The sequence below is a fragment of the Lichenostomus cassidix genome, chromosome 3, assembly GCF_008360975.1.
Source record: "Lichenostomus cassidix isolate B80296 chromosome 3, HeHo_3.0, whole genome shotgun sequence".
NCBI classification, from domain to species: domain Eukaryota; kingdom Metazoa; phylum Chordata; class Aves; order Passeriformes; family Meliphagidae; genus Lichenostomus; species Lichenostomus cassidix.
The window spans coordinates 57,783,295-57,837,002 of record NC_139483.1 but is presented as its reverse complement, the minus strand read 5'-3'; the positions used below and the strand labels follow the sequence as shown (position 1 = coordinate 57,837,002).

Below are 53,708 nucleotides of genomic sequence, written 5' to 3'. Positions count from 1 at the left end.
AAATAATGTGGGAACATCTCTGATCTTTATTGCTAAAATAAACCCAAGAAAAGCAACTGATGAATATAAAATCTTGCATGTCATATGCATCCTTACCTTAATGTGGGATTTGCATTTGTGTGACAATTTGCTGTTGACTGAAAGTCAGACATGTGTCTGATTTTCCTCCTTTCTGGAGGAAAACTGGGAGGACTGGGCTGATTGAGTAAACTCCAGGTTTTCATTTGCAACTTTTGTGAGTTTTTAAAAAAAAATTCTAATTTACTGTAATACACAAAATTACAATTCTGCATATTACTGAATACTTGCAACATTTCTTATTTGCTAAAATCAATTCCACATGGTTTTGAAGCACTATCACTTCAAGGTTTTTTATGGCCACAGCACTACTTGGTGTAAAAGTGAATGCCCAAGACTGGATTAGTGATCTTTGGAACATATAAAATGGAAACATGACTAAATTGACATCTATAATTTGCTGGGAGTTTATATGACAAGGATACAACACCTTGAAAGAGCATGCTTTCTGAAATGATCATGTACCCAGTTCCATTCTTCTAAAATATTCTAGTGGGGCAAAATATAGTTCCTCTGGAAACCAGGACTTTTTTTTTGAAGTGGAAGCATTATCATTATGATGAAGGTTGCTCTGCTAGCATAAATACCTGGATTTAGTCTCGCCTCTCCAGGAAGCTGTAAAAGATCCTTCTAAATTACAGTTTATTTACTTGGTTTCAAGGATCTTAGCCAAAGCATGAGCAGCAGAGGACTATTTCATAGTATTCTCATCAAGACAAGCAAAGCTTTTGAGAGGTTCAGTGCTGACATCTCAAGGAAAGGGAAATGTCAGAATCTGCAGATTCTTCATCTTTGAAGGTCTGGGGTTTTCAAGCACTTAATGCTGCAGCATAGCTGTGCCTGAAAGCCCTGCTGAGGGGAATTAAAGCTCTGCTTTACAAGTTACTCAGAACAGATGCAATAAGAAAGAGAATTTCTGTCCCAGGGAACTTTAGACCTTGTACATGATGAGACACAATGGAAAAAACACTAACTACATTGGGAATTTGGCCAATGTAAAATGATCATTTAGTAAGAGCATCAGTTGCAGTGGAAAGATAGTTTAATATCTCACTTGTAAACTGAGGGGAATACCAAAGCTGAACATAATACTTCTGTGTGACCACTGGGACTTCTAAAGCATCAGTATATTATCTGGCTTCCTTCAAGCACTCCTGAACCTCCATACAAAGTTTGTATGACACCACTCAAAACTTTTTTCCCTCCTCTACCTGCTGATATGAGCAGCTGCTGGTTTGGAAGCTCAGTAAGGCTCTACAGCCCTCTGCAAATGAGCTTTTCTTCTGAATGTTCAGAAAAGTAATGGAAATGTCTTTGTTACGAAAAGGAGAGGAGGAAAGGAGGAGGAGAGGTGATAGAAAAGAAAGTTTCTCTGCACCAGAGCTCCTGGTAACAAATTCCCGTTGATATCTGTTTCTGAACAACTGGTAACAGTGAGATAACACACTTTGCAAACTCTGGGGAAATCAAGTCTCAGCTCTTCATGTAATCAAAAGAGTTCCTTTTCAAGTCCCTGTAATCTTGCACATTTGCACATGGGAAAAACACAAACTCTAGCTGTGTAAGGGGTAAGGCAAAGGAAAAGGAGATAGAGAAGGGGAAGGGGGAAGGTAAGTGGCTTCATCCCAGCTTTTAGCTGAAACGTGTTAGGTTTGCCTTTTCTTTTCCCAGGGTTTAGCTGGGAAATACTTGCCCAGAAAAAACACTGGTTTGAGAAACAGGGACAGTGCAACCTAAAGCCTGATCCCTGCTATCGCTTAGGCTCAGGTGGAGAGATCCTCCCCTGAATCGCTTCTTCACCATCATGCATGATGAGAAAACAAGAAGGACTATTATTAAACATAAAAAAAATCCATGTTATTGTGCAGAAAGGGTAGTAGATATCCATGTTGTCCCGTCATCACCTGTTGGGCAGCAGCCAGGGCCATGGCACTGTCCCCATTGCTGACCCACAGGCAGGGACTACAGAGCAGTGTAAAGTCACAATCTGCCCATGCTCACAGCTCATGTCTGTTTATCCTGTTCACTGGACTCCTGGTAGCCCCACAGAGGTGCTGTTCACAGGAAAAACAGCTCGATACAGAGCTGAGCAAATTATGAGAGTGCAATTTTCCCTCGTTTATAGCTGTGCTGTTGCTTTACCGCTTTGTAAAAAAGGAGGCTACAGAAGCTAAAAGGCACCTTGGCACAGCACATGGAAGGGCAAGGACAGTGGAAGGACAAGGACAGCAATGTCACTGCAAGGTAGAAGAGCTTATCAAGGGGCATCATATATCAAGCAGTGCATGAGCTATGGAGTTGCACCACTCTAACATACCAGCCTGGCTGAGTGGCAGTAGCTCTGCTATAAACAAGCTGTTAGATCTGTTCTGGACAAATTCTTTCTGACAGTTTCAAATGGAGGGGCTTGACTAAGTTAGTACAGGGATGAATGTAATTGTTTGGATGTATAGAGGTTGTCAACAGTCTTCCCATTACATATTGTCATTAATGTTTTTGTCTTGCCTCTGCCACCTGGCTGCAGGATGAAAAGCTCAAGAATGAAGGAGCCTTCATGCATCTTCTCTTACTGAGTGAGGTTCCTTGTCATGGCTTGAGGCTGGAGAGGGTGGGATGTGCCCTGGAGGTGGTGAATAAGATTGTGGACAGTGATTTCAGCAGGCAATGTCACTCACTCAGATGAACAAGGGGTGTGTAGAACCACTCATAAAAAAAAAAAAATCTATAGAAGAAATATAATCCTGTCCTTTCAATGCTTTAATCTCTACTTGAAACTTCTTTTTCTAACCCTCTTCCTCAGGGGAAAACAAAACCCACCTCCATCTATGTGGCTAGCACAGGTTTTTCCCATGAGAAGTTTTCTTGTGTTTTGTAAATAAAGATAAAGTTTGGATGTTGTTGGAACAGTGTCCCAAAACTTGGACAGTGCAAGCCTGGCCAATCAAACCTGGGGGAAGGCTTCTAACTGACCAATCTAAATAACTTTTGAAAACTCTATATATGTAATGAAATCAAAACAATAAAAGTCATTCCTTCTTGCCACTAAAAACTGATGCATTCATTACTGTGCTAGCTGCTCAACAGCAACACATCTATATGGTCATTCTAGATTTTGACCGCCTGAATTGTGGTATATTCAGTGTGGGACACTTATGCTATGATTTCAGATACTACAGGTGTTGACCAAACAACTGAAAATTTTCTGTAACAGGCAGGAACCAGGGCAGCAGCTGACAGTGACAGTGGTGACAGCACAGGAGCACAAGTTTGAGAACCTCTGCAGAAGTCCTAGAGGACAGTGCCAGGCTCAAGCGCAAGGATGCACTCAGGAGTTATTTCATTATTTTTCCTGTTATTTCCCTATGGCCATCACATGGCCTTAATAACTGCTATGTACATGAGTACTTTACAGTCTCTGTGGCCCAACTAGGAGGTAGGGAAGCATCATTTGCAAGTTTTAATAGTGAATTCCAGAGCTTTGTCTAAGATCATTTGGGAAGACTGTGTCAGAGAAGGAGAATAAACATAAAGTTCCTCCCCATACCTCAGCCATGAGCTTTGGTTATTAGCATTTTACACTTTATTTCTCAAATACTCCCACTCTGTAATATAATGTTTCATCCTAATGCTTTTTTAATGCTGTCCTACTTTTCTGTCTTTTAGTTTGTCTAATTTCAGGAAAAAAGACACACAACTGATGCCAAGGAAACCTATAAATCACTTCATATAATTCGTAACACTACTGAAAAATCTGTTTGGGATTTATGTCACTGCAAAAGAAATGTGCCATTTGCAAGTTGCCTTTTATAATTTATTAAGCAAGCTGAAATGTTTGCTAAAACAAGCTTTGTTATCGTGTCATCTGCTGGAGTAGGAGAAATAGTTTGCTGACAGATCATAGAAATTGGATTTTTATGGTCCCCCATCCACTTCAAAGTGTTTTCTTTTCTCTGATAGGGTTGACACAGGATGCTACTTCAGAAGCATTGCATGTGCTCTAGGGGACCATCTCTGTTTTTAATTCATACAACAACCCATCCTGCATTTTCCTTGAGTTAGCTGAATGCTGTATGTTCAAACACCTTAATCTGGAAAAAAAATAGGTGTATAGAAACACATGTTAAATGTTTAAGGGTGATGTAATGCACACTTGGAAAGCTTTAAATCAATCATTTATACCACATAACCTGCTTTGGGCCCTCACTCAATTGCAGGTAGCTGCCAAGCAACCCCAGCAGGCAAACCTGGTGGTTGGGCTCTCTGTGCCAGTCTGAGAAGGGCAAATCCCAGATCCAGATCACAGTGAAGCAATGACAGGCGTTCCCTGGGCTTCACCAAAATCTGACAGAGAATCAATCGCTTTGCTTCAAGACTTTCTTGCATGAGCCAAAACACTGGGGAGGTGCCTAGAGCAAGGACTATCCAAAGGGCTATGCTGGTATTTTGGGACACAACACTCAAAAAGCCTCCTGTGCAGGACAATGTGAACTCCCTGCATACAGTTTCCAATGTAAAAAAAGGCCCTGAGCAGAAATGCTCATAAATAAACCTGTTTCACAGCTTGCAGTGCTGCAGGCTTTGCTTACACACTGGCTGGAAATGTGTTCAAGCCAACATCTTCTCGAGTGTTAATTCCACGCACTGAAAGAGAATATACTTATAGCACTGTGTTATTTGCATTTTGGTGAGAGTGCTCATTTTGAAGAGAAGAAAGAGGTGGACCAAACTGCTTCTGAGAGAGGCAAGAGCACCATCAACGTGCTCATTAAAACTCTTTGCAGGCTGGGAGGTTGGACTACTGCCACAGCTCATGTGATAGCACATCTCTCAGAAAGCTATGGAAAATAAAATTAAATAGTGACATTCCTTTGCAGGTGGCAAATTTCCTGGTGCTATTCACATATTATGATGAGTGAGAGAGGAAAAAACCCAACTAACTAAATAAATAATTTCTATTAAAGTTGAATGGCAAATATGGGTTATTGCTTTTTTCCAGTATTCCCAAGGGATTTTTGTATTTTCTCTGAAAATAACAATGAGAATTTCTAGTTAATGTGTTTATGATTTGCTTGATTGTTATAATTTGTCTTGCACTCTTTCAAAGGCAAAGTCCCATGTCTTCACAAGATGCTTACTATTATTTGCAATACACAAGCTCAGCTTTTGGCTGCTCCCCATGCTCACAGGGGTGAGCAGCTCAGAGCTGGGGGAGGCTGAATCCAGTGGAAGGTGTGGTTGGTGGCCACCGAGGTTCTGCAGACGAAAGCTGCGATGACAGCAGTGAGAGTGGGAGCATGGAAAAGAGAAAGAAATGGGATAATGCCAGCATGGAGGCTGCAGAAAACCAAGAAACTGCATTGCAGTGGCTCATGGGCCACCCTGCATGGGCTGGTCTGGAGTCTCTCCAGCTGCTCGCTGGATGAGAAAGCAGAAAGCTCAGGGGTGCAGCATCCCAATGCAGGGAAGACTGGGAAGGCATGCTTGGAAAAGTGCTGTGTGTCCCTACTCTGCAGAACCCTCCCCATGTGTGCTTGCCCAGTTGTGCCCCACAGCTGGGGCAGAGCTTCTCAGAAACACTGAAGCACAGGAATTTTTCTCTGATATGTAGCAATGCTTCAGGGAGTCATGAAAGTACTCTGGCCTTGATTTTATGAGTCTTTTCCTACAGAGAATGCTGAGTGAAAAAAAAGAGTAAAAGAAAAAAATCCCAAGGCAATCTCAAAAGGGAATCTGAAATAGTTGCCAGAGTGCAGAGGTCACAGATTTGTTATCTGCCAAGGGTTATCCATCTTATTAAAGCAAATGCCTAAGTTTCTGTACAGTGAAGCTGTTGAGGGGAAAAAAAAAAGAAAAAGAGAAAAAAAATTGACCTATATTATAAATAGCAACATGAATCATATTCTGTGAAAGCTTTTTTATTTCAAAGATACTCAAGAGGTGCTGCCCAGCATTGTATGTCATAGAAACATGTATTTCTTAAAAACTGCTAAAGTGACATTTCAATCACATGACAGACTGCAAAAAGACAGTCTAAGGAAACAGTAGAACAATTTTTGCCTTCCAAAAAAAGCTCAAGGACAAGAAAGCAGTAATGGCTGCTGATGGATTTGTACTTTTGTTTTTCCTGTGGATGGAAAGAAAAACATATTCCGCCTTACAGCAGCTTCACCTCTGTTGCAGGTGTTATAATGAGTGTCAAGTTGGTTAGCCAGAGTAATTGGACCTCCTCTTTCCAAGGGACTGGCAAACAGCATCTCCAGCTTTTGTCAGGCCAATCTAGAAACACTTTTGCTCAGAGCATGTGAGGCTGCAAATGATGAAGTTGCCACCGGCTGTGACCTTTCTTCAAGGCTGTTCATTCCTTCTGCACAAAAAAAACCCCAGAGCTTCATGGAAAATACAGAAAATTCTTAGTCACCTTTTTTTTACAGTGGGAGGAGAAGGAGTTTTCGTAAATATTTCTTCCAGAATTGACAAATTTTTTAACTTTCAGGATTGTCTTTGCTTTGAACGTAACACAGGGGTTGATTGGGGAAAATGAGAAGTTCATTTTGCCCAGTGTTCAGGACAACTGGGCTCCTCGGCAGTCTCATCTCACTCCACTCTTTTGGCTTATTTCTCCAAACCTCGAACCTTGGAGAGCTCAAAACCAGCTATTAAAATATATAAAACTGAATCTAAATATTAGAAGATGCCTTTTTATTAAGAAAAAAGGGGAAGTTAAAATGAAATTCTATGGTGGCTGTTCTCTCCCATCTGTAGTGTGGGAGTTTTACTCATCCTAGTGAATAAAGAGAGTTTAAAATTCTCCACTTGAAGAGTGGAGATAGGCAGCTGTGTGCCATAACATAATAAAATAATCTTATTTGAGGCTGCTTCTTCAACTAGGTACAGCACATACAGTGCTTCTGACATGTTAAATTTGAGGCCCACAGGACTCCAGAAAACATCTGGGTGCTGTTCAGGCTTCCCTCAGTTGCTCATTTAATTCTAGAGGTGGAAGGCTCTGAAAGGCTTCGTAGTGCATGGTCAAAATTCAGCTTGACCTGTAACATGTGAGCCCTCAGCACCCTCTTCCCTGCACCTACAGCCAGACCCCTCCAGGGGACAAGCAGGACATGGGCCAAGAGGCAGGAGGTAGCAGGAGAGGTGAAATCCATCCTGTCCTGTACTCGGGAAGGCTGTGACACTTCCAAGGCATCACAAGTTTCAATCTGAGATCATAGGTAGGAAAGAGACTGTAAAGACTCTGTTTTCAGCTGCTCCGAGAATTTCTCTGGAAAAATCTGATTCACCAGGCAAGCTCTCATAAGGAAAACAGGCACAAAGCCATCAAAGAAGACGAGGTGGCATGGCTGATGTGTGACCTGCACTTCCAAAGTGTGGGCACATGCAGGCCGAGGGACCAGTTACCAGCGTGGGCTTGGTCCTTTGCACTTCCAGTGCACCAGTCTGTGCCGTGGCTTAGCTACTTCAGCACTGCACCCACACCTTCCTTTCTAACATCACAGGGCTTTTCCTGTCCCTTCTAAAGCTACCAAGTAGCCCAAACATTCCCGGTCCACACTCAGGATGTAGTCCTCTACCAGCACCTTCACTGCAAGTTGCACCTCCTGCAGGATGGAGGCTGGGAGATGCTCATGATGCTGATCTTCCCCCAGGCCCTGGTACTCATCCAGCCTCTCCAACTCCAGATCCCACACAGGATCCACTCCCAAAAGAGAAAAGTAACTTTCTTTTTCACAGAGTAGCTCTTCAGTTAGGGAGGAGTCACTGGGGACACAAATGACTAGAATAGGTGGGGAAGGAGAAGATTGCATTGCTGTTGAACTCTTTTTACCATGTATTTTAACATGGCTTTCACTCACAGAACAATGCTAATTCTGCAGTGGTAGAGAGGACACATTCTTGTGTCCTCTTTCTCTGCATAGTCAGAGCACTGCTGCTGCTTAAGAGGTTCTGCCTGCTGAAGATAGATGACAATCTGCTCTGCTATCTTGCATGGAGTCAATCTACACTCCTCTAATGATTTTATCTAACCTTTTAAAGAAAGACAGCAAAAAGAAGGGGAATTACTCCTGGAAGGGCCCTTAAAGGCTGGTTCAACTGGGGCTTGATAATATGAAAATATAACAGAAAAGATACTGATGTGATAAGCTACAGCTAGAACTCCTTTCTGCTAAATTTTGTCTTAGCAGGAACAGCACCAAGGAAGGAAAGAGCCTGTGAGGATTTCTTTTGATAATTCAACCTCACAACCCTTTAGAGAACATTAACAGTTTTTCATTCCCATATTCCTCTCATTCTCACCTCTTAAGGCCCTTCTTCATTTGCCAAACACCTCCGTAAATTCATTCAAAGATATCACACATAGATCTTGCTTTTGCAGTACTCACAGGAAAACTGATATTCTATTAAGAAAATCCAACTAATTTTTTTCTCCCTCAACTTTGCGATTTTTCTCTTTCTGCACAATGTCATTTATAGGTTGGAAGTTCTCCAGTGCAGGGACTGGCTCATTCAGGCCCTTGTTTTGTGCTCTTTACTTTGACATATTTACTAAATAATGGCATTCCTGAATTGGAGTTGCAGTGGGAATTGACACTGAACTTCTCAACTCCTCTCAAATCATACAGGTAATGCTATGCTGTCATTTCACACAGAACATGCTAATTGTATTTTATACAATTTGCAGTAGAACCTTACTAATTTTAAATATACCTGCTGTTGATCTCATGACACATACAGTCTTCAAATCAGCGTGGAACAGGCCACCTGTACCTCAGTACAAATGTTACACAGGACTGTCAGACTGTTTTCTGTCTGCTCATTTTTCACTGTTTGTAGCCACCAGTCATCTGTTTATAATGATGTGAGACTTAGTGACACTTGTCTGTCCTCTCTTCACTTGTTTTGCAGTATTTAACATGCCCTAGAGACCACTAGATATTATATCCCATCAGCAGGACCATAAAAATATGAAGCATATGAAACTTGGTTTGTACATGTGATGAAGAAATTGCACCTGAGAGACAGTAACTGTGAGAATGGCTCTTCTGATCTGCACGCTGATCTCATGTAGGCTGAGCTGAGCTAAATCCATAATGGAGTCCCACCTTAAATCTGGAACATCAAACTTTCAATTTATTTTTAGAACAGCAATATGATCAGAGCCTCACACAACATGTAAATTATAAACCTAGGAACTATTCAATAATGTTGGGGTTTTTTTTCCTATGCCTGCATGGCCTCCCTCAGTCTCTCCTCCCTCATGTAGCTCAGCCTTTTGCTTCAAAGGCATTTGGGTTGCTCAAGAATTTCCCATGCAGCACTGATGTGGGGGCAATTAGGTGCAGGGACTTTTCAGCTTTTTAATTGAAATTTAAACTGTAAAGTAGCCTGGGCCTGCTCAGGGCTGAAACAGGCTTGGGATAGAACTATAGATCCTCTGCCTGTGATGGCTGACAGGAACTGATTGTGTTCCTCTCACCAGGACACAGGATTCCCTCACATTTCAGGAGAAAAATATTAGAAGGTGCCCACTTGCCTTTGAAACAACTCACTCCTATTGAATCTGACATCAGATGCACACCACCAACTTATAGCATGGTTTCTGTGTGAAACACTAATGAGGAAGGACCAGACCTGAACAGCAACATAGCTTATGAGAGCTTATACAGAACAGATATATGGGGGACGGAAAGGAAAGGAAAAAAAAGGAAAAGAAACCAAGAAAAAAAAGACCACCCCCTCAAACAAAGACCATTCTTTTAATTGAAATTATTATAAGAATGGATGGAGAAGCACAGTGGTGTCTCTCTGATCATGGCTAACAGCAGGTGCACAAGTGAACAAGGGGGGTTGGATGGGAACCTCTTCATGCTGGGTTTCTGGATCCTGAACCAGAAAGAGAAGTTCATGCCTACTGTGCTTGTATTTGCTGAAGGAACAAAGGCACAGGGAAGCCAAAAATATTCACCACCTTTTAGAGTTGCAGAGGTATTACACTTATTTGGTTCACCTTCAGAAAAGGCTGCATGATGTCAGGTACAGCCTGCCAAGCCACAGGTACCCATTTATATCCTAAAAAGCCTTAGTGCTAAATATCAAACTCAAATACATGGTTCTGATCTACTGCATTTTTTTTTAGGTAATAAAGTACAAAAATCTGTCATCAACTCTGGTAGCTGTTGCATGCCTGAAGTGATTGGCTTTAAAAAAAAAATCTGAGTTCTGAAAGACTAAAACTCTTTGTATTTGTTTGGAAGATTTTGCAAATCCCATAGCTCTATGGAGTCCTCCAGCAAATTTTGAGGAAGACAAATAAAACATATTTCAAACATCAAGGACAACAGTGTAATGTGGCCTTTAAGTTGTCAAATCCTGGATAAAAACATTGGTAGATCCAAGGAAGATATAAGTGTTCAGAATGTTGCATTATACTCAGAAACAGCTGAAGACTAGATTAAATTTTTTGAAGAAATCTCCATCTGGTGGCTAGAAAGGGAATTCAAATTTTTCCTAACCTAATTTTTCTTTTTTAGGTTTAGGAATCTGTTGACTCAGACAGTCACATTATAATAGACTGTTCAAGTCCTACTTAATGAACACTCTCTATGAGAGTCAGATGAGATGGAGGAAGCCTGGTACTATTGTGTTTCTTCCATACTGGCTACTGGCAAATTGGAATACAAAACAAAAACCAAAAGTCAAACCCCAAACCTCAGACTTGCATTACTTCTCCCTACTCACAACCACTTTGAGTTCCAGCAGACTGACAAGTTTTGACTGACATATCTTGAATTTTAAAACCCAACCATATGACAGCCATAATCAATTACAAACATATGTCTGAAATTACACTAGAATTTTGTCTTGCTGTGCTAGCACTTTAGAAAGTGAATTTGGTTAGCTGGATTTTAAAGGGCAAAACGTTTAACTCAAAGCAAGCATCAGTAAGAATTGATTTTCAGACCAGTACTGCTTCAGAAAATGAGAATGTAGATTATTGCAAGAGATACCTTATTCCAACTAGTGAGGGTTAACACCTTCAGAAATTTGGTGAGTTTTGCATAGAAAGAGTGTCCATGGTGGTAGGAAGAAATGGTCTCCTTTTGCATTTTGCAAGATGTAGAACATGTAAATCCCTAATCCCATTAGGCAAGCAACAGTCCCAATTCATAGCACTGTTAGTGGGATGCAGAGTCTTTAAGATCTGGGTCAGAAGTTCAGATCTAGTCCAGTACTGATGAAACACAGTTTTTTCAATGATTTGCCAGTGCCAGTCCAGCTAAGGCAAATCCCCTCCTCATAATCCCAGCATGTCATTGGCCTCCTTGGCCACTTGGACACACTGATGGCTCATGTTCAGCCACTGCCACCAGCACCCCCAGGTCCCAGAGCAGCTTTCCAGCAACTCTGCCCTCAGCCTGTAGCACTGCATGGGGTTGTTGTGACCCAAGTGCAGGATGTGGCACTGGGTCTTGCTGAACCTCACACAGTTGGCTTCAGACCATGCATCCAGCCTGTCCAGATCCCCCTGCCCAGCCTTTCTGCCCTCCAGAAGGGCAACACTCTTGACTAACTTGGTGTCATCTGTGACCTGAGGGTGGCCTTGATCCCTTTGTCCAGATTACTGATAAAGATATTAAGCAGGACTGGTCCCAACACTGAGCACTTGTGACCAACTGCCAGGATACAGTATAAACAGACTAAAGTGGTTTTCTGTCAGTCTACAAGTTCATTAAAGAGCACTCACAGATCTGTTACTCAAATTATGCTTGGCAGAATTTAGGATCCAAGTACAAGAACAAAAAAAAAGCAGACAAAAAACTTCCATCCATTGAGTCAGCAACTTCTTTCCATATTTGTAACATGTTAAAACTGCCATTTAATGTAAAGCTGATAGAGAACATGAGACATGGAAGTATCCTTGCTATGGTCAATCCTTATTTGTAAGGCAAAATAGGTATAGAAAACACACTTTACAATACTAATGCAGACTTTGAAACTGGAGGTTTTTTTAATCAAAAATTTGTCCAAAAAGATGAGTATTTACAAAACACTGATACTTTCAATTCTGTTATCAAAAGCTGCTGAACCCAGTATACATAAATGCTAAAGCAGAATATTATACAAATCCAAAGATTGCTAAAATTCATGTGATTGACTTACTACACCACCTCCCAAGTAGGAAAGATCAAATATGAACCAGCACAGCTTGAAGTGAATATGAAGACTTCCAATAGATTCATTTGAGACACCCTCCAGGGTGTAATCCAACAGTCTAGTAACTGACACTATATCAAACCCATTGAGGTGTGTTTAATGAAATCTGTACACACACAATTTACAAATATTTTCAAAGGTTCATTCTTAGTCTTTGGAAAGATGCCACAATTAACTCAATAAAATTAATGCAGTCTCTCTGTCTAGGAGTGTTTCTGTATAAGGGTTTAAACTGTTTGCCCAAAAGAAAAAAAGAATTTAAATTCTTCTGTTGAATGAAAAAATAGAAATTTTTAATAAGGCATAACCCAAATTTTAAAAGGCTGTTCTACACACACTGAAAGTCCTTTTTTATCTCAGGCAGAAAAAAGGAAAAACCCAGATGAGTCAACCCAGAATAGGGAGCAAAATACGGCAAACTCTTCAGAAATCCATGTATTTGCTTGCAGAGGACCTTTGCTCAGTGCCTTCAGAGAAAGGCAACATATCCCTCATGTAGCATCTACTATAAACAGTTAAGAAGACTGGCATGCACAGAGCTAGGCAGCTTCATGATGCAAAAGAAATCAAAGCAGAAATCTGTACATGGTTCTCCTTCCTTTTATAAAACATCCCAGATTTCAGATCAGATGCTGCTTCACCTTGGTCAGTAACAGGAGGAAGCCTTCAGCCCAAGGTCAGCCCAACACTCCATTTCACTGGGTTACTGGCAAAGCCACGTTGACAGGCACTTGGCTGGGCTGCTGTGCTGGAGACCCATTGCTGAGAGGCTGCTGTGAAACTGCAGCTGGCTCCATTTTGCTGATGTGGGTTATGAAGCGCAGCCGAAGTTTCAAAGCTGGTCTTAAGTTACAAATTATCTTCTCTACCTGGTTTAAAAAAAGAAAAAAATACATTCAGTAAAAAACACAAGTATTTTTACATATGCCACTACAGTACACAAACATCACATTAGCACAACAAAAAATGGAAAAGGAGTAAATAGGAGTATTTAGGTTAATATTTATTAATCATTATAATACCTTTTGGGCCTCTTCTCATAACCAACATTAAACAACCCCTCCCTGTTGTAACGGTTGTACATCAAAGTTTTGTAAAACAAGTCACACAACCGATGCTCTTAAAACTGCACACTGTTATAAACTAAACATAAAATGGGCGAATGATTCTTCATTGAACAGGGATGAAGTCTTCCTTTTGTCACATGTCAAGTTACATTAATGAATCAAAAACTAGGTAAAATCTTAAAGATATAGATTGAAATGAATAAAAATTATGGAACATCCAATACCTTTATTTTTAGTGATGGGTCTAATAATAATATCTGAAGCAGTATCTTAAATTTCAGACTACATAAATGAATCTTGCAATCTGAGATACCTAGTCTACTGCACCTGAAGCTTTTAAATGTGTGGAAGTGCACCAACTTCCTAATTGTATATAGAGACTAATCAATTGTTAAGCAATTTGTTGTACTGCTAGCTATGAAAATAGTTCACAAAAAGATTAAATTATTATATGGGAAGAAAGATAACTCAAATGTCAGTATCTACTGTTTACTTACTTGGTCCTTCACACTGTCACCTGTGAACATGTATTTCATATGATACAAGAAATCACATATGGGATCCATGTAGTTCAGGTGGGAGCTGTACCGATCTGCATTCAGGAGCATTTCATAAAACGCCACTCCAATCTGTTTCCACAGACACAAAGAGCAGCCCAAATGAAAACAGATTTTAAAATGCTTTAGATCAGAAATATGGTTAAACAATATAATAAGTATGCACTGCTTTTCAAGTAGCTGTGATTCCTAAAAAATTACCTTCTTACAAAGGGATGGGTCTAAGTCATCCCACTATGCTTAACTAGATGATTTCCAAGTTCAGCTCTTCTTTCTAGCAGGGTCTCCGATATCTGACATTTTTCAGCTCATGTGTCTACTGGCCAGGTCCATCTCTTTTTTCCTCCCCTGCCCTTATCTATGCTGACATGAATGTAAAAAACAGCTTATGTTCCTCTATCCTCACAATTCACCTCTTGCATACTCCTTTCCAGACAGCAAATCCGATGTGTATTTTGCATGTAGTTTGAGAGCCGAAGAAATATTGATATTTCCGGGGTTTTATTTCTTTTCTTGCTTAAAAAAATGTACTAGGTGTTTTATCCAACAAGATTTCAGTTAACCGGGTAGGCTGAATACCAACTCAACAAATCAGGTCCTTGAAATTACTGTTTAATTGTATTGAATTTAATTCTGAATATTTATTAAGGTTTTTATCCCATTCTGCTTTGTAATGTAATTGCAAAGCTGAAGTGATCTATTTAGTATAAATAGAAGCCAGACTTTACCTCTATCATGCATCGTGTCCTCTCCTGCTGGAACCGTTGCAGGAAAGGACCAACGAGGTGGTAAACATAGAGCAACTGGAACTCTGTTTTCACTATGGGTATCAATGATTCTGTGAGGAACCTGTAGTATGTCAAGACATTTACTACATCAACTGTTTGGTCATTCTGGGTTTTTTATTTCTTTCACCCATACCAAATTCTAGCCCAAACATCACATTCTCTCTCACAGATTTAGAGTTTATTTTAAAAGAGCCAGTGTGTCTCTGCAAATATGAACTATAGGTAAGCTCTAGAATTAAAAGCAACATTTACTGTTACAGTTGATGCTTTAGGAACATGCTACAGTCAATGCTTTAAGAAAAATTTAAAATAAAAAAAGCATAAAACTCAATCAAGATTAAAAAAAACCTCATAAAAGGCATGCACACTATATGATAGCCCTACAGCCTACAGACAACAAGAGTTATGTCAGTGGAAAAGGGAGCTGGAAAAAAACTCGTGATCCATCTGACAAGTTTCGGAGCTCCCCTGCAAATATTTATTTGCTGGTATAAGTGCTATAGGTGGAGCTTTGTTATCTACAGTATGTATTGAATTTAAAGGATAAATTACATTATCAAATATCATTACACCTACTTAGGAATGAGAGACAGCTGTCCAATGCTGGAATGATGCCAGACAGCATGTGCCAAAGCCAAAGTGTAGCTACAACTCATCTCAGAGTAAGACTGGTGACATGCTGTGAAGTCAAACAGCTGGAATGGGTAACCAACCCACTCTGTCTCTGATGTCAAGCTGGGACTGTTGATGACATTCACAATGCAGTCATGGAGAACAATCCAGTATGGCTCCTGGAAAAAAAGCCCCAAAAATCAAACTCAAGAAGTCAAAATTGTTTATAAATAGAACATCACTTAAGACAATGCTTCCTTAACTCTTTCTACTATTACTACATTTCTAAAATGTGTATATCTAAATACATATACATATAAAAATTGTTAAAAATGAAATAGCAGTTTATAAATGTGTCTGATGAAGATGAAAATTCAGGGTATGCATTACCAAGACATATTTCAAGAATTTAATTATTTAACCACCTAATATAAAGGTCTCCAAAAGAAGAAAAGATGAGGCAAAAAGCCTTAGTGGAAGAGGTCTGAGAATTTTCTAGTCTTCTGAGTGTAGGCACAAACAGACCAAAAAACCAAGATGGAAACAGGAAATAAAAAAGGTACAAAAGAGAAAGAATATAGATGAAGATTCAAGGAGAGGGAACAAGAAGAATAAGAAACATTACAAAAATAATAAAGATTAAATCCATTGGCTTCCCTCTAAGAAGAGGAACCGTTTTATTGGGGAAGAAAGGTCACAAGGGAAGGACAGCTGTGACATATATAAGCAACACATATGGCAAGATCAAAATTACTCAGGTAGTCTTTGTCAGGTATCAAGAGTCATGATATTCAGAAGATCCAAGTTGCTACTGATACACAAGCTGCAGTATGCACACATTTCTTTTGCAATCTCAGCCACATCTCATTTACATGATTTAAGAACTACAGGATGTGCAAGTGCAAGCATTAATCAAAATATACCTTTGCATGAGGACCCTTATAGAGCTTCCTACTACATAGCTCCAGTTCTCAATACTACACACATGGCATTTAACTATATATTTAAACAGGAGTGATTTACTTTTTTTTCATCCTAGCCTCAACACATCATAGAACAACAAAACACCTAGTAAATTTTTCCATGCTGGAGGAGCAGATTTTTCTCAAACATGCCCAAAGCCTTCTGAATAGCTTGCTGTGGAATCTACAGATGTTTGCTATAAGTTTTTACAATGTACTCTAGAAAGATGTTTGCTAAAAGTTTTTACAATGTACTCTAGAAAGATGAGAAACCTTTCACGGAAGAATATTTTTTTAATTTTAAAATACAACATATTGACTCACTGGTAAGGCTGTGATAATCAGTCCAATTGCATTCATCCAAGCTGTAATATTCTCTCTTGGCACCAGGGGCTGACTAGAGACAAAAAGAAAACTAAAGTTAGTTACACAATTGCAATTTGTGCTTCTCGTGCATCTATAGACAAGGTGTACTTATGCTAAGAACGTTTCTCAAGTTGAGAGAACTACAAAAACACATGCAGGTATTTAGAAGAGCCAAAAGATGGTATAAATGCTATTGGGATGTTGTGTGCAAAACTTTATTCAGGTGTGTTTTACATTAGCAGTAGGTTTCCTTCAAAGGCTTCAAACTTTTTTCCTTAAGCTTTAGTGCTTAAGGGCTCTTCCTCCTTTTATTGACTCCTTCTGTCCATATGCCCCCAACAGAATTAACAACAATATATTACCAAGCTGAATGAGGCTAAAAATGAGTAATTCCAGTTTGTCATTGCTCAGTGATGCCAACTCAATGGCTACAAGAATACCAGGTCCTGTCTTTTACTGTAGTTTTTTTTTTGGTGGTTGAGCAGGAAGCAGAGCTATGAGTCAAATTTAATGCATCGTGTTAAAAAGTCAGCTTTGGCACACCACTGTTTCAAAGTACATCTGATCTCCATCAGCATCAGAAAGATTCAGAGTCCTGCCTATGATTTCTGTCCCCTTCTTTGCACTCAAGGATGCTGTGGTATCAACTGATGAAACATCCTCCTCTCAGCATAGCTGAGAGAACAACAGACTTTCTCCATGCTTTCTTGCTGAACCTGATGGATAAAATCTTTGCCTGTGTGAGGTCTTCCCTCTAACTTTTATGGCATCATGCCAAATCAACTGTTCCTAAAGCACACACAATCCACTACAACACAGGAATCTAACACATGATTTTTCTGCATGATCCCTGTCACTTTGTCGTCCAAAAATATGTTATATATAAAATGTTACCAATATACACTCACTTTTTTTTAAAATAAGAAAATTAGTATCACAGACTACGTTAGCAATCTCTAATTATGTATGACATATTGCACAAAACCATTTCAGAAAGCCAACATACCTTTTCAGCACAACATTCAGCAGAGCATTGCCCACCTCCTTCCCTGGAACAGCCAGAGCCATGAGCTCAACACAGGTAACATGCAAAGCATGGGCAGCTGGGTTAGGAAACTCATTGAATCTCCAGTCACAGTTTGGAAAAGGACCAGGTGATTTGCCTGCCATAGGTGGCAATGGTTAAGGAAAAAAAAGCTGCCCCAACACAGACAGGTACAAGCAGCACACTGACTAAAAATCAATGCAAATACAACGTACTAAACTGAACTGAAAGTTATCAAGAACAAGTAGACCAACCACATTTCATGAAAAAAAAAGATGTACAGAACTATGAATATAAGATGCTGATAACCCAGTCACTGAAGGACTGCATGAATATGTAGCTATAAATATATTACATACACAAGGCCACGCAAAAAATAGACTTTCCTGATTAAGAGGTGAGAAAAACAACACCAACCATCTCATTCACTGTCTGCTTCCAAGATGAGAAAATATAAATACCAGGAATTTTCTACTCGCATAGCCAGAAACCATTAATTTGCCTCTCTGTAAGATCTTCTAGCAGACTTCTAGGGTGACAGTTTATGCAAAAGGAGCACCTGCTTAGTCTCTGAAAAGATTCTACTTTCCCAAACAAGACTAAGTTATTTGAAATACATACAGAGAAGGTCTCCACAGTTAATATTTGCATAAAGGCATGGGTTTATATAATTTTAGCTTTCTTTGGAGAAAGCCAATAAACTTCTTTCAAGTTACACAGTAAAAGAAGGGAAGTTCAGCAAAAGGAGTGAAGGAACTTTTAACATCCTGAAAATGGTAAACTCTTGTAAAGCTGCTCCAGAAAGAAGCTGAAGTCCAACGAGATTCCTATTCTCTAATTTGCCATCTATTCCCACATCCTAAATGTGGCACTGCTCTTAATATTTTATTCTCAGTAATATTAATAAATGGTATTAGAAAATAGTAATTTTGGTTTTGAAAAATTCTTTGAACACTCACACTTTGCATCAAGCTTTTTTTTTGACAAGCAGAATTCAACTCAGAAAGCATAAACATCAGTAATTGTATTTCTAAGTGATGCTTAAACAGGGAAATATTTATACAGCTGTACTGTACTTCATTTTCACCATATCTTTTAAGATGTTTACTAGGGCAGCACAGTCCCTGTTTAGAATAATAAAGAAATAGAAGTTCATATTTTGGTAAAGTGAAGCTGTAAGACATTGTCACAGCTTACTTAAAGCAAACTTTTAGAAGGATATTGTCTACTAGTCTTCCAATGAGCTTGCAATAGTAAGCATCATCAGGAACCCATGGATTCTCCTCTCGGGGATTCATGGCACATTTGAGGTAAGTGTCACTCAGACACCAGCCTAGTGGGCGATTGTCTTTGAGAGAGCCAATTATGGCATGAACGAGTTTCCTCTTGAGGTTTGTGCGCTCTCTGAGATGCCCCTCATAATAGTGAAGGGTGTTGTACAGGTAGGTCACTGGTCGATCTGCCAAGGAGAAAAGGAGAACAACAAAAACCAGACGTTACTTCCAGCATCACTGTTATGTTTATGGTGGCAAACAGAACTAAAATCAAGAGCTCTGCACAACTAAGTTGCATGTATTTAAAAACTGCACATATGGAATTGATTCACATTCTTTATTTCAATATACTCTACAAAACTGATTTTCCTTTGGCTTGTACACATTTTAATGTGTGTGCAGAACAAAAGAGGTGGTACAAAGAAGGTCAGTACTACTAATAGTACACACCTTAATAATAAAATTAATATATTTTTAAGTAAACTGACTAAACAATCTCTTCATATAGAAGGTATTAAGTAAGAAGAATCCAGGTATTAAGTCACAGTAAAGAAAGAGAATGGTAAATTGTCTAAGCACAACATAGCAATGATGTCTATTAAAAAATTATTATAGAAGTATTAAAATATCAGGTCAAGTTATTTGAATACTAAGTAAGGATAGACAGAGGAACTGCTTTCCAATTGTTTCAGTCTTGGTAAGTTTGTTAGGACAGAGCTCCAAGTATTTACTACTAGAAGGGAATGGAAGGGAAAGGTGGGAAGGAAGCATGAATTAGCAAGAGATACCCAAATAAAAGCAATTTCACAGCTTGTAAGCTGAAATTCACTAAGCAGGAAATGCAATTCTCTGTGTAAAAGTGCAAAGGGGTTTAGAGAATAGGAAAGGAATAAAACACTGCTGTGCTGATACATGAACATTATGAATGAAGGAGATGAAGAAGTCAGAATGATCACAACAGGAATACATCCATCTGTATTCACGGATAACTTACCATGGAACTTGTATAAACCTCCCAGATGATCCAATAAAGTTTCTAGTGATTTAGACACTGGAAGCAATTCCAGAAATCTGTGAATTACGATGTCAAACACTGGCAGAAAGCGCAGGCACACATTTCCAAAATAAATTGGTAAGTACTGGGGCTGTATCTGAACTGGGGGATTCACTTGCTCTGCCAAGCCTTCAAAATACAGCTTTTCAGGGTATTTCTGGAGGGAAAGAAATCCAACAAAATCAAAATCTCTTTCTTTATAAGCAATGGATTAACCATTCAGCATCTACATTGTTTTAAAAAGACACCTCATTATCTTCTTTATCACATTTGAATTCAGTGAGATACATCACTGTAAAGTTTGCTGAAGAAAATTCAATTTTGACTTCATTTATTAGACTAGTAGATAACTTTTTCAAAAAACCCAAACCAAAGTTTCACCACCACTCAAAATGGGTGTAAGACAACATTAAGCATCCCAAAGCAAAGCTGAAAGCAGCCAATGCTTAAGTGTCCTTTTTCAAGTACTTTAAGAGAAAAATCTAGAGGAAATCAGCACTACTGGAAGTTTCTGCATCATATACTGTAATAGAATACTAGAATTAAATAATTCCCTGGGAACAAACCATCAAATAATAGACGGGTATTGCTAAAGGCTGAGATTATGTTTTACCCGTGACTGAAATTTTTATATGCCAGGTTGGGCCCAGTGACTGTGCAGCTATGTCAGGGCACTGCCCAGGCTAATTTGCTTCCCTGCTACCCTCACACTTTTAGGCACTGTTAAAACACTGTACAGCCAAATCAGAGGGCTAATATAAACCAAACAGCTTCTGGATCAGTACTAGATGGCATGTATTGAGCTACATGAGAGTTTGCTTGTATCTGCTCCACCTCAGTATTTATTTTTTGACAGAACAGGCCATTGGCACATCCTTTTCTAGTCAGCACAAATCAATATGTTTACAGGAGCATCAAAATCTCAGCAGTTCTCTTTCTTAACATATCAGGCTATCATGTTCTTGTCACACAGAAGATGGAAGAAATTTTCAAATTTAGAAGAAAAATAGGCTTAACTATTGGTTTAGACATAAAACACCAAAAAAATACCTTCCAGCTGATTTTAATTATTACTAAATTAAAATATCAAAGTTATTACATACAGTGATTTATTATTTTCATATTAGACCCCAAAAACTACAACTTATTAAATAACTCAAAAAATTGATAAAGCTGTCCTGTAAATGATGACTGATCTGAACTCCACAGAAAGTATTACAATAAAAGAATGTTACTAGTTTTGATACCTTGTGGTAGCTCATATGCTTTGTATGCCAGTCATTCTGCAGCCAGTGCTCTGGAGAATTCTCCTTCACAAAATCACTCACTCTGTTTCTGAAATCATTGGGCTTCAGTAAGAGTAATTGGATTATGAAGTAACAGACTTGAGCTTCATTTCCTTCATGACTCCGCATAGCCTTAAACGAAACAGATCAGATACATGAAATTACAGCTGACACTGCTGTCTGCTCTATAGCCCCAAAACATGGCAGCCAAATTTGCTACATCTGCACACAAATTCAAACTGAATATATGGTCTTTCAACTCTATTTTTCAAATCAAGACATAAAAAAGAGGCAAATTCAATCCCTACCCTATTCCTTATTCCACAGGCAGGTCTTACAAACTCCCCAGTCATGGGAGTTTCTCCAGAAATTATAGCTCTCTTTTATCTGTCAGTTGCGTTATTGAAAACAACCAATTAGTGACAATGAAGTTAAGATTGCTTCTAACCTCTGGCCAATTGCTTCTAACCTCTGGCCACTTTGACGTGTTTGGTTTTCAGTCTGAAAACCAAATTAGAATTCAAACAAGCAGCTTTACACTGAGATTTTAAATTACATATAAAGGACAATTACTGAATGCAAATATAGTTCTCTCTAGGTGAATACTGCATTACATTATAGGATAACACGAAAAGCAAGAGAATACTATTTCTGTCTTCCTATTATGATGAAATAAGCTGATTTCTAAGCAAAGAAAGCATATGCTAATAGGTACAAGATTTTCCATGTATTTTGTGATTCATAGCACGCCATAACCTTTTCACCTTTTAAGGCTGCAGGAATCACACAGCCATAGAATCATTTAGGGTAGAAAAGACCTTTAAGATCATTGAGTCCAACCATTAATGTAGCACTGCCACTAAACCATGTCCCAAAGCGCCACACCTACACATCTTTTAAATACCTCCAGGGATGGTGACTCAACCACGTCCCTGGGCAGCAACTCTTTCAGGGGAGGTATTTTTCCTAATATCCAATCCAGCACAACATGATGCTGTTTCCTCTTGTCCTGTTGCTTGTCACTTATGGAAGAAGAGGCTGATCCCCACTTGGCTACATCCTCCTTTAAGGTAGCTGTAGTGAGTGATAAGGTCTCTCTCCTTTGAGCCTCCTTTTCTGCAGGTTAAACAACCCCACCTCCCTCCGCTGCTCCTCACAAGACTCATGCTCTTCACCAGCTCCCCTGCCCTGCTCTGGACATGCTCATGCTCTGTCTTGTATGGAGGGGCCCAGAAGTGCTCAGCCTGTAGCACCCCATGGCGTTGATGTGACTCAGGTGCAAGACCTGGCACTTAGCCTTGCTGAACTTTAGACAACTGGCATCAGCCTATTGATCCAGCCTCTCCAGATCCCTCTGGAGAGCCTAAATAACTGCACAGCTCTGAGGTCAGAGACCCAAACCACTAATCATAACATTTCATAATACCAGTTCAATGGTTGCCATTAAATAACCAAGAAACGCTTCCCTGAAGACTCAAGAGAACTGTAAGATTTGGAATTTTATATTGCTCAAAGAAGTAATCTATCCTTTTACTTGATTATTGTCTTAGCAAATAGCCACTATTTAAGACCAATGCATTTTTAAAATATTGCTACTACGAAAGTGACTCAGAAAGCAGTCTCTACATGAACTGTCATCTTATCTTCTGAAGTGATACCAAACAAAGATACAAATCTTACCAAACAGAGGATCAACCTATCCAGTGTTACAATATTGTATTTCCACACCATATCATTGAGAATCTCAATACATTTATTGAGCTGCTGTCCTCCTGCAGATGTAGAGAATTCATACACCAAGAAATCTGCAAATGTCCTGACATGTGCCACCAGAGCTCTTGCCCCAATTCTTTCTAATACTCTAGAGCAGGGAAGAAAAAAAAAAGCAACAAGAAATTGTTACAGTACCTAATACATTTTTAACTGGTCTATTTGATACAAGTTAGCAGATTTTAACACAATTGTCTTAAACAAAAAAAAATAAAGACAAAACTCCCTCCCCTTTATTAAATTAACTGAAGGAAGCACCAAATTAAAGCAAAAAACCCAACTTAAGAGCAACAGAATTCCTAAGTCCAAATTTTGATGAGGAGAAATGTTTCAAATTCACCAATTTCCTCTGCAGTATTCTGCCCAGAACTCATGCTTTATTTATGCAGCTGTAGCTCTACACCTCTGAGGACAACCTTCAGCAGCTCAACTTTAATCTTCCTATGCTATATGCTATAATACAGACATAGCATTATAAACTGTTTCCTCACTGCACACAGGAGTAACACAAATACTCTTTCAACAGATCTAGGAAGCACTGAAAACAAATTAATCTATTTCTCACAACTGGAACTGATGCAATTCCTACCAAGAAAAAAATTTAAAAAAAATCAGAGGATTATTATTTCTGTAATGAATTTTCATTTTCCTCTTAATCCACATTTGTTTTTTAGAGAAATATTTACCTTTTACCTATGTATAAAGTTTAAGTAAATTAATGCTTTATATTTTCTGTTTATTCTTTCAGATTACCTGAAACACTGCTATTACAAGTACACTGCTTAATTCAAACACCTCACAACCATCTTTCTCACCAGGAAAAATATGCATTGCAGACCACTGCATGGTGGAAACAATCTTTAACACTGCCCAAGTATTATGGCATGCTGGTTAGTACCCAGCTCCACTCTCTTTTTCCATGCTCTGCATGCTCTGAATTTATTAAAAGAACAAGCTGATAATGCACAAGGACTATGTCCTCAGAACTGAGAATGCTGCTGCAATAATTTTGAAACAGAACACTTTTTTAAGCTCACCTGTAACCAATTTGATTAATGTGATCAGTGTCTAACAACATCTTCCACAGGAGGCAAAGGAAAAGTGGGGATGAACCTTGTGCAGAGAAGTGTGTGATTATTTCGTTCTCACTGGTCATAGACTTCCACTTCCTGTATTCTTCCTCCACATTCTTCTTCAGGTTAAAGCGGCTTTCCTGAGGCACGTTGTTCTGCTTGAAGAACACCTGAAAAAAGCAGCCTTTGCTGTGACTGAGAGTCTAGAGTAAAACATTTGAACAGGGAAATTTTGCCTGACTTAGCACCGCATGGGTTCCTTACACCATACAACCTACTAGGGAGGGCTGCTCTTCACCCTGACACCACAGTGATTGTTTTCTCACTAACAAAGCTACATGAGAAACTGCCACAAGGAAAAATGGCCTTTTCAACTTTTTATTTTATTTTTTAATTTTTAAACTATCTGATTTACCTTGCACCAGAAGTACCAGATTTGGCCTTAGAATACTCCAGGGGAATGTAGCTAACACATTTCTAGAGAAACAGCAATATTATCATCATGCTGCATTCTCTTGAGAATTGAGATTAATACAGTCTAGACAGGGCAAGAATCTCACCAACCCACAAAAGGCAAAGGATCTTGTTAAGAGAGTAAATTTACTGCATTTCCAATTGTACGATCTTCAGGTTGAAACTATTACCTGCAGAGGAGCTGGAAAACAGCTTAGTGTATGTGATGCCCAGTTATGAGGAGTAAAACTCATGATAGTCTGCAGTATGTCCTTGCACCAAGTTCCCTGAATTGAATCAGAGCCTGTGAAAAAGTCTAGAAAATGGATTGATGGCATTAGAATTTCACACAAAACCATTTCTTATCAGTATTCTTTTGGTCATCATTTGCATCAAGGCTTTTCTAGTTCAACACAGTTTTCTTTTTGTCCAAGTTCTCCCAGCCCCTTTCTTTGACTCTTATTTGCTCTACAGAACAAGCTGGATATTAACTTTTCTATGCTATTAACAATAATAAAATTATTTATAAGTTTTGAGTTAGAAATAAAGCAATCATTACTTTAACATTTATATTTAATTTCCTGTAACATCACTAAAACAAGCTTCTACTGATTAACTGATTAGACTTTAAAAAAAAATCCCAAGGAAGATAATGATGATGAAATTGCCAGATGCTATTTTATTTGCTTTAAAAAGGCTGTTCAGATGTACCTGTCCCAACTACGCTGTAGAAATGAAACAGCAGCCTCATTTCCCCAACCCTTGGGTTGATTTCATCAGAGATTGAGAAATAGTAACAAAAAAAAAAACCAACACAAAGAAGCCCTTTCCCTTTCAAATCACCTCCACCAGCCTCTCTTAATCAGTTTTTATAACTCTCCAACAAGTCTGCAGACTAGAACCACAAAAAAGGAGAGAGACAAGATCCCCCTCAAAGCTAACAAAAGCTGATCTATGTCACTGTACGCTCTTAAAACATTAAAAGGCACAATGAAAGCTTCCTCTTCTCCCTTCCCAAAGAAAAAGAAACCCAAAATGCAGACTACTTTTTCATAAATGCAAACTGTAGAGGGGGTGGCTTCCACATGAGGAGCACTGTTGCTGTGAATATTTAATGGATTTTCTTTTAAATAGTATGCATCAATAATCAACCCAAACATTTAAATTAAAAATAATGAAACACAGAATAAGACACTAAAAACCTCCAAACCCTAGTCACATTGAACCTCTACAGATTTTTAAATAATGTCTCATTTTACTACTGCTTCAAGAATAGTTTTTTGCCTAAATACAAGTAGCTGGAAATTAAAATTACAATTTTTTCAAAACCAGAAGTGCATGGGATATTTTATGACTTCCATGACATTTTTTTGAACATTATTTTAGAGAAACCGTCTGACTACAGCTTTTACTGGGACATACTGCTATTACCTGTCACATGTGTTGCCCTTGCCAGAGTTAAGATCAAAGCCCTGTTGAGTTCTTCTGATTCTGCTGAAAGAACTGTTTTGGGATCATTGAGGAACCGTGTGAACTGCGGCTGGACTTCTGAGCTGCCCAAAGCTGTGATTAGCCTTAGAGCAGTACTCTCAACACTGAAAGAAGAAAACAGTCCAGTTAGGAAATAATGCTTATACTGCTCTTTCTCAGGTTCCAAAAATACCTATTTTTCTTCCACTTACTGCTTCAAATAATATAAAAACATTTATTTTGAAAATTATGTCCTTAACCTTTTGAAAAAGTTCACCTTTTCTACTGTTTAATACATTTGTTATCAACTATTTCAGCATCTTATTTTCAAATAAAGCACTCAAAAGTAGATTTAGCAAAAATTCCAAGTGCAGAGACCTTGAAAAAGCGCCTGAACTCTCTCTAATTGAGAGCCCCCCCATTGTTATCTCTTGCACATCTTCACCTAAAGGAGGATACACAGATAAATAAATATATGCAAAACCAAAATAAAAATGCATGAATAATGCATAGAAAGCTTCAAAGCTAACTACCACCTTCAAGTAGACAGCACTAAATTGTCCTTATACAGAAATGAGGAAGTTAAGGAAGTACAACTTTTGATTAAAAGCACTTTAATAATTTCCAGTTCTGTAGCTGGAAGCACTTTTCACACCAGGTAGTTTGAAGTCATTGGAAAGGCTTTTGTAACACTCTGTCTTTGAAATGCCAAAGCCAAAATTTAGTTTACTTCATTCTAGTTGCATGCAGTGCTCACCTAGAAGTGACTAACATCTGTATTTTACAGACGAAGATGACAAAACAAGACTGAGGTCAATAAAGTGAGCAAGGCTTTGAATTTAAGGAAAAACTTGTCTCGTTTTCTTTATGCTTGGTAAAGGATAATCAACTGGGCTATTTCAATTTAGACTAAGAAGCTGAGAAGCCTGGGCCAGTGGAAGGTGTCCATGTCCATGGCAAAAGAGTTGTAACTAGATGACCTTTAAGGTCCCTTCCAACCCAAAGCATTCTATGAATCTATGAATTTACCAAATAATTAGACTTTCTCTATATGAACTGGTAACAAAGTTACTCTGTCTCACATACTCCCACAAGATTTACTGTACATTAAGAGTGAATGGACACTATTTCCCCCAACTTGTCAACAATGAGCCCCAGATTCTACATAGAAACTGAAACCCATGCTTTTCAACTTTGTTAATAGTAAGGTAAACTCAAAGCTTTTGCCTGGAATTATCTGCATAACCTCTCTACACCTTCTCTAACCAGCTATTTCACCTTTCTTGTATTTGAATTAGCCACTGTTTTACGCTGATATGACACACACCATATGATGGAAGTGATGCGTTTTTCTCCACTCAGATTCATGTACAGTCACCACAGCTTTGCAAAAACTCCTTCACAGCTGCAGGGTGAACTAGATTAATCCTCTGATCTGACTGAAAACTAACCTCACATAAGAACTAAGTGGAACCAACTTAACTCTTGTAATGGAATTAAACATCCTCTACAGAAGAAAGCAAGGACAGTCCCACTGGCAGGCAATCCAATTACTGATTACAAGTAGCAGGCACTGTCCTTTATCTACTGTGCAAAAAGCACTTCTAGAAATGACAGTTCTGGTGTTCATCCTGTGTGCTGACTCATGACACTGCTGCCAAGTGTGTGCAAGATGCTGCCTCATGCAACTCTGCAGAGTACTACTGCTAACATCCAGCTGTACTGCTGAAACACACTTTGCTGAGATACCCCAAAACAAGTTAGCCACAGAACTAAGACTGGGAAGTACCATTTAAACAGCTCACATGCAGCTTTCAACAAGAAGGAATCTGAGATTATGGTCAAATATGGCAAATGTCACTCACCAGAGATGAAGCTGGTTCTGATTAGTCTGTGGCACAGCAGCCAAGGAATGAAGATGGCTGAGGAGCTGGACTCTGTAATGAGGCTGGATGTGATGCATCCGATAGCTAAACATTTCTAGCAGAGTATGCAAAATTCCCCATGCGTGAGATTTGAACACTGTTGGCAGGAGCTGACCTTATGAAAAAGAAGTTTGTAAAGTAAGTTTTACAACTGATCATACCTTAAATTACAACTAGAGAGTACACTGGTTTTATTAGGCTGCAAGTCAGAATTTTATTTGAAAAACGTATTACCTCCAAGCACATGTGCAAGTGCTGTGTGAAGATGCTGTAAATGTATAAGCTTAATAATCTTTTGAATGAACATATATAGAATGAACATTGCAAACAAGCAAATTATTCTTAACAAGAGCAATTAAGTATCCTGTGTGTCTCATAAAGTAATGTCACTTACACTTTTCCATTAAGCGTGCTTTTGCACAATGCAGCACAACTAGGAAGGTCCTGGCCATACAAATGTCCATAAAAGGACAGTGGCACAACTCATCTGGAATTTACTGCAGCACTAGGACAATTTTTACAATTGCTTTTATATTAAAATAATTTACACATGCTGCATCATTATATTTTCAGTTTTACGATGGTCCCTAGCTGCCATTAAAAGAAAACACTACTTAACAGACAGAAGGAGGGAAAGAAAAAAGGTTTTCATTCTTACTGATAAAGCCTTTGATGCCCAAGGATTCTATTTCCATATAAACCAAGAGGCGACTGTAGGTTTCCACAAGAGCAGGAGCCAAGGCCACACTAGATTTTGCATGAGCCAGCTTAATTACCCTTGTAGCTATGCTATGAATCAGACTGAGGAAAGAGAGAAAGTGTTTTCCAATCAAAAATGTGGACTCGAAATTTAACACATTTTAAAAGTAAATTAATAGATCTACATATGACATGTCCAGCCACAGAAAATCTTTCTCATGATAATTAGCTACACACAGATTTACAGGTTAAAAAAAAAAAAAAAAAAAAAAAAAGCTAAGCTAGCTGCATATACTGTACCTCATTTTGGCATGAACTGTGAGTGAGTCCAAGAGGTTCATTGGCAATGGGGTAATAGACCCTGACGCCATGCAATTAGTCCCTGGAAGAGGTGTCCTCATGTTGCCATTTCCATAAATAGTTTCTACTAGCACGCCCATTGGCAAAGTGAAACACTCTGAATTGGTTGAATAAGCATTGCACAACAAGGCAATTTTGTAGTCATTCATCTGTAAGCTTTTATTCCTTAAACTCTGTTGCAAAAACCTGTGTGCCAAAACAATTAAACATTAAGCAGAAAGAAGAATACATATGCATTCCAGGAATACTGCCACAGTAATCTCAGTCCAAAAATTCATTATAAAATAGTAGAAAAAATCAAAATAGCGATTAATTGCACCACATCAAAACAACTGTATCTTATGCCACAGTTTCACTGTGTTAAGATTTTTCTACATTAGAGAAATACCTTGGAAAAAAATACACTTAAAAATCACCTTTCTAGACAAAAACTCAACCCAATGTACTGCTTATCCACACTTTCCAAATCACAGCATAACAAAGAAAAATTGTCCATTTACTTTCAGATTCTTCATCAGTAATAAAGACTTATTATTTTGAGATAAAACATATAATTTCCATTAGCTGGATAAAAGCATTTCACTTTTTATGAAATATTTTGAGTTTGAGCTCTGTCTTTTTGAACGACTTTGAAGTCATTCTGTTGACAACCTTTATACAGCATTCCATCACACAATACATTCTGAATACAGACATGGAACTGCCTATTTCATTATGCCTAAACATAAATCAAAACATAACAAAACCCCCACACTCACTCATGATGAAGTTTAAGAGAATGAGGAATGGGAATCTGTAACTTGGAGTTGTCACTATGGGCCTTCCGGTTCAGATGAATCCAAATGCAGGTCATTGCAAAAGCATGAGTTGACTGGGGTTTGTTAATATCAGGTACAGGAATATACTGAAGAAAGAACACATGAATGTGACATACCACATGGATTAATGTGCACAAAACCAACTTAGATAGCCAGCATTCACATGGTCAGGTTTTTCTTTTTTCTGACTTGCAACACCATAAGGAACATTTTTAATGAACAGATTTCTACCCACATCAGTATATGTAACTTTAAATCAAGAGCACTGGAAGAGGTCTGGACCTCAGTAATTATTCTGAGAAACACCCAAACCAAATAAATTATCTAAGACTTTGGCAAAAGGAAATTCATGCCTAAGAGTATACAATTTCCAAACATAGCTACAAAGCATATGCTTTTCCTCTCCTCCTCGCACTTACACATTATTCAGAAACCAGTTATGGTATGTGCTTCCATAGTAGGTACTCAGTGGTTCAACAGTATTATCTGAAAAATCTGAATTGTTCAGCATCACAGTTAATCCTTAGAAATTAATACACTTCTCATGAAAAGGTACAGATACAGCCCAAAATTTAAAAGTTTTGGATCCAGACTTAGGTATACTATTACCATTGGAAAAGGATCTCTGGCTCTCTCTTTTTGCCAACATTCACATTTCTTTCCCTTTGATACAGTTACTGCTGCACAAGCACCACTGACAGCGAAACTGACTGTACCAAGATATAACCAACAGGACAACAAGACAGATCCTCTTAAGAGCAACAGCCAGAGATAACATTTAAAGTGCTTGTAAAGCTGAATCCTAAGAAATGCCTCTCAGGATTCAGTTTGATGAGCATTTAAAATGTAGCACTTAAAAAAACCACTAGTCAATAAAGACTTTCAGGAAGTGTAACTTGGAGCCATCACTACAGCTGAACTAAATAATCCTATTGCTTCTCCCATATTTTACGCTGACAAAAGCAATTGAAAACTCCTGACACAAATTGTACTGAAGAATCTCTGTGAGTCAAAACTAATGTAGGAGGGGGAAACATACGAGTTTGATACACCACACATTTGTATTATCATATCCATTCACCCAATGGAAACAGCACTATGAAAAGAGTAAGCAATCAGGACTTCAAAATGACAGTGCTGCCACAACTGAAGTTTAAGAACTTCCTGCAAGTCCCCCTTCCTCAGGAACTTTAATTCTAGAAGAATGTACAAAGCATGAATAGGATCTGATCTGTCCCCATAGAATTTTAAGTAACTATTCAGTTCATTGCACCCAAAATTGTCTTTCAGTGTACCATTCTGTTACAGCCCAGATGTAACAACAGAATTACACATTACTCCTTTACAGCTCCTCAGTGCTTTAACAAACTCCTCAAACCCTTAGTCAAACCAAAGTCAAGGAAGAGAGAAGTTAACAGAAGTCCTTCTTGCCCCTAAGAACAAACATGGTTACATGAACAGAAAATCCTCAAACAAATAATTTACTTATGAAACATGTCCCTCCAACTATGCAGCACACTGTTCTAAGAGTGATTCAAGAATGACAATAATGTTGACATATGAAGGTCCCAAGTTGAACTAAAAATACAACTTCTCATATCAGAGACTTACTTCTTTCTCAGGATACAGGAGGTCAAAAAGCTTCATAACTGGGAGGAAGTCAGCCAGTGCATTCTTCTGGATGCTGCCAGAGATGAACTGGAGCAGCACCCACATCAGGTGGTCTCTCCCCTTAATGAGACCACGGCCTGCCAACTGTCAAGAACACAGTAACAGACAAATACTGCATGCAGAAGAAAAATCACTGCAAAGACTCTTATAAAAGTAGAAGGGCAGACTACAACATTTCCAGCAGAGAATTTTAAAGCAGGTCTTAGGCAGAAACATACATTGTGTTTCCAGAAAGAAGAAAAATAGGTACATTAGCTGTAACTCACAGACTGTGAGGGCCACAACAATTAATGCTAAGATTTAAAATGCATTTAACTCCTGAGGATCACTGCTTTGAAATATCAGCAACTCTTAAATATTGATCTTAAATTATCACCTTGTAGCCCTGTAGTGAAGTACAGTATTGCCATTGCTAGCATCAGGCCACAGGTTTTATAAACTCCTACAAAGGAAGTCTCTGAGCCAGAAAAACTTGGGTTTGCTTCATCTGGACTCACCTGTTTTTACGGTTTTTTGGGGGTTTTTTGGTTAATTAACTTCTTTATCTGTAACAGCAATTCTCTAATAACTAATATTTTACTCTTATCTTGCTTGCTGTACTTTATACTAGATTTGTGCAATTGTGTTGTAAAATGCCTATTGTTTCAATGGTTTTTTAACAGTAATTTCAGGAATAGAGTGCTGGTAAAACTAATTTTAGTGAAAACAAAGAGAGCAGAGAACTACAATTCATCACAAGTGCAACACAACATACACAGTAAATTTTTACCTAACATGGAACTGTGGACAAATGGAGACGGAGCAATGTGTTGTGCATGTTAGAAACTTCATCTAAATATCCACAAGCTGATCCTATAGTGAGGATAAAGAACATCCCTTCCCTACTATCAACAGCATACAGCTCTCTCAGCAAAGAGCTCAGGATGTTGCTGACTGACTGTAACCCCTACTTTCCCTTCTCATGGACAACTGGCATCACCACCCTTAGAATTCAGAGAGGCACTGAGCACCAGAGAAAAGGACAAATACTAGTATCAGTTTTAATGGAATCATTACTAGGAAGTAATAATAACTTGGGGCTGTGATTGCCAGTATCGTTGTAATTGGACAAATTACTTTGATTGCTTTGAGTAGACTGATTAGACAAACAGCAAGTTCCCACATCCATCTGCATGGCATGTTTTATTAGTCCACAAACAGAACAGGGCATTCACTCTGTTCAAACCTCGTTTGTAAAGCGGATGCAACAGCACAGTACTTGGTTCTTCCGAATTATGTCATCTCTTTATTCTAGTTATTAGCACACTGTGACTCCAAATATAATGCAACAACCTATAACTGAATACACTAAAACCAGACCTAGCTCACAGCACCATAACTTGAGAATTTAACTTACTTCTAGAGAGAATGGTGATTAAAAATTTAATCAATTCTTGAAATACAAGGTACTTCTTGCAGGAATGAGTGACACTTTTTAAAAAACATACTGGTTTTGTTTTTTAAATCCCTCTTACCACGTGGGAGTGATACAAACGTTTACCTTTTGATGGAGTGACAGGACCATATGAGGAAAACTTGCAAACTGAAAGAGCACAAAGAAAATGAGCTGGCTGGAAAGATGCTGCCACAGAAGCTGACTGGTTCCACCATCATCAAACTTCTCTTCAGTCTCAGACCGTTCCATGGCATACACCACAAGATCCACCAGCTGGTCCTCCAGCACAGGGCAACGTTGCTTGTGCTGTAAGGCAGAGATCAGATACAGTATTCCAAAAGCCTTGCCATTAACTCCAGAACTTGCACAGTTGCAGTTACAGCACAGTATTTTGACAGAAGGCTGGGAAGCATGAGATGAAGTCTGAACTTAAGTTAAGGATAAGCCAGTGTATTAAAGCTGCATTATGTTACAGGTCACAATGATTTTTATATTTTAACACACATTCCATAATTCCCTACTCAGCTCCAAAACACAATTCAACAATGCACAGATAATATCTGGGTTGGGTTTTTTTTGCTATTTTATAAAAAATTCAGGCAGAATGTTATTTCTCTGATCTCGTATTCACAGAAAACAAAGTCCATTATTTTAACACTCAGGTAGGGGTTCTTTTGTTTGGTTTGGGGGTTTCTGCTGTATTTCTTTCCATTCCTTCTTTTCTCTATTAAGTTCATTTCAAAAGCAGGGATCACCATAAAGAAGATGTATCAATTATACCATCAAATGCAGAGGAAACATCTCAATACATGATAAAGGTATCTAATGACTCTTCTCTTTTTCACTCCCACATTGGGTTCATCTACAGCCTACAACTAGCAGTAGAATTAACATCTGGTTAATAACCCTTTAACTACATGCCATCCTATTGACACAGCACCAGAGGTTACAAGACAACATCAAAAAGGCTTGAAAATTAATACATGGTATGTTCTACATACTGTAAATAGAGCAGAAATTACACATGAGAGTGAGGAGCTCCTCAGATGTTAGACTGCCACAGCCTTCACACTGAGTTATTCAAACCAGGAAATAATTTAAAATACACACCATCTCTGATGATTTTTAATAATAATCAATTATATATTCAGATATATTCTGTTAGTACACATGTATATAAAACGGGTCCACTACCAGTAATCTGGAACTCAGATTACAAATCTTCAGTTCAAGACTACCAAGTATAATGTCACGTTACAAGTTCTTCAGTGCAACAACTTTTTATTATTAACCTGCATTTGTATTGTTACACTCATACACTGTGCCATTACTAAGGAAAAAAAACCATGGAGAATTTAAATTATTTCAGAAAGTGTTAACACTTCGGAAATAACCTAACCTGTTTGTTTCGATGCAATCTGTACTCAGGAATGGTCACATTTATTCAGTTATTTGTTTGGCCTGATGCCTGTAACATAATGCAGCCTTAAAGAAAAAAAATTATTACTTTAATGATACAAAAGAAAAGGAACTGAGCTGCTCAAACACTAATCATGAAAATGCATTATCCCTTTCTAGAGGCAAAAAGGTGTATGTAAAAAAGTTTTAAAAGATCACCCCAATACTCATAAAACATTCTAGGGATGCCTTAGATGAATTCTTTGACTTACTAGCCAGGCAGCCTAAAAAAAGGCTAATATAAAGATACAATAAAAGTAAAGAGAGATGCTGAGAGGAGATGCTTGCTCTACCTTCATTGATGGTAGTCTTTTGCTACAAATAAAAAAGAGATTCTCTTCAATTAAAAATAGAATGCAAGAATTGGAAAAGTTGACAAAATACAGTGAACAGCATCCCCTGTTGCATTCTCTTTGCCAGCTCAAAACTGCAGAAAGCTACAACTCCAGCTGTGCTTTCCTGAAGCATGCTTAACACAAACCTCTAACTAAAACAGAAAGCATCGATGATACCTTTTCTTCCAGTATGCAATGTCATTATCACAGACCAACCACGGTACAGGTTTACAGAGAGCAGTATTGGCACCATCAGTTCAGAGCCACTTTGGGTCTTTTGTGGCTCGTTTTTCTCCCCCTCCCAAAGCAACTAATTATGAAGCAGAGCAGGGTGCAACAGACAACACTACAGACTAGTTTATAATCCAGCATGCAAAACTACTATGTACAGGGCTTGAAATTTAATAGTTTGCTAAGCACTGGGTTAATGTCCAAAAGCCTAATCATGTAAGGCTACATTAATTTAGAATAAAGTTACTCAAAGAATACAACAGGAAAAATATTACTGTTAAAAAGAGAGCCAGAATTTCCAGTAAGAATTTTTGCTATTCTGGATAATTCTAAGTCTGGGAAAAGTTTAGGAGCCAGGAAATTACAAAAATGAATTCAAGGTTTTATTCTGAAAACCACACTTTTACTGCTTTAAAAACAAATTTGCATCAGAAAACAGCAGTCCTGTCCATTACATTCTATCTTCATTAATTGAATTTTCTGGCAATTTTCTTTTCTGTATTTTCAGTGAATATACTTTTTTGCACAGATTTTGTATCTATAGTTTCAGAACTCTTTGAAATAAAATACTGTGCTGCACAGCAATTTGCAGGATTGGGTCCTTGTTTTATTAGTTGCTCAGAAGTGAAAGAAAATCTCAGTATAAACTGAAATGAATAAAATTACAGGTGAGAGCTGATTACCCTCACAAATAAGTAGGAATTCATATTCTGGCATGGCTTAAGTAAAACAAAAACAAATAACATAAAACCTTCAAATGCTGTTTTGGATTATGTATGGAAAAATATAGCATTCAAAATCGCTATGCTTTTCCCCTAAAGTAAACATTATTCAGATTTTTACAATATGGTTGTACAAAATCATTCTCCATTTTGTTCTGAAAATAACTTTTAAAGACCTGACAAATACATAATTTCATTGAAAACCTTATCAAACCATGAAGAAATACAGGGGGAAAAAGGACTTCCATGACAATGTGACACTTAAATTTCTTGAGACCAGCCCTCTGATGGACTAGTGGTATTTCTTTAAGTGGATCAGAGCTTCAATTGGATGGTGTTGTTGCTCTTATTTGGGTTTGAATTTTTAATTCCTTCCTTTTTTGGGGGGTGAAGACAGGGCAGGTATCAAGGAGTGGGACAGGGCAGGTATCAAGGAGTGGGGCAGGGGGCATGGATAGCATTAAAAGTGTTACCTAAAAGAAAAATATTTTATGGAGTCAGTAAGGCTGGCTGACAGCCATGATAGCTTTTGAGTATTTTAAACAAAGGTTTAGTAAATATCTACCCTTAAGAAATGGACTCAAAAGATCAAACCACAGAGGCCAAGATCCCTACAAGAGTAAGTAGTGTCTTCAAAATTCCAATTCAAAATGTCTAAAGTACTTAACACACGACAGAACTACTTCCATACTTCCATTTTCCAAAACTGTATGCTGAAGACACAAAGCCTTAAAGCTTATTGTTTACATTATACTTGATTCTATCATCTCTTCCAAGTTTGGCAGCTGTTCTCAAGCTTCCCTCATTAAAAAAATGAGTAAGTTTCAAAAAGGAACGTGTTCTTGAGTGTTCTCAACGCACATTGTTACAATCAGGAATACATAAAAAATAATCACACCCCTTAAACTAAGTACTTTTCTGCGTTAACACCAGTAAAATTGGATAGTAAGATCCCAGAATCAACCTACATCTTAAAAGTAAAATTGAAAGGAAAATCAGTTTTTAAATATTGCATTATGTCATTCCTTTCACTTGATGATTCTGCTTACAACAGCTTCCCCATGCTAATTATCCTGGTTTGCACGAGATCTAGCAGAGAACACAACTATGCATTCACCTTCACAGACAAGCTGCAGCTCACCACTGCTGGCTTAAAAGGTGACCAGCCAAATACACTATTTACAGAGTAAAATCATTAAATCAATAGCTGCTAATTAAAAATTTGTACAACATAACAGAAACAAGACACCTGAAAATTACCTCCTCTTTCAGATATTCCCCAAACCAGAGAAATCAAAGTAAGTTTTTGATTGATTAGAGGACTGCAACAAGATCTTAAATGCAACTATGCAAGCAAAACTGGCATTTTATTCTTCATGCAAGCCTATACATACAGAGAATGCAAAGTTCAAACCAAAACCTCTGAAGTGAGTTCATGTCCTTAAGACATTACTTAAGTTCCATTCTATGAACGAACTGTAAGATCCCTAAACCAAATCTTAATGTGGTCTCAGTGTACTAAGACTTTGAATTGTTGATAACAAAAAAAAAAAAAGTGAATTGTTACATAGTTAAAAAAATTATTTAAAAATTAACTAAAAATTGCAATTAACACCCCAGCTAGCAGCAATATCAATTGACATAGAATTGCAGAATCATTTCGGTTGGAAAAGACCCTTAAGATAAATCTTGAGTCCAACTGCAAACCATGATAACATACAGGATAAAATACAATTTAAATCTCTACTTCCTATAGACCAATTCAAACAGATATACAAGAGTATGTACTGTCCAACACAGAAGTACACAGTAGCAAAACCTCAGAGTCCCCAGACACCAACAAAAGAAACATTTTACAGTCCATATTTTACAGCTGGACTTAAAGCCATATACTTAATAAAGGTATCAGAAAACTTCATCCCACAAGAAAACTTAGAATCCTGAAAGGAACACATGAATCTATAAACATATGAAATTTTACCTTCATTTTTCTCCCTGCAAGGTTAACAGGACAGCTGGATTTGTATGTTTTTACACAACTCAGAGATGGCTTGAGTGAATGGTTTTCTAACACAGATCTGCTTAGTTAAGACTGAATCAGAAAATTTCGTTGTTCATCTTCAAGAATACTTGAGAACTAGGACAAATCTGGCTGAACCATACCTAGATTGTGATGCCAAAAGATTCAAATGAAGGCTCCAATCCTGCAACTGGATCTGTGTAAATAGTTGACAGGGCATACAAGCAACTTCACATAAATTATTAATGATCATAAATAAATAATGATCATTGCGTTGAGGTGTTTCTGTATTTATTCTGAAACAAACTTGGCACTATTTGCATTTCTAAGTATCTTCGATTATAGTGACAGTTCATTTCTGCAGGTTATTTCTCTAACAATAAAATACAAAATTATCAGCCATTTTACTGAAAGCATTGATATAGTTACACAACTTCTGAAAAGCATGCTGCTATTTTTGTCAGGTGGCTACATTAACAAATTGAACTATAACACAAAGCTAATTTGTACCTAAAAACAAGTAAAATTTTAATGTTTTCCACAGTTTTAAGCAGAGTATACTAATGTTCAAATGGAACATATTTCCTGTTGTATACCACTATATCACCCACCTCTATATTTGCATTTTCAACTCACGTATTTTCAGCTCACAAATTTTCAAGAGCCCAAACATCCTTATGCTGGTGTAACTGTAGTAACACAGCTATAGTTCATGTTCTGTCAGCATTTCCTTTATAAGCTACATTCTTCATGTTTGTTCCTTGGCCATAAAAATTCACGCCAGGATGAAACTTTGTGTAGGAATTCCTATACTAGCAAACAAATTTTAAGAAGTATAGTTTAATACATTTCATTTCTTCGATTACTTTTAGAGGACAGTGAATCAGGAGTTAACACCCAGCATTTTAACATGTTTTTTTATGTGAAAGCACAGACCATGTACAGTTAAGAAGAATAAAACGGGTTCAACATAATTTTTGTCCAGATCTTGTATTATTTACCAGCTACAAGATGGATAGAAGAATAGTTTGGTTTATCAACTCAATGCAGACACAGAAAAGACACACAAATACTACTCATTTAAACAGTAAACCTAGCAGCTCAATTCCAAGGTTTAACATTTCAGCTGCTGTAAGTCTCAGGTACAAAAAATTGTCATATAAAACACAGAGTATTGTTTGCCAAGATGTAGGAATCTGCGCATTCAAAAACTCTGTCCCAATTCAGAAAATGCATTGGTGGGTTCCATTACAGTGGGAAATATACACAAGGTTTCAGTATCATGTAAATTTTATAGTCAAGTTACAAACCTGAAAAAAGTTTCTTAAATGGAAACACTGACACAACCTTCACTATAGTATTGCAAACAGCAACGCTATTTTATAAATCTTAAACTTTTTTTTTAAGTTTGTGTGGCAATTATTAGTGTAATAAGGGATAAACTAAATATAACACCCATAATTTCAGATTTCAAGCAGAAGTCCACTTGGTTGATTTGCTCAAGGTGTTTATTTGAACAAGTAGTTAAAATTTTAAGGAACTACTTTTTGTGTGGTATTCTGCACTACTTTTCTTTCACCTAGATTGGAGAATATTACAATTGCCTGTTGGGAAGTTCTTTACAGAGGCTTCCTAATGGGAAGAAAATTCCACTAGTAAACCTTTCTTTTTTAATGATGTATTTACAGCCTTATATTTTTACAATTAAGTCCAGTGGATGCTTTTTCCACCTGCTTAAGGAAAGAAATTTTAAACTAAAAATCTCTCCTCATCTGAAAATTCCAGCAAAATAAAAGTTATGACTGGTAAGGGAAATGGTAGTAGTCCATTTCAATGAAAATTTTAGGATCAAAGGACCACTGACTGTCAGCTTTATGCTACATCTCTCGTATCTCTAAAGAATTGTAGTGAGAATTTGCCCTTGACTAATGGTCCTGCCAATTTCAAGCCCTGACTGTACATGGATTCTCTACCTGGAATCAGTGGCTACAAAGCGGCCAGCGTATCGTTAGTCACAATACAACAGTAAGGTTGTGAACATACCTGAGCAATGTTCAAGGTCTAGAGCATTGGAGGATGGGCAGGACAAGACAGGACAGAACAAAAATAAAGGAAGAAAAAAAGAAAAGACAAAACAGTGACTATGAGGCCAGCCTCAAGGATCCCCAAGTCAGACTAAGCCCCCCCATCCTAAGGTTTCAAAAGAAAAAATGTAACAAAACAAATCCCAGCTTTCATCTATTCTAGTGCTATAACATTCCAGTAAAACAGTGTACAACAATGCTTTAAAAACTACTGAACAATAACCAGTCTCCTACTGTCTGTCAAAGGTGTACTTGAGGCTGGCCTTATAGGAAAAAAAAGCAATGCAAAAAAAAAATCATATTTTAAATCTCTACTTTTCAATTTAACATTCGTAAAGCAATATACAAATGATAGGAATAACAGTGTCCAATTAACCTATTATGATCTTGTAAAAAAAAAAAAAAAATCACTCTCTGTACCTAAACTGTTTTGCTTAGTTAGCTATAGCAAAGAAAAGAGAAAAAGAATAGTGCAGATTCTATGCAGAATTAAATCACATGTTACAGCACAGTACAGTACCTGCTTATTCAGACCTAGCATATTGCAGACCATATCCCTGGAATACGGTTGTTCCAGCACATATCTCAACAAAGCAGTCTGTGGTTCAAAGAGATCCTTGAAAAAGAAACAAGCAATCACATACAGACATATATTGCCTCAAGATTATGTTTAATACTGAGTTTGTATTTAATTCAGTTAAACAATGTAAGAATGAATGTTTAATTTATGCAGATATGTATTAGCTGGCAAATCATCTTGCTCTCTGACAACCAAGTGAAATGAGGAAATAATCATGGCTCTTAAGAAGTGGCAGCTTTTATGAGGACCAAGTAGAAGTACACTCTTCATCCAATAAAAGGATGGTACACTTCTTGGAACAGCCTTGAACTCAAAAGAAACAAGGTAAGACAACTGAGGAAATGCACCAAAATGCATAAGAATCAGGACTAATGTGAAGAAATCAGATATGGAACAACTGCTCACTGCATCATCCAACAGATGAATCCCTTCAAATAAAAACATTATCTGAACCTGGGTTCAAAACAAACAGAAGGAGCTGATTCCTCATGCAACATGAAGCTGAAATCTGGCACTCCTTGTCCAAGGAATGTTGAGGATGCTAAAAGCTCACAGGGGCTCAAGAAGAGTCTGACAAATGTTTGGGAGATGAAGGTTTGCTAAATACAGAGAAACCACATCTGTCTCAGGAAACACACAAAATTATAATGGCTGTAGTTTGTGAGCACTATACATGTCGTTAGATATACTGTATTCATTTCCTTCCTTAGACATCTAGGACATAGGGAATGGGATGCAGGACAACATGGATTTTTGTCCTGATCCTTTAAATTCTTTCAGTACACCACTACTTCACACTCAGAGTTTTAAGCTTATACACACAAACTTGAAGTTTGAATTGTAAAATTATCTTTCATGTGGAAAAATGAAAAACACAGAAAAGTAGAAATTACTTTCCCATTCTCTTCCATCTAGCCAATTTTACAATCAATTCTCTGCTCTCACTTGCTTCTCTCTCTCTCTCACACACACACACACACAAATCCCATTAAATTATGTCTCACGTTTTTCAGCATCCTGGGCAGTAGTTATACCAAACACTACTTTCAAGGTCCTCTGTACATAGCTTGAAATAATTGAAATATAAAACATCTACACCTTCAAAATTAGCCTAACTGGAACAAATGGATATTCACAGCTGAAATTTTCCCCCACTCTAATGACACAGAAGTTTTGAATTTACTGAATCTAACACGTTTAAGAAGTTTAATAAGGCGTACCTTATCATATGGTAGGAGACCTTTCAAAGGAAAGCGAAGGGTTGTAGGATCCAGCTTCCATGAGTTACACATGGCACCTGAGTTATTTACCACAGGAAGGAGGCTACAGCGACCTATATGCAATAAAATACATTCTCAGCCAGCAAAACTGGCCCATTGTCTAATCATTCTGATGTAAAAACTGGCCTGGGCCACTTTCATGCTCTCCTTAAATTTCCACTGTTTAAAATGTTTTACCATAGGATTGCTTCAAACAGATCTCACTTTTCTAACCAATTTTCAAGTAATAAAATATCTAAGCAGTAAAGTCCCCATTTACTCAGATTGGCTACTACAAAAATAATAGTATTTGCAAACATCAATCTAAAAGTACCCTTTTAAATTACCCGAGTACTGTTCCCCTGTCATTGCTTGATGTAGGGATTTGATTTTGGTACACCGACCCTTTCCACCAAGAAAAGAGACATATAAACTGATTTGTATAATCTAGTCTTTCAAATTCCCCTCATTCACCCTGTGGGCGTGACTGTGTTCAGTAAAGCAGTCAAATGCAAGTGTGTGTATTTCAATAACAGTCAGTGAAGACCCAGTCAATTCAGTCAGCATAGGCCAGTGAGACCCAGGTGATCACACATGAAGTGTGTTTGGCAAGCTAAATTAACACTTGTTAATCACTGGATAATAGACAACTAGCCTTTATTTCAGTTACTTTAAACATAAGCATCTGAACTGAGTCCCAAGCAAACCTGTATCAGCACCCAAATTTAGGTGCCTCAGCTTTGATCTCTCTCAGTTCAAATTCCTTTACTTCTATTATTCAAACTGGCCATATTGTTATCAGATAAAACAAGAAGAAAATAAATATTTTATTTTTTCCCTTCAGTCATATCTACACAGGTCATTTACACATACAACACTTGGAAAAAATAGTATGTGATCCCTGGGAGTCATAGAAATAAAAGCCATGCCACACTTTCAATAGAAGAATAACTAGATGTTTCTGAAACAAAATGCTCTGGGAGCATTACAGATGAATTTACAGTTTTAATCTCTGCAGTAAGGAAGCTCTGTCACAATAAACCTTGCTCAGAACTAATGCAGCTGTTATAAAACTACGCAAAGCAAAAAAGAAGACATTTTTTATCTTTTTGAAGAAAAATGCAGCAGGCATCACATTAAAACAGCCAAATTTTGATCATTAGATTTCTAACAATAAATGAAGATGAGCATTTTTTTCACAAAAAAGTAGAACCAGTACTCATCTGAGCTAGGAAATGCCTACCCAGAAGCCTGCAACAACAGAGAGGAGGCTGAGCAGCTGCAAAAGCTCCAACGGAAACTGGAGTTAAAACACTCCACGACTAACATACCAGTGGATATGTTTGAGCACAGAAAACCTACAATCCTATTCCTTGAGCACAGAAAACCTACAATCTTCCTAATCCACTAGTTGCCTGTGGTTAGAAACCATATGACTATGTAACAACTAGTACACTTCCACTACCAGCTGGTAGCAAAAAATTATTTTGATCTCATCAATATGAATTTCCCCTTCAAAACAAAAACTGAAGGGAGCTAAGTCTGAGAAAAAATTGACAAGAGTAGAGGTACTAGATGAAACATAAGATCCAAATTATTTTGCTTAGAAGATGTATGTCCCAAAAGGTTCTAAAAAACAGATCAAAATAAATACATTTATTTTAAAGTCATTCATTAAGTCATTCTCTTACCACAAATAGAATTTATTCTTGCTGTAGGTCTGAAGGTATCCACAAAATCTGATACTAAATTACCTAGTAACTGGGTGAGAAGAGGAGAAAAAAAATCAGGGTTTAAGTTCCAGACACTGATAAGGAATATTTAAGACTTAAAAATATGTGTGTATACATTTTAATAAAATATTCAGGAATCTACTAAAATAACTAGCTTCCTACACATTTCAAAAAGTTGGAAAAATCATCTGGAACATAAAACCACAAAATGAAAAATGTGGCATTAGGAAGGAGGCACAGGAAGCACTCTTCTCAGTTTGCACTCAAGTAGGAGTTCATACAAGAACTGTCTCCTATGCAAACTATGTTATTTGAATGCATAACACTTAGAAATAGATTATGTAAAACAAGATGTAACTTCTCCTCATAACTAATCTCTGCTGCTGAGTAACAATTCCACATAGAAAAATGACCCAGATTAGTACCATCTAGTTTAAATCTTCTCTCAAAAGTCAGTTACAGTTTTCCCATTAATACAAGGGAGTTGAGATTGTATCCTTTTCCAAACACCTAGTTATTTTAACAGAACGCAAAACTAGAAAATGGATCAATATTACATCATTTTTTGAGAACACCGAGCATTTTCATCCCATCAGTGCCCCAAATATTTCTGCATAACTGAGTTTAAACACAGAAAACACTGGTCAGCTATTTAAAGTGATTCTTCTTATCCTGAAGCCATAGAGAAAACACAAAGTGGTAGGTATGCACGTGTATTTCCAAACATATTTAACAAAACCAACTCAGTGCTTCAAGAGTTTTGAATATCAGCCCATACGGCAAAATTATGTCATGAGTTTCATGCAAGAACACAGGGAACTGCTGCTGCAATCACATCAAGCCTGTATCTTAATTTATGTGACTAAACATAGAGTTTACTGTTGAGTAGATTTTAAATTTTCACATAAACTTTGTTTTAAAAAACAAGTGTGGTGTACAACAAAATTCCAGAGTACATTATTTGACATCATATCATTACCCAGTGGGGAAGTTTTCCTTCAGGATATAGTTTTCTGATTTCAGTAACTGCAAAGTAGGCAGGCAACAAACATGCATTTCTTTCCAAGATGTAGGCTACCACCTATAAATAAAAAAATACATCAGCGTAAAAGACTCTGCATAGGGTAAATGAAGGTGTAATTCGTCTACTAGCCTAAGACAGCCACTAAAACAGATACAAGAATTAAAATATGTTTCCTTAAGTTATATTCTGATAGTACTACCTAAATCTAAAACCTGTTTTTAATTGTACAAGCATAAGTTAGACTGTTTGAGCCTAAGTAAGACCATGCCTGTATGTCTGCCCACAAAGTATTGAAAACAATTACTATTTTTAATCACTAAGAAAAAATATGAATCATTATTATATCCTATATATCTTACCTTAGGCAAGTCAAGCATTGAGACTGACTATCTTGCTAGGGATTTTAACACTTATTTACAGTATCCCACAAAAGAACTTTGTTTACTGCATAAAATGCAATTACAAGTAAGATGTTCCTGTTGAACTATACCAACAATCAGAGTCATCCCAACCATCAGAAACTCACTAATAACAAAAGAATGAGGCTTATCCTCCTCTGTAGTGGTATAAAATCCATATAGTTACCTCTCTTGCTGCTAAAAGCTGCTGCACAACAGCTGAGCTCACAGTGTTTGGAATTGTTAGGATCTTCTCTAGGATCACCTTCAGCAGATCACGCACACCCTGAAAGAAAGCACATGAAATTAATATTCCCAGATATTCTTTATTTCTGGCAGAAAGATTACACAATCAATATAGTCAGACAGCATTTTGACAGACAAATTAGTTCTTGTTGCTAAGTGTCAGAAGACAAACTGCAACTATTAAGACTAATCACATTAAAATTTAACACTAATTACATTAAATTCCTTATGGAACTTCCCAGTCTTAGGGTGCTCCAGAAGAGAGGGTAACTGTTATTATTTTCATGTGCATCCAGAGACATCCAACCTAAAATGCGTTTTGCAGCCTGACCAGAGTACAATGTTGTATCTTATGCTTTCTGCTCTAACATGATCAATGATGCTGTGAGGTGATTCTCTGCATGACATGCATGGCTTCCTATTCCTTCTGTTGGAGTTGTATCATGCCAAGGACTCAGCTTTCAGGAAATTTTTGCTATGTAGCAACAAGGATTAAAGCAGATGACAGAACTCCAGCATTAATGCTTGATAGTTTTAAATTCTGGTGTTTACCACTTCTGCAATTGCATTAGGGTTATTTAGCTCGTAACTGAAAAAGGAGGAAAGGTGACTGTAACAAAGAAGAGTATGAAGAGTTACATTGTACATACAAAATTATCTCTTAGGGTAAAGCTCAACTGTGAAAAAGCACTGAAAGTGGTCTCACTGAATTTCCTTTTGTAAGAAAAGCAGACTTTGAAAATTTGTATGTCTCTGAGATAAAGTCATAAAAAAAAGCCAACAAAAACCATGTCTTTGCAAAGAGAAGGGAATGAGTGGAAAATACCTTGTAGTCTACACCTCCAATAATCTTCCGAACCAATTTAAATGTTAATGCCCACAGCTGAGTCCTTTCCCATTCAAGTGTATCAGAGTTTATCAGGGATTCACAAACCATCCTAGCAGAAGAAGACAATGCAAGAATGAACGGCAGATAATAAGCATGTTTTCCAGCAGTAACTATACAATGTCATTGTAAAAATACCTCCAATATAATATCTTCCATGTATCTTATCAATTATTCTAACATGGCTTACCTTGGTGGCAAAAGTCCAGTTTCTACTGCCATTGCTAGGCAGTCATAAAGAAAAGAAATTCTTTTAGGACTATGTTGGCTATGAATGAATCTTACAATCCACTGGACACACTGTTCATGGGACTCCTGAAAAAGCAATAGAGGGAAGAAAAAATATATTTACAGGAGGCGAAACAAATGATAAAATTCATATGGTATCCTACTTTGAAAAAATGAAACTAACACAAGAGCAGACTATAAACTGGTAGAAGTGATCCAGTTGCCCAACCTATAGCTTTTCCTACAAGTCTTTTGATCTTATTTTGAAGAAGCTCATTTGTCTAACAAAGGTTGGTCAGTTGTCCAGTACAGGAAACATTTCCTAGCTTAGCCACTGATTTCTATAGTCAGCTTTGGTTTTCACATGTAAGTTAGCACAGACTAAAGTAAAATAGAACTGTTCTACATTGTTCTTTGTTCTTCACAGTTATAATCAAATTCAGTGAAATCTGATGAACATGCCTCCAATTATGGAGCAGTGTCAGGAAGTATCTAGCTTTTGAAAGGTGATTTTTGAACTTAAACATCTATTTGACCTTTTTTCCTTTCACCAACTTGTTCACTTCTATCAGAAATCCTGTAATAGACTCCCTTTTAATGTTTATTTCTTTACTGTTACACTTCTCTTTGCTTATCTTTATTTGCACTGCACACCAACCTCCGCTGAACCTATACAACCTTATGAATCTCAAAACTACCTCCCTTTTCTCGTGAAGTCTTTCTATATTTGAAACCAGATTCTGAATGACTGGACACAGACCTTTTAGCTTAAGGGTTTATCTACTAGAAAAGGTATCCTTATATTAAAAGAAGTATATAAAGTACACAGATGTAAGCAATAAATCCAATGTTAACCTGGGAAAGACTGCTCCAGAACTGTCTAAAAGCTCCCAGGCAGCTGATCAGTTTGGTTCTCTCATCTTCAGGAGTGTCCATAAACATCCTAATGCAAATAAGAACATTGGTTATTAGCAGTACCCAATAAAACAGGTAGAAAGATATATTTATATGTAAAATTTGGTACAAATAACATAATACCACACTTACCCAGGAAAAGCTTCTTCAATTACTTCTGTTTTCTGTAAGAGAAAAACCCTGAGTGAGATACTGTTAGAAAAAAGGCTTCCTATGAGTATCGCACCACCAGGATGAAGCACAAAAGAGTAAGTTGTATTGTTATGGGACTGCACAGAGAACGATGGGTCTCTTCTGCTAAGTCCCACTCTTCCAAAGATGAGATTGCTTTCTTTTCATATAAATCTTGTAGATCCAGATTAAGACTTTGTTTCTTTGTTTTGGCTTGTTTGTTTTTTTTTTTGTCTTCTAAACACCCAGAGATAAATGCACTTCCCAAAGCTAGAGAAACTGTTCTATTATATTATTACAGTTCTCTTTTCATAATTTGAAAAACTAATATTTTTGAATCCTGTGGCTAGCACAGGTTTTTCCCATGAGAAATTTTCTTGTGTTTTATAAATAAAGATAAAGTTTGGATGTTGTTGGAACAGTGTCCCAGAACTTGGGCAGTGCAAGCCTGGCCAGTCAGGCCTGGGGGAAGGCTTCTGATTGACCAATCTGGGTGACTTTTGAGAACTCTATATATGTGATGAAATCAAAACAATAAAGGTCATTCCTTCTTGCCACTGAGAACTGATGCATTCATTACTCTGCTAGCTGCTCAACAGCGACAGAATCGTATTCATTTTTTGTCCCACTTATGTTCCATGACACTCAGTTACACAAACTGATTAAATACAATTACTTTTTCATGCCAATTTAGATACATTGCTTTTTAAATTCCATTGAATGATGTAATGGCCTGATAATAGGCAAAAAACTATACATGAATATCCAATTTATTTCCTCTGAAACATCCCTTTTCTTTTTCAACTCCATTTTGCTCAAAGGCTTCTACATCATCATTCTAAAACTTCAGCAAATGGGTTCTGGAAAATACTGTCCTAAAGCTATTCCTACCTTTTGTAGGAATTTCATATTATGCTCAGGTGTAATGTATTACTGACCACAATGTATTTTCACTGCTGTATTACAGACATAAAAGCATGTAACATAATCTACTTTCTGGTGATCCTTTTTAATCCTACAGCCCAGAACTGCCTGTGTCTGCTACTCAAGGAGCAAAGGAGAAACTGACACTCATCTGCTCTGCACAGAAAAGGAGGGAAGGTTTGCTGCTGTTCACCAAGTTGGCACTAGCAGCAGGGAAAGTAGTAACTTTCTATTTTATCAGTTATGGCTCCAAAAATACAGTGAAATTTTCTCGAGAACTATTCTGTTGTTGTTCAGTATCAATTTTAGGCAAGTAATAGTGCATGAAAACAGGCAAGTGTGACAACATGAGCAATGACAATGTTAAAAATGTGAAAACAATCTGAGTGGCAGTGCCAAAATGAGGAATCAGTCATTAATCAGAATTAATCAGAATTAATATGCTAGAAGCAACTTAACACCACACAAAGAAAAGTACATCATGCATTTTATAACGCCAGCTTAAAACAGAAGGGTTGGGCTTTTCTTCCCTCTACTGAAACTCATCATATGGAAATAATTTTTAATTTCTCTGAGACCTACATGTTCTTTCCAGTTCAGACAATTCAATCAGCTTCCTCTGTCTGAAATGTCAGTCAGGCTCTCAGTCAGAACCTTATCAGCTACTGTCACCCCAGAGTTTCCAACTGTGGAGATCTCATACCTAGCAAGAAGCTTGTGCATTTGTGCTCCACAAAAGTGTGACTTAATGACCCACTGACTTGGGTTCACAAAGGGAAAGTCCAGTTAAACTAATTTCTTTCTATCATAAGGTCACCCATCTAGAGAGAACAAAGGGAAGGCAATGGACATACTTTTTCTGGATAATGCTTTTAATACTATCCCTCAGAGCATTCTTCTGGACAAGTTGTTGAACTGTGGGATGAGCAGGTTCACAGTGTGCTGGGTGAAGAACTGGCTGGAGGGCAGAGCTCAAAGGGTTACATTCAGTGGGGCTGTATCTGGCTGGTGATGGGGCACCAGCGGTGCTCCTCAGGGCTCAGTTCTAGAGTCAGTCACCTTCAATGTATTTTTGGATGACTGGATGCAGGTATTGAATGCACCATTAGCAAATCTGATGATGATACTGAGAGGTGCTGTAATCTCGAGGGATGTGAGGTGTTACAAAAGGATGTGGATAGACTGGAGCACTGGGCAGTCAGTGACAGGAAATTTAGCTCATGCCAGATTCTGTACCTGGGACAGATTAATGCTGGGAACAAACACAAACTGGGGAAGGAGTGGTTGGAGACCAGCCCTACAGAAATGGATCTGAGAGCAGCAGTTCAGTGTGACCCAGGAGGAAGCCTGGGCAGCCAGGAGGGAAACCCCATCCTGGGGTGCATCAAACACTGTGTTCAACCACCTAAACAAAAGAGGTGATTATCCTGCTGCACTCAGAGTTGGTGTAGTGTCACCTTGAGTACTGTGAACAGTTCTGGGGCCCACAAATTAAGAAAGATATGAAGGTCCTTGAATGCACCCAAAGATAGGCAGCAAAGCTGGTGAAAGGGCTGGAAAGAATGTCCTACGGAGAATGGAGGAGGACTTTGGGCTAACTGTGTTTCATTTTACAGGCAGCATCGTGCGTGTGTATTTCCACAATCTGATCATGCCATATGCTGGCTGGAGGAAAACGTCTCCTTAGGACTGTCATCTTCTCACAGTCTCCTTCAAACCTCCCCTTAAACGGCTTATTCTCCACCAAACTCTGCGCACTGCAATTCGGTGTTGGCTAAGCAAGCCGTTTGATGCCCAGTCAATCCTACTCTGCCCCAGCTTTCCCACAGAGCTCAGCACGGACAGACCTTCCCGCACAGCTCCCCCGGGAACAGCGCCCAGCACGGCCAGGGACGGGGCGGCAAGGCTCCATCGCACCCATTGCGCCAGGAAACCAACAACCCCTCTCCCACCTGCTTTTTATCTCCTTCAGGATGGCCCCACCCCCCCGGAGGCAGCCCGGCGGGCCGCACGGAGCCGGACGAGCCGCGGGCCTGCCCACAACGCTGCCCCGGCAGCGGCGGCGCTCCGGGGACGGACTCACCACGACCTCCTCGAAGATGCTCTGCAGCTGCGTCTCCATGGGCACCATGGGGATGGCCATGGCGCCGGCCGGGCCCCGCTGGGCCCTTCCTCAGGCGGCGGCGCCCAGCCCGCCCCGTCCCGCCCCGCCGGAAGCTCCGTGCCGATCTCCCTCCCCGGGAAGCGACTGCTCGGGCCGAACGTTCCGGGAGGCGCCGCCCGGCCCTGCATGTCCGGACGGCCGCTTACAACTTGGGAGGGATTTGCTTTTGGATTTCTTTTTACGGAGATAGTAGCTAGGCTTCTTTGCTTTTTGAATGTTTTGTTTCAATGGTATTTTCTTAGACTGCTTTGGCGAAAGGCTGGTTCTGGTTCTTCCGGCAAGCATCCCTTACGGTGTATGAGATTTTCTCCGCAGGGCTGATCTCCAGCCGCTGCTCTCCCAATTTATACCAGCGCCCAGTTGGGTGGGATTGCTGTGCAGTTAACAACTCCCATAGCAAGTCATAGAGCAAACTGAAAATGGATTTGCCTAAACACGTGCGGGAATACAGAATCGCAGAATGGCTCAGGTTGGACGGGACCGCAGTGGGTCATCTCCTGGCTCCTGCTCACCAGGATCCTCCTGGAACACATGGCACAGGATTGCGGCCAGACATCCAGACTGGTTCGTGCCGTGGCACGCACCTGGCCAGTCCCTCCGGGGTTAACAGCAGTGCTGTTTCTCCTCCTGGATACGTGGCTCCCTTACACAAAGCAGGATGACCTTTGCTTAGGTCTAATCCTGCTGTGGCACCCCTTGCTCCCAGCTCCATCCCAATAACTCGATTCTCTGCCAAAGTGTGACTGAGATAAACTAGTCAGGTCTTCAAGTGTGCCCTTTCCCATACACACACCCTCTCCCTCGCCATTGTCTCTGGTAGAAAGACAATTTGTCCTAAGATAAGAATACCAAGTGAGAATGGTACTAAGATAAGAACACCCAGTGAGCATTCCAGGAGGAGCTGCCTGAATGTTCTCATAATGAAGCATTTCAGAGACAAGGAGCTGTAATGGTTTAGACTGACTGTGGCACACATCAGCCTGAAAAAGTCTTTAAAATACTGCTGGAGACTGGGCCAACTGGGCAAACTGGTCTCCCAGGCTGCAGGAAGCTTCCAGGTGGATCCCCGTGTCCTTGCAGGGATGCCTTCAGGGTACGTGCAGCCCAAAGATGGGGAATGCTCACTTTTGGGCAGGTGAGTAAAAGCACCAAAATCCAGTCACTTCTCAAAATGATTGTAAATATCATATTACTCTAGCAAAAACGCCTTCATCAGAATGACCATTTTAATGTTTATGGGTGACAAGAAACATTTATGAGAAAAATGGTTAAACTTTGGAGTGTTTTTTCCTGAGTGCCATTCATTTTAGAAGGTAGATGACAAATGACTACAAAGGCATCTTAGAATTCATGGTGTGTAGGGCCTGTCTAGTTCTTCATGGCCTTAGAGGACTTTTGGTTTCTTAGTAGTGAAAATTGAAAGCATCTACAACACACTGCTATTCAGAAATTACTCTCCTTATTTTCCTGACATGCTTGTTAATATGGATATGGCAGAGATGTCCTGCCTGTGTTCTTTGAAAACTTCTTCCTGTTTCAGAAATTGCCAGATGAACTGAGGACTGCAGTATAACTACAGGGGAATGGATGTTTTTGTACCCTAGCCCTGCATTTGTATAGTGTCAGTCTGTATGCAGAATGACCACTCAAATTTATGATTTAGTAATTGAGAACACAAAGGATAATTATTTCATTCTTCTCTGTTGTTTTCTTAACTCTTATGTATTGATCCTATGGATTGCTTTCTTTTTTTAATATGAATTTTCTTTTGGTAGGAAGGAAAATAAATATTTTTAGCATGTGAGACCCTTGATCTTGAAACAGAGAAGTTGGGGTTCTTGGTCAATATTTATTTTTATAATCTAATTTTATTGGTGAGAAATGTCCTATAATGTCATAGTTCATCATGTGGACAGTAAAGTACGTAAAATTAGACCAATGGTTAGGGAAAAACAGCAAAATCAAGTATATGAGATCACATCCTGTTCATTTCAGCTATTGCTGAGCAGTTCTTAAACAGACTCAGAGCCTTCTCTCTGAAGGGTTTGGGGGGGACATACTGGGACATCACACCCCAGCTGAGCAAACTATTATCCCACACCATATGATGCTGTGCTCAGCAATAAAACTTTGGGGGAAAAAAGGAAAGCATAGGGAATGGTCAGAGTGATGGTGTCTGCCTTCCCAAGTAATCAAGACATGTGGTGGAACTCTGCCTTCCTGGAAGTGGCTGAACACCTGCCTGCTGATGGGAAGTAGTGATGAAGTGATTTTGCTTTGTTTGTGTGCATGGCTTTGCATTACCTATTAAACAGTCTTTATCTCAACTCACAACCTTTCTCTTTTTCACCTTTCCCGTTCTTCCCTGCTTCCCACAGCAGGGGACAGTGTGAATGGCTGTGTGGGGCTGAGCTGCCTGCTAAGATTAACCCACAAGCGTGCTTTTTGGCACCCAGTGTGGGGTCAGAGGGGTTGAAGATAATGACAGATTAGATAGGAATGTACTATACTGGATTTACAGCTGTTTGAGTTATTAATTGGCAGGCTGCTGCTCTCACTAGAGGACCTGCTTGCTTTGCTCTATATCAGCATGGAGTGATTGTTCGTGGCTGCTGTGTGCTCTAGTGCTTATCATCCTTCTTTCCTGTGCCTGGGAACATTTTGATAACAGCACTGGCCATGTGCCTGGGCTGACAGATGGCCTGGTCATTGCTGCTGTTGCTGTACTGCTGTAGGCATGCTGTAACTATAGTCTGAACTATAGTTGAAGGGTCTGTGACCTCTGAATCACACCAGGCTGGAGCAGTTATACCCCACAGTGTCTGTGGCTGTGCATAGGTCCACAGTGGAGCAGTTACACCCTGAATAATAGAATCATAGAATCATTTAGGTTGTAAAAGACTGCTAAGTCCGCCATTAAATCATGTCCTTAAGCACCACATCTACATGCCTTTTAAATACCTCCAAGGATGGTGACTCAAGCATGCTCCAATGCTTGTCAATACTTTTGAGGAAGAAATTTTTCCTAATACCTAATCTAAACCTCCCCTGGTGCAACTTGAGGCCTTTTCCTCTTGACTTGTTACTTGTTACCTGGAATAAGAGGCCCACCTGGCTACAGCCTCCATTCAGTAGCTGCAGAGAGTGATAGAGTTCCTTCCTACGCCCCCTTTTCTCCAGGTTAAACACCCCCAGTTTCTTCAGCTGTTCCTCATAACATTTGTGCTCCAGACCCTTCATCAGTTCCCATTGTCCTTCTCTGGACTCGCTGCACCCCCTCAATGTATGCATTGAAGTGAGGTGCCCAGAACTGGACACAGCACTCGAGGTGTGACCTCA

The 53,708-nt window shown here is 38.6% G+C and overlaps 1 protein-coding gene across 2 annotated transcripts; it reads right to left on the bottom strand.

Moving 5' to 3' along the window:
• Nucleotides 1–12,078: 12,078 nt before the first annotated feature.
• MED23 (mediator complex subunit 23) lies at nt 12,079–50,440 on the bottom strand. 2 transcript variants are annotated; one of them, XM_085055943.1, is made up of 30 exons: nt 50,289–50,440; nt 47,243–47,274; nt 47,051–47,138; nt 46,158–46,282; nt 45,908–46,019; nt 45,023–45,121; nt 44,393–44,494; nt 43,372–43,441; nt 41,642–41,754; nt 40,362–40,457; nt 39,801–39,818; nt 33,097–33,297; nt 31,497–31,640; nt 29,826–29,971; nt 29,008–29,253; nt 28,667–28,809; nt 27,949–28,123; nt 26,045–26,208; nt 24,805–24,929; nt 24,125–24,330; nt 22,998–23,178; nt 21,279–21,449; nt 19,972–20,188; nt 18,926–19,162; nt 17,665–17,830; nt 16,617–16,689; nt 15,295–15,509; nt 14,659–14,779; nt 13,871–14,002; nt 12,079–13,175 (listed from the first exon to the last, which is right to left on the bottom strand). In XM_085055943.1, the coding sequence occupies exons 1-30, from the start codon at nt 50,346–50,348 to the stop codon at nt 13,002–13,004; spliced, it is 4,152 nt and encodes a 1,383-aa protein (XP_084912069.1). In that variant the 5' UTR covers nt 50,349–50,440; the 3' UTR covers nt 12,079–13,001. The 2 variants fall into 2 exon arrangements, with proteins under 2 accessions (XP_084912069.1, XP_084912070.1); XM_085055944.1 differs by lacking the exon at nt 39,801–39,818.
• Between the last annotated feature and the right edge of the window lie 3,268 nt (nt 50,441–53,708).

Coding starts and splice junctions, on each gene's coding strand:
- MED23 (XM_085055943.1), bottom strand. CDS start 50,348: ATGGCCATCCCCATGGTGCCCATGGAGACGCAGCTGCAGAGCATCTTC. Junction 26,209..27,948: donor CAGAACCAGCTTCATCTCTG/GTGAGTGACATT, acceptor TTCTTCTTTCAG/TGTTGAGAGTACTGCTCTAA. Junction 20,189..21,278: donor AGCATATGAGCTACCACAAG/GTATCAAAACTA, acceptor CTTTCCCTCCAG/AAATACCCTGAAAAGCTGTA.